We start from the raw sequence: 71539 nt of genomic DNA, 5'->3' as shown, positions 1-71539 counted from the left end.
GGCTCTCTCCAGGTCTTCCTCTAAAGATGGTAATCTACTGTAAATCAATAAGCTCCCATTCTAGCTACACGTCTCTGCGCTGACACAGCTTAATTACTGACCAGACCCTGCCTTAAATCACACCAAATGAGATCAAATAAATAATGACCGGTTTAAGTGCCACTGTCCAGGGGTCTCTGTCAAAATCGGCAAGTGCAAATGAGTTGCAAATTTATGGAGATACAACAAGCTCTGGAGGAACATCTCGCATTCCGGTTGACAAATTGAAAACGGGGGAATGCCCAGGATCCGAGTTTCTTGCTGCCAAAGAAGACAGTTAATCTGCACAGACTCTCCGTCTGCTTAATTCCCTTTAAAACCAATAAAACCATATTTTTTGCACCCACACTCCTCAGAGTTTAATTTTGAGTTCTCGAATGACAACAAATACAACAGCCTGTGTTTTTCCTCAGCAGGCCCATAGCTTTCCATCACTGTGCAATAAAAAAGGTATTTATGAAAGACAAAACGCTTTCTCTCTCACAGGATGGTCATGACGTTTCTGCCAAGTATGGACTGCTAAAAGTGAAGACTGTACGTTCATGTCCATGCCCTCTTCGCATCTGATGTGCATTTGAAGTGATTACGGGGAATTTATAAAATAGTCTCAAGCCGGCGTACCATGATGATAGAATGGCTGTTGACAACTTGATTTAGATTTTTTGGTCCAGTGCATTCTGAGCGTGAAGTTTGTCAAGCAGGTGGCAAACTCAATTTACAGAGCTCCTCATTGATTTCTCTCTCCACACATTGAGAAATGATTTGTGGGCACTTCAGTCCCTTAAAAAAAAGAGAGAGAGCAGATATTGTTCTTCAAGGAGTTGCACCAGTTTTCCTGCTTTTGGCGTCTTTATTGGGACGTAGCGGTGTTTTGCACTAGAATCTCTGGTGCAGATTTAATGAACACACTGAAAGTGAACCTTGAATAAAACATTGCTTGTCCTTTCAGTTTGGTCTGTCACCAGTGAAAGGTACACACTTTTGTAGTCTGGGACATCATTCCCATTCAAACGCTATATTACCCCCTTTCAATAAGGAAATTATTTTTGTGCCAATTTTAAGAAATGAACAAAAATATACAATGAGAAAGAAGAAGAAACTCAATGGCAAAAATGTAATGTTAGTGTGAAACTGCATTCTTAACAGTTTTCTTGGCTTATCTTTTGCAAATAATGGTTTATGAATTAGTTGCAATATTTTCATTTACGTATTTATTCAAGCCTTAAAGACGCACTGAATTGCCTTGAAACGAGCAGCATTATTTGATTTGTTGACAGAATATCAACTGAGAAATGCAGAGAGTGCTAGACATATGGAGTAGCCCCTCCCCGTTTTAAAATAACCAATAGTGTTTAGTTTACAGTACAGTCATCCTCAGCCTGCCTGGCAAAGCAGCATTTAACAGCGTGATAGCCACAGTGACATGGTGTGAGTCTTTTGAAAAGAAAAGGCAGATCTTTGATACCAGTGATGTGTCATTTGAAGCTTGTTATTTACGTTGGTGGGTGACACTGGCGTTTGACTTTTCCTTTACTCGCTAAGGCTGTGATATCTGATCTCTTAGAGCCTTAAAATTCAATATTCTGTGTGGACTTGAAACTGGTCAGATACATTTTGTTTTCTCAGCTCTGTGCTATCATGTCTCTTGACCGGAGCACACTCTACTGCAACCGCTCGCATGACACTAACATGAAATCAAAGGGATAGTTCAGCCAAAAATTCCAATTTGCCGTTTATTTACTCACCCTCAGGCCATCCGAGATGTAGGTGACATTTTTTCATGAGTAGAACCATAAAGAAGATTGTTTGGTAAATCCGCAGCCCTCTCTGCTTCAAATAATGGGAGTCAATGGGGTCCACTTGTCTAAGAGTTCCTAAAGCACATAATTACAAAAAAGCATCTCCTGGGGACATGTTGACGTTTTGAGAAGTGACTTGCTCAAAATTTGAACGTCATTTTTTATGATATTAAACATACTGTACATCCTCAACACTCGTACCAGACGCTGGTATGCCATCCGCCACCAAATGCTACAAGAAGAAGATTGTGTGCACAGGCTGCACAATATGGCTAATATTATAAAAAATGCATTCAGTTTTATCTAAATATCAAACGATTCTGTTGTGTTCACAAATCACATAGCATTGTGACTACTATTATGAAACAGCTAATTCAGTAGTGTTGTTACGTAATGTCGTGATAAGGTAACGATGGAAGAAAGTCGAGGAAAGATGGTGGATGTTCGCTACTCCTTTCTCGGTTCTTTTTACTATTAAACTGTCTTGCAAGATACCACAGATTTTCTTCAACTAGCCCTATTATTTTCTGGTGTCAAATCAAAGTTAAGAACAGCCAAAAGACGATTCTATTGCTGTATTTGCTTATCTGAATGGTTTCCTAGGTATTGTATATATTTTTTGTTCTGTTGAACTCAAAAGATGTTTTGGGGGATTTAGGAAAGCAAAACGTCTGGGTTACCTTTGACAACCATTATGATCTTTTCTGCTATAGTAGTCAATGATGCCAAAGAATTTTCAGTTCCTAACATTCTACCAAAAATATTTGTGTTCAACCGAACAAAGACATTCATACAGGTTTGAAACAACCAAAGGGTGAGTAATCCATAACAGAATTTTCATTTTTGGGTTGGGTTTCCCTTTAAAAAGATCCTATGTGTGCTCGAGGCCACGCACGGAAATGGAGGAGAAACGTGTTTTCTGTTCGTAAGAGATGGAAAAACTTGCTTAAGAAATAAGCATTGTTACATTCATTGCATAGGTTTAATGTGTACAAGCACATGTTGACACAGTGGTTGCTATGTCATCATACCTAATTACTCCCAACACTGGTTTTGAATGGTTACAGTATCTCCTAAATGCACATTTTGTCCGCACTTAAAGGGGCCATATGGCGCGAGTACGTGTTTTTCTGTGTCTTGGTTGTGTTATAAGTTTTCCATGCATGTATTAGACACGTACAATTGCAAAAATGAAAATGTGGGAAACAAAAGAGGCATTCTATCTAAAAGCGAATGCTCACCAGACCTGCCTGAAACTCCTTATGTAACCACACCCTCACAAATCTACGTCAGTTCGTGGTTAGATTTGACTAAGACCGCCCAAATGTATACGCAAGTTAGTTGGGTGTACCTGTCAGTACAATTGCCTTGGAACCTGATTGTCCAAATATGGTAAGAAGCGTTACATTTCCATCACACGCTTGCAGTATTCGACCAATCACTACGCACTGGTTAACTGGCCAATCATACCACACCTCGCTTTTCAGAGCGATGAGCTTTGTAAAAATTCTGCACGTTTCAGAGAGGCGGAGCAAAGAGGAGATGCAAATATGCACGGTACAGTATGTAAACCTTAAATCGTATATACAGTTGTGTTCAAAATTATTCAACCCCCAATGCTGTAAATGGTTTTAGGGAATTTAGTGTACATTTGTAATTGTATTCAGAATGAAATCCTACAAGGACTTCTTAAAGAACCATATGCAACTAAAATGACATCAATAAGTTTTGTAATACAGTAGTAAATGTTTCTTTTGTGAATTCTTCATTGACATAATTATTCAACCCCTTAAAGACTACCACTCTGAAGAACAGAGGTTCAATGAAGTGTTTTCAATCAGGTATTGAAAACACCTGTGGATATCAGGGAGCAGCAATAAAGCCTAATAAGCACCAATAAGGCAGCTTTAAAATGACTGTGATACTCAGCTCCTTCTAGACATTTACTGGTGTGGTTACAAACATGGTGAGGTCAAGAGAATGGTCCAGGAAGACAAGAGAACAGGTGATTACTCTTCACAGGAAGGGCAATGGCTATAAGAAGATTGCAAAGATGTTAAACATACCAAGAGACACCATAGGAAGCATCATTCGCAAATTCAAGGCAAAGGGCACTGTTGAAACGCTACCTGGTCGTGGCAGAAAGAAGATGCTGACTTCGACTGCTGTGCGCTACCTGAAGCGTAGAGTGGAGAAAAGTCCCCGTGTGACTGCTGAGGAACTGAGAAAAGATTTGTCAGATGTGGGTACTGAAGTTTCTGCTCAGACAATACGGCGCACCCTGCGTAATGAAGGCCTCCATGCAAGAACTCCCAGGCGCACCCCCTTGCTGTCCCCAAAGAATAAGAAGAGTCGACTGCAGTATGCCAAAAGTCATGTGGACAAACCACCGAAGTTTTGGGATAGTGTTCTGTGGACTGATGAAACAAAATTAGAACTGTTTGGGCCCATGGATCAACGCTATGTTTGGAGGAGGAAGAACAAGGCCTATGAAGAAAAGAACACCTTGCCTACTGTGAAGCATGGCGGGGGGGTCAATCATGCTTTGGGGCTGTTTTGCTTCTGCAGGTACTGGGAAGCTTCAGCGTGTGCAAGGTACCATGAATTCTCTTCAGTACCAGGAGATATTGGATGACAATGTGATGCAGTCCGTCACAAACCTGAGGCTTGGAAGACATTGGACCTTTCAACAGGACAATGATCCCAAGCATACCTCCAAGTCCACTAGAGCATGGTTGCAGATTAAAGGCTGGAACATTTTGAAGTGGCCATCGCAGTCACCAGACTTAAATCCGATTGAGAACCTCTGGTGGGACTTAAAGAAAGCAGTTGCAGTGCGCAAGCCTAAGAATGTGACTGAACTGGAGGCTTTTGCCCATGATGAATGGCCGAAGATACCCGTAGATCGCTGCAAGACACTTGTGTCAAGCTATGCTTCACGTTTAAAAGCTGTTATAACTGTAAAAGGATGTTGTACTAAGTACTAAGATTGAATGTCACTTGGGGGTTGAATAAAACTGATAATGATGTGAGTTCAGAAAAGACATTTGTGGTTATTTCATTATAAATGTTATGTTATATTTGTCTGACCTACACGTGCCTCTTTGATTTAATTGTAAGCAGGATGACTGAATGATCATAATCAATGTCAAACCGACCAAAACAATCAATTTCAGTGGGGGTTGAATTATTTTGAACACAACTGTATCTATAAATGGTAGCCTACTGTCATATTGTCAAAAATTACAAATTCCTTGCAAGGGGACCAAGGTCTTTATACACCTCTGGACACACACGGTAGTTATTACACTGCATTTCTGTCAATAGATCCTCCAAAAATTCCACACAACATCTTTTAAAAAAAAAAAGCCTGATCATGGCTTTTGTCAGTTATGACAACACCTGTGTTTACCAGTTATACAAATGCTCTCACTGACATTGACAGTCGACAGTGAAACACATGGACTCTGGAGTAGCTGTGTTTAAAATATCATTTGTTGTAGCTAAAGTGACAAAGAACTTGCTGAGGGATACAATGATTCATCTCCCTCCTGTATACAGAAGGAGGCAACAGCTGTTTCCTCTCAGGAGGTTGGAGCCGGTAAGCCTGTATGGAATTGCATGGCTTTTTGTAGACTTAATCACAAACAGTAGGACCAGTAATCCACTGTCACTGGACAAATAACCCCAGTCCCGGAGAAGTTCAATTACAGCTTCACCGACTCCAACTCTTCTCCCTTAAAACACTTGACCTGAATTTAAAAACGCACTCATTCTTTTCATGCCAGCATCCCGACAGCTTGTCATACATAACAATAATGAAACGGCCTGTTGTGCATTATCAGGTAGGCGTAAATAAAGTGTATGAAAAGTCCTTTTATCTGCCCTGTGGGTCATTTTAAGCGCCCAAGGAAATGCTTCTGCCGTGCCCTCATTTATCCGTTAATCTGCTTTAATTAATTCCCTTTCATTTACCTTGGTAAGCAGGAATCAATAGCACAGGTTTCACTTAATTTGACAAATGTTCTTTCTCTTAATCCCTTAGTGCCGTAATGGATTTGTGGGGGTCTTTCCTTAAAGAGGGTGCGTTCCTAATGAGTCACGGGCCATTGATCCAACCAAACTTCCAAAAATTTAAAACGTGCCAAATTGACTGCCGTTGGAATCATCATACATTATTTCTCTTTGGCAACAAAGAAACACTTAAATGCATATTCTTTACATAAAGCCGCAGAATACAATTAAGATAGCACACTAGTTTTGCCTTTAATCAACATTTGCATGTGTTGTGTCCATTTCTGTCCAGTGTCTGTTGAGTTTCAAAAAAATCAAACCTCAGAGTGATATAAAGTCATCCAACAGCAATGTGAAAGACTGACAGCATCACACATGAGAAAAAATCATGCTTATTGAATCATATATTCATTTTTCAAATATAAATATATTTTTAAATGCACGTCAAAACATTAGAATTGTGTTGATTAAACATGAATATGAACTTGTTTTTCGCAATATTCAAGATCTGGTAACACTGACCGTTTATACATTAACCATTTTCATTCGGAATTTGGTAAATTGAAATGAAACAAAACAGATCATTTTACGTAAACATGTTCAAATTCAGAAATTAGGAGTGATCTCTTACTTTTTCTGTGTCTGTATAGGTTATATAAAACCTTTATATAAGGCCCTGAATACATTTCAAAAATAGTAAAATATTTTGGAAAATGGTAGCAAATGACACTTCTGGGACATCATTGACTACAATAGTGGAAAAAAATAAATTGGAAGTCAAAGGTGCTCATGAAGTTTGCTTTCCTGGCTTAAAGGACCCGGTCTTAGGCTGTTTTAAAGGCTTTGATTATGTTTTTGGGGTGTTTAACAATGGATGTTCCTGTTTCTAATTTAAAAAAAACGTGTAATATTTCACATATTTCGAATCTGTTGTTCACTGCTGTCCCTCTTCTTAGAAAACGACTGGATTTCTTCCTTTCTATATAAAGTCCCTCCTTCCGATTGGGTTAGGGTTCCGATTGACCAGGTCTGTCGTGATTGGTTCCCCGCTTAGAGTGTGTGTGTGTGTGTTTCTGTGTGAAGATGTCCAACCCATAACATATCAGCGAGCTTCCTTCAGGCTGTTGTGATTGGTCGGTGCCCCTCTCAGTGCACGTTTATTCATAAACTTTTAACAATAAACAGTAACAATGGCGTCAACTTCACTTCATCAGTTAAAAACATGCGAATCGATCTAAGGGTAACGGAGGTCTGCTAGTGCATGTGCAAACGTCAATCTTTGTTAGAGATAGCAGATTTTTTTCCTACTATGGTGAGGGGAATGACACCGGACCAAATGCTGTCAGAGCGGTTATAGGAATTAACACTTAGTTTTGCCTTTTTATATTGGACCAGAGTTGGATAATAAAACAAGCAGATTGACCAGGAGACATTCGCAAGCAGGACTTCAATGGAAATATCATAGAAGTGTTTAGGAGGTATGCCCACATAAACACACACACACAATATCAGTGAATTACACAGAACAGATGTCACCGCCGATGTTAAAGTCATGGAAGCTGTTATTTGACCGGTTGTTATCTTAGAATGTGTGTAGCTGAATTCTTATTACCAGCTGTTGGACTGTGATGAAAGTGAAAGTAGTTTAGCGCGTAGCTCAGTCAAATGTTTACGATCTCTGATAACCGAACAGGAAGGAAAAAAGGAAAACCTCGCCCCTTTTTGACGTATTCCACTGGGCGTAGGTAATTAAAAGCACTCGGAATGGTGACATCATGTACCCAGGAAGTAGAGGGTTGTAGTCCGATCCAGCCGTCCTCTGTAGTCCTTGAAAATCGTATTATGTTAAAGATAATATCTCGCTTGGCACTGAACTTTGAGCTTTATCATTTTGCAGGTATTGGTTATGCTCTAAAACAACATTATACACTAACTAAAGGTTGAAAAATGGGATTGCGGGGAGCGCTTTAATTCCTCAAAATATATTATTTATTGTTGAATAAAACAAAAAAATATTTATGCTAGTCAATGGTGCCCCATAAATGTCAGTTTCTAACATTCTTCCAAATTTCTTTCGTTGTGTTCAACCAAACAAAGAAATGTATTCAGGTTTGAAACAACTAGAAAGTAAGTAAATCATGACAAAATTTTCATTTTTGGGTGAACTATCCCTTTAAGATGACTGGGAATGATAATGTTATATACATATATATAATGTTCTATAGTTAACACTCCCAGCATCACTAAAAGGAATTGCAGAATGCTTTAAACGTATACGTTTTAAAAAGATTTCCTAAACACTCCCTGAACCATTTTAAATGCATCTAATCAAATTACTTGACTCAATAATTTGACTGAATGAAACGTGCATGTGGAAATTATTAATTTTTTCTTCCTCATGTTTTATGCAAAATAGTACAATTTACTCTCCAGGGCTGATAAAAACTAACTGAAGGTTTGTCGACTATGTTGTAGATTATTCCGTTCGGAAACGTTTGGTACAGATTTACTATTGACTAGACACAGTGAATATTCAGATATAAAAAAACAAAAGTAACAGTTAACAAACAGATGCTTAACAACCTGTTTGGCTCTTGACAGTACTTGGCAAGAGAAAAAGCCCCAAACTCAAAGCTAACTAATGTGTTTTTAAAACTCAAAAAGATAATCCCAAAGGTTTCAATTAGGAAAGCGTGAGGCATCCTAGCGGATTCACTCTTATAGTAAAGACTGATCTCCTGAGTGTTGAATATGGGCACCGCTGGTTGTATTGCTCTCTCTAACTCGGGTTAATTGGGTTCCTTTCAGTTTTTGCCAAAGAGAACAGAAAGAATCCCCTCATTGTAAGCGGAAGTTGTTATCCAAGTGTGGAATTCAAATGTGTATTTGTCAGTTCCGGATATATGCCTTAATATTCCTTGTAGGTTCAAAGCAGAGTCAGATGGCAAATGCTAAAAGGCTGTTTTTGAAGGTCCTCTTGTCCATTTTTGGACTTCATTATTTCTCTCTGTGAGTACACAGAAGCGGGAGCTTAGCCAGGCAGAGACCCTTAAGGACCGGCGGTTTAAGACTGCATAGAGCAACATCTTAAAGTTTTAACAAGACAATCTGAAAATATTGGTCCCTCACTGGTCCTGTGTTGTGTCGTAAAATCAGTGAGCTACAGTCTGTCCAGAAGAACTGTATGTAATCCACCATGTTAAATATCATAGACAAAATGATCCTTGACAACCACGGCACAAACAGTCTGCAATAGATAAATGAGAGTAACTAAAGGGAGACATTTTATATTTAATGGTTGTACTAAAATGCTTTGTGCCCTGAAGCTTCAAATTTGGTTTCATATCATAAATAAATCTGCATGTAGCATGAAACACACATTAGCATGCCGCTTTCATGTCTCTCAACCCAGCATATTTCATCTATTCTGAATAACGTCTTGGTTACGTCTGTAACCTCAGTTCCCTTTCTGTCGGTCACTCGACGTTGTGTCGAGAACGACAGATTGGGTTCGCCCTTGAGAACCAATCAACTCTGACTACTATAGAAAAGGCCAATGAAATTTGGCGAATGAAATTTGCATACCGGGCTCCGCCCCCAGATGTACGGTATAAAAGGAAGCCGGCGTGCAGCATTCATTTACCTCTTGTTCTGAAGAGCCTGAGAGCCTGTCACGACTGCAGCAGAATACAATACGTGTTTGTGGCATAAGGGACACAACGTCTCATTCCCTCCATCAGGGAACTGAGGTTACATACGTAACCAAGACATTCCCTTTCTTTCGGTCTCTCAATGTTGTGTCGAGAACGACAGATGGTGTTGCCTATTGAAAACGCCACAACGCTGTATCGCGTCACAATCTCTAGCGAAGCGACGGTAACAGGCTCGGACGTGTCAGCTTGAAGCTTTCTCAAAACTGTAACCTTCCAGTGTGGTGGTCGGGGGGTTCCAGAGCTTTCTAGGAGAAAGCTTTCTGGGTACAGCCCTGACCGGTAACAGGGCCCTTTCATGGAACGGGGCCTTAGCTCTCTACTGGCGAGAGGCCATCTGGCTTTCCCATGTGTTTGGGAAAGAAAAAAGGTATATTGCACACTGACCCAACCTCTTAGAGGGTGGGAAGGTGCTTTCGCAGGCATATGCCCCCCCCCGGATGCCAGTCCTACATGTCGCCACGCAGGACGTGGGCTGACACGGGGTTTACGCGAAGGTTGTGAAACCTTGCAAAGGTGTTTTGGCGTAGCCCAACCCGCAGCTCTACAGATGTCTGCTAGAGAGGCGCTTCTGGCCAGTGCCCATGAGGTGGCTATACCCCTTGTGGAGTAAGCCACTGCCAGTGGGCATGGGAGAATCTGAGATCGGAATGCCGTCGTAACGGCATCCACGACCCAGTGCGCCAGCCTCTGCTTGGAGACAGCCTTCCCCTTCTGCTGTCCTCCAACACAGACAAGGAGCTGGTCAGAGCTACTGAAGCTCTGGGTGCCATCCAGGACAGAACACGGATGGGGTTGGGTCTTCCTCCCTGATGGGGAGCGCCTGCAAGTCCACCACTTGGTCCCGGAAGGGAGATGTGGGAACTTTGGGCACGTATCCGGGCCTGGGTCTCAAGATAACGTGAGAGTATGCCAGGGCTTAATTTAAGGATATCCGGGGACACAAAGAATGCTCGGAGGTCCCCTACCCTCTTGAAGGAAGCGAGCGCCAAAAGGAGGGCCCTCTTACTCGTCAAGTGAGGAGGATCGGAACCTCGGAGGGGCTCTTAGACCCACGTTAGGGTCCCAAGAGGGTATGGAGCGGAGGTGAGGGGGATTCCGCCCTCTCGCGCCCCCTAGGAACCTGGTGACCAGGTAGTGTTGCCCTAGAAACTTTCCATCAACTGAGTCGTGATGAGTGGCAATAGTGACTACATACACTTTCAGTGTGGAGGGGAGATGTTACACTCCAGTCTCGTAAGAAGGACAACACAATCCTGATCGAGCACCTCAGTAGGTCTTTCTCGTTGAGAGAGACACCAGGACGAGAAGAGGCGGCGTCTAGAGGCGTGTAACCGCCTAGTAGATGGGGCCATAACCTGAGTGATGGTCTCTGCCATGAAGGATGGGTGATGAGGGTGCCGAACACTTCGAACACTCCTGGAACCGCCGAGACGCCCAGGGGAAGGTCGCTACAGGTAGGGACGATCCGCTGCTCTATGCCGGCAATGTAGAAGAAGAAGAATTCATTGAATTCATTTTCTTCCGAAGGCTCAGAAGAACAAAAGGTAAATGAATGCTCGTTTTATACCGGACATCCGGGGGCGGAGACCGGCATGCAAATTTAATTCGCCAAATTTCATTGGCCTTTTCTATAGTAGTCAGAGTTGATTGGTTCTCAAGGGCGAACCCCATCTGTCGTTCTCGACACAACGTCGAGAGACCGACAGAAAGGGAAATGTAGTGTAAAGTCAGACTGCAAGCAAACCGCAACATTTGCTTCTTTGCTACAATGGCTCTTATTACAGACAGTAACAGCGAGGAGTATAGGCACCTCAGCACGCCCACTGACAACACACTGACACTTCATTCATATTTTACACCTCCTTCAGCAACCCAGTAATCAAAGAGGAGTTTGCACCTGCTAGACATCTATAAGTCAATTAAAGCTCAGACGATTTATTTTTTATTCATTATTTTTATTTTTTAAATATTGTTTCTATTTGCATTTGCAGAAAATGAAAACTGCAGAAACAGGTGAAAGTAACGTATTTTTCAGACCTCAAATACTGCAAAGAAAACAAGATCATATTCACTTTTAAACAGTAATATTCGTTCATATATTTCGGAAAAGTTAAACAATTATACTTTTATTTGATCTGGATTTGCATAACCGTTTTCATGTGTCTTGTCATGCTGTCACTCTTTCACATTGCTGTTGGATGACTTCATGTTACTCCTGAGGTTTGATTTTGTTGAAATTCAACACACACTGGACTGAAATGGACAATGCTGAATAAATAACACTCTTTAATGTTTATTTTTTGTTCCATGGCTGTGTATAATTATGTATACTGTATGCAAATTGCAATTTTTAACTAGGAGACACACTGTTGTGGTATAAATAAGCTGAACGCTCTCCTTACACAATGTTTTTCTACCTGTGGTGTTGTGTGCAGGGGTGCCGCCAGAAATTCTGGGCCCTATGGGAACCAAAATTTCTGGGCCCCCTACAAATAGGAAAATAAAAAGGGGTCTGCTCTTCTGGGCCCTAAATCAGCCTGGGCCCTTAGAACCGTCCTAACCTTCCACCGCTTTACGGCGCCCATGGTTGTGTGACACACTGAAAAAAGCGTCTCATTGGATCAAAGTAAAACAATTGCGTCAACTTGTTACACCTTATTACTTTTTATCAACTTAAAATTCTTTCTTTGTCTCAACTTAAAATTCTCACTTTGGCTCTACTTAAACTATTTCATTGGCTCAACTTAAACTCTTTCTTTGGCTAAACTTAAAATTCTCCCTTTGTCTCAACTTAAACTCTTTCTTTGGCTAAACTTAAAATTCTCCCTTTGTCTCAACTTAAACTCTCTCTTTGGCTAAACTTAAAAATCTTAGTTTGGCTCAACTTAAAATTCCTTCTTTGGCTATGTAATTCAAATTCTTTGAAAATTTTCATTATCCATTAAATAGCCAAAGCAAAAAGTTTCTATATTTGGTTAAAAGTATAAGTTTAACGGAACTTTTTTACTTTTCTTCTAACCAAATATCCAAACGAATGTTATTTAAAATTAATATAGTGACATTTCTTTACTTACAGAATGTGTAATTTTACTTCAAGTGTCACACTTTTGACACTTTATTAGTGTCATAATACAACATTTTTACAATGTGTATAATATCTTTTACAAGCTGTATAACAATGTAAACGCATCATAAACCGTTGACAATTTTTGTCACAGTACAACATTTTTACAGACAGTTTACCAGTTTTTACAACGTGTATAGAAATACACCCTGAGTATTACAATGTAAATTCACCATCGAGGTGAATCAGAATCAAGGTTTAGAAGAACATACAATCTTTCCACAAACAATTAATTAGAACTAACTTTTCAGCACAATTGAATTGTCACGATACCATACTTTGGTACCAGACGGTACTAAATGTGAAGATACTTGCATTTCCCGCTATCATTTTAGATTATGAAAGAACTCTGATTGGCCATTTTAAAGATTCCCGTTTATCCACGCTGTGTTCAGCCATGCCATGTAACAAGATGGCGAAAAAATGAACGTCCTCACGCTCGACTACCAATGACGTCAGACGTCACGTGATAATGGGAACGCAATATTTTTAATTTGAATTAAAGACATTTATTTACCTTACACTAACAAGACTTAATTTTAATCAATCAAACTTTTAACATTACATTGATGACTAGACAGAAAATGGAATGTTTTGAGTCAGATCAAGTTTAACAAATGCTTTAGAGTAATGACCTGCCTTGTGCACTTTTTACAGTGTATGTTGTTTACCCTGGAAAGGAAAAACAACACAACTCGGTGAGCGTCAATAGTTATTTTGATGATAAACGGAGCAATAATTATTCAAGCCTTAGGAATCCTTCGTTAGAAAGACAAGCCAAGAACGGAGCGTGTGCAGCATATCCCAAGACTTCCCACAGAGCACTCAAATCACAGATGTTGAAGAACAACACCATGTTAAAACGCATAAGTCAAGGGAAGGAATCAAAGGGTCTCGACGGGAAGATTAGCGCATGGATCACGTAAAACATACGCCTGTTTTTGCAACAAAAGACGTGGCCTCGGTCTTGAATCCGTTCTCGTTATTAGTATGGGGCAGAGGCTGCTAGGAGTTTTGGCAGGAGCTGAATTAAACGTAGATGGGAGGGTGCGAAGAAGCTCCAGTCTGAATAACTGCAGATGCCAAAAACAGGCAGGCAAAGAAGGAAGCACATAATCTGAGTCATTATCAGAACTAAATGGACAGAATGTGCAACCGTCTCAAACGAACAAAGTGATTTCACAGATCGCTGATGCCCTTTTCTGGGGATGGCAAATAAATGGCAACGCTATATATTTTTTCCCCCCACGGTGTAAGTTCTTCTGAGTGCAGTTATACGACGAGCGGTGACCTCCCATCAGAGCGACCCAATCATTTCACGCCGCACCTAAATGGAGTTCAGCAATGGAGGTTGTGGTGATGAAATGCTGAGGACAGCGAGTATAGCTTTCTTTATCAATAAAGGGATGGCCCTGCAGGGTGATGGTATGGGTTATAATGGGCTGTGCATCCAGTGCTGGGCGCATCAACAAACTCTACTGAGGTTATAATGATTTTAGATGAGGTCAGGTGTGGAGGTTAATGCTGGAAGTGAGCGGACATCAACGCACACTGATATTTCAAATCATTATTTCAAAGTATTCGAAAATAGAACATGATATAATTTCCTATCAGACGGCTAAAAGTGTTCATGAAGCTCAACTGGTAGGGCGTAGTGCTGGCAACGCCAATGTCCTGGCCTGAATGTACATATTGCTTCAATGGGCTTAAAGTCACTTTAGATTAAAGCATCTCTTAAATGCAGGAAATTAAAGTTCTCATATTTGTACCAGAGCATAACAGCAACTTAAAGCGTACAGTAAGTGTCTGCTAATCATGATTGGTAAAGGGTGTTATGGTCTAATATGGCACCCTTGTCCATTCCACAAATCAATTACGACTTCTGAGCGAATGTTATTATGACACCTCTGTAATATAATAATAATGGAGTCCGGCTCATATGGTTTATTATTCTTTCGACATCACACTTTTAGATCGCTCCATGCTTCTACTATGGCACAAATAATGCTGATTAATCGATTCCAAAATAAACATTTCTGCTTATATAACATGTAAGTGTGGTGTGTATATTTATATGCAGTAGTACACAACATACCTTATAACATATATAGGTCAATGACGTAAAAGACATGCCAATTTTAAATTTCTAAATAAATAAATAATGTATATTGCAGTTGTTTAAACATTAAACATGTGGTGTGGACATAAATACAAATGAAAATGTTAAAGTAATTGTTATGTTTTACATCTATGAATCTTTAGTATTTAAAGTGTTTAGAATCGAAGTATTTGCATTTCTTTGAGTTTTGGTTTGTTCTATAATTTTGTCTTCATAAATTAACTGAATGAAAAAAACATATTTTCAAACAAATGATACTAATGTTTTAAAAAGATCACTCACTTAAGCATTCAGAGATTCATATTTTAGCCACAATTTTTTTTAATTGAATACAATTATTGATTATATTGGCCACACCACATGATGAAGTGGTCGTGATATAACAGTATGTATGTGAATTTAGATATAAATATATTTGTACTCCCAATTAATCGTAACAACACAAACAGATTTTGATTTAAGCCTATCCATACGATTTTAATCCATACAGTATTACAATTTCTGTATATTTTAAATATAGAACATTACAAATAACTGGATATCATTATCAGTAATTGCAAAATGAATATGTACCTGAAAGCTTGATATAAAGTGGCCCTTATATGTATGACTTATAGTTGCTAAATACTCAAGCTGTAAGGGCAGAAAATAGGCACAAATCGAGTGTTTCTGTTTGAACAATCAAAGAAACTGAGAGAGAGTAAGTACATTCATTTATGAAAGCATATCTAGTGGCATTTACACTGTCTGTAATTACAAAATTTGTTCAAAAAGAAACAAATTAAACCACCTTATTATAAAGCATTAATGGGTATTCACAGTAATATCTAATTCAGATGATTATATTATCATAGATATGAATGCTGATGAGAACAAATTTAATTTGCTTCTACACCACATCTAATCTGTAGTGATTAAGATATATTAGAATGTAAAATGAGCGCAGACGATCGTATACATTTTTTGTTGGAGCAAATTATCCATGCCTTTGCAAATAAATGAACAATTTTTACCTTATGCTGCACATTGGGGATGTCCTTCAGAACATATGGTCACGGTTAAGGATGACATTGGGTCACTTCTACATGGCTCTTCGCTTAGCAGCGGTTTTGTTTCTTTGCACTACGTATTGATTTTTTTCTGACATCATTTTTTAAAGTGGTTTCTGATCCCCTTTTGTCTTTAGAGCCTCGTGTCTCAAAGCTTTCAGAAACTGCCAAACACTTTGAACTTTTTTTCTAGGTAGAGGCTGACAAGACTGCAACGGCAAAACAAAATGTCCATGTTGAATTTCATAACTTCAAAAGGCGGCCGATACAAACAGCCATGACATGTTTTTCCACTTTTGTTCTAAGAAAAAACACAAAACAATGGTTTCAGTTGTTACAATGTTCTTGAGCAAATATAAAAGATATTTAAATATATTTACTCTTAATTTTGTGAATATACAATGCTTTCTGTATCTTTCAAAGACAAAGTGGTTGATATAACCATATATACAGTCATTTAAAGTCAGCATGTAATGGAAGTTGTCTTTTTTCCTATTGTGACATATTTTCGAGTTTAATAGCTTCTCGAATGAGAAAGAAATGTAGGTGTGACTTGATTTCATCGTTTTAACTGATTGGTCCACTTACCTACCAGAGAACAAAATCAAGCCCTCTTTCCAAAAGCCGATACAGTACACGTCAGAATTCAGAAGGAAACTTTCGTTTCATCACGACCGAAACTAGTTTATCTCCATTTCAAGCACTCTGAAACCTGACCATAATTGCTTTTAAATATAATGCTGAAGGTGGTGAATCCACTACCAAAGCGGTGTTTTGATAGCAGTAGACACTGCTTTAAAGGGAATGAATTTAAAGAAGAAACATCTCGGTGAAGGTTTTATTTATGTTTGTTGACACTGTCAGTGCTCTGAAACACTCTCTAAGAAGTTGCACCTCCAAATTCATCCCATTTAAAGCACCAACACTGCTGCCACCAAAACAGCTCACGTAAAATTATTCACCACCTTCAACATTACGTTTCAAAGCAGTTATATTCAGGCTTCCAAAATTGCTGTGAGCAATGTAAGCAGTGCTATGACAGTTGCCAAAATAACACGCTTTAAAAGTTACATTTGATTATCAGAAAACATGTTCTGTCCCGTTGTGCCTTGCATGTCCCACTGTGTGGTGGATACAAAGTCTCCCTAAAACGGAGACGAGATGTAAGGACAGCGGTAAAGTAATTAAGACGTGTATTTACCTTCTCTTCCAGGAAAATGTAATTATGCAATATATTGTATATACTGTAAAACGCAAAGATACATCTCAATGATAAGTGATGTGGGGACAAAGCAGGTGAGAGGCGGAGATACGACCGTGTCAGTGCACTAAATCCCAAAGTTAAAAAAGCCTGAAGAGAGCAGGAAATTAGCCAGTGGGCCATAAACGGCCAGTGATGTAATGTCTCCAGTCCAACAAGAGCATCATTAAACGTCTGCAGAACGGTGAGTCATAATGAGCATTAAAAGAGCAGACTAATGCCTTGGTTTTTTTATAAGAAACGATCCAAGGCGCGCACGCACATTCTTCCTCAGATGTTGAGGGTCTCCTCATCCCTCATTTTCCTGCAGCTTTACTGGAAATGATTGGATTAGCCATACACATTTCATCTCCAGCATGTTCACATTCCACCGCAATTAGTCATTCTGAACAGACAGGCGGCAGAATAAAAGCCCGCGAGCCGCAGTCATCACAGACGCTCTTATCACACGAGTCACACCAGTTAGGAGAAATTTACAGGGCTGGAGGTCCTGCTTAGCCTCAGACTAAATGGAAGACAAAAGGTTTTAGTTGTCATGACAATTAGATGGAGTCTCAGAGCCGAGTAGGTTTTGATTGCCTGAAGTTATTAGCTGGCGGTAATTAAGTTTGCATTATTCTCAGGCGACAGCAGTTTCGCTCCAACGGAAGTCTGTCCTCTGGTTGGGGCAGGCACCAAATCCCCCACTACATTTTTGGCACAAACAGGAATTTATTCCGTTGACCCTTCTCTGTCGTAAAAAATGGGCACTTTGAAGAAATTCACCAATAGATCAGCTGTCAAAATGTGTTATGTGGAGAAAATTAGATGGAGAAGGTCAAGTAATGTTCAACAGAAACAGTGAATGTTTTCATTGACTATAAAACTATATTATACATTTTTTACTTTGACATCTATTACAGAAGCGTGTACCCTCTCATGTGAATTTCCATGATGTGCAAAATGGACCAAATTAAAAAAATATTCTTCAGGGTTCACAAATATAATAAATGAACCAATGTGTTTTCATAATTGGTCCAAAACTGTGAGAGTAGTATGAGTGATGCCCAATTTGCTATTAGCCATCAGGTTTATTAAGCAAAAGGAACCACAAAAGGACTCTTAGGGCCAGATTTGCTAAACAGGGCAAAATAGTGCAAGAGTAAAAAAAAACATATGAAGTAAAATTTCTGCTGGTGATTTACCAACAAGGCGCACAATAAAAAACGCAGGCGCAATATCTCATTCCCATAATGAAAAATGCAAACTACTAAGAGCCGCGGAAATTAGAGCATTGTTTAAGAAACACTTTTTTGTGTTAAATAAAGCTGAAATCATGACCAGTGCAAACGTAGAAAATCTTTTTTTTTTTTTTTTTAAATACTCCCGTCCCATAAAGTTTGCGTCTGAAGAGGAAACTCCTACAAATGCATATGCAATACAGTCGTGAAAAAAGCCGTGTCCACACCTTTTCAGCGCTAACTTCCCTGCATGTCCTAAGTAAATATCCACAGTAGTTTTTATGTGGCAAAAGAGGTGTCTGCGTTGCCGCAAGCTGTTGGTAACATTGGCTCTAGTGTTTAAAAGGGGTGCGCAAACTCATTCCTGGAAGGCCGGTGTCCTGCAAAGTTAAGCTTCAACCTACCTCAACACACCTGCCCGCAAGTTTCTGCTTTGCGTAGATCTTGATTAGCTGCTTCAGGTGTGTTTGTTAGTGTTGGAGCTAAACTCTGCAGGACACCGGCCCTCCAGGACCAGACCTGAGGACCCCTGGTGTAGTGTAGTGAGGTATTATCAAGTTATTTAGCCATTTTACACTTTTTGGAAAAAGGAATGACTAAGTTTTAGAAGAAATCTCAACATTGTCTCAAATTGTGGTTTTTAAATTTGTCAAAGAAACACAAACTTGAATGTTCATACATAAAACATAAAAAGAGACTCAGTAGGGTCTCCTGAGCTTTGAAAGAGCAACAGGCAATACAATTTTCCTGTGGCCCTGATGCATTATGCACTATAGGAACTGTGCTGTATTAAATGTCCCTGTTCCATTTGGCAGTGCATGACAATGGCTTTTAAAAATAAATCCTTTTCTGATACACTTATATACATGTTATGAGAAAAATTATATATGTCAGTATGATATTCTGTGAAGAAAGGTTATATAGAAGGTTTGGGACCAAATATAATTTCTATATTCTCTTTTTTGCCAGTAAAGGTTGGAGAACAAACCGTGCTCTCAAGGACACCGCACCTCAGAAAGCCAGCCCCTGTCTGCACTTGTTACAACAGCCACCTCTAAAGTCTGCTTCTCCCTCAAGCAGCGGCAAGCAAGGTGTTTTTTTAAGGCTACTTTGTGCTTTTGCAATCACAAGACGGGGGACTCGACTGGAGAGCTTCCCAGGGACTTGCTTTCCTCTATGAGAGCGTCAGCCCCCAGGTAGAGTCGTGCAGGCGGGAACAGAATATGTCAGCATGCAGATCATACTAATGCAAGCCACTCTCTGTCCTTTTCAATTCACCAAGCCACAAAGCAAGCAGCATCTGCAGAATAAAAAGAACTTTTCAGGATAACAGGATAACTCCTCTGGTGCAAAACACACAGCGATGACTTATTGATGACTCAATACAAGGACAGAGGTTTCCATCGGTTAAAAGCAGAATTTTCCGCTGGATAGACGGCGGTTAATCCGCGTAGTCCAAACTTCAACAGGTGACCCCGAAACACCTTCGCTGTTGACGTCTATCAGAAAAAGTGTGCTTTGAAGTGCCCCAGATGGTGCTGGCAGTTATTATTCATTCTTGTTGTTTGGGTAGACTCGTGACCTGTAGCTACCGCACAGAACTGGTTTTCAGTGAGTGTCAACAATAAACATGCGAGTGTTGCTTTTGCAACTTCAAAGCAGATGAAAGTCTCAGTACACATCAGAACCTCATCCCCTAAAGAGTTCGTCTGAGTTTTCCCCGCTTCTCTGTTAATAGGAACACAACAAAGAGCTTACAAGTGCTCTATATTTGTATTCCTGAGGTTCGTTTCAGAGGGAAAAAAAAGAGATGTTGCAAAAGCTCATTATTGGCATTTTTATGCAGAAAATTCCATTTTATTTTGCTTAGTTGGTGCATAACTTATAAGAGAGCATGATCAGCAGGGGATCATTTACTGTATATAATGATTTGCATGATGGTTATTGTTCCCTCTTCTATTATACCGAGAGTGCATTTCTGCACTGCGAGACTTTCCTGCAGCCAACTGCCTCAGCTTATTTTGTCAATGGCATAACAGTGCACATATATGGCCATGAGCGGCTTTTATTGCACCAAAGGGTCAAAGATCACACTGACAGGCTGCACTTCGGCGGAGGCAATGTGGCCCATTTATTTCATGCTTGAACAACGGTAGCTCTCGCCAGCCTGCTGTTGCCCCTTTTGTTTCGGATCGTTCTGAGCTCTTTGCCGGCGAAATATCAGCTTACTTTGCATAAACCTGACAAAATCTCCTTATAGATGACTGGTTGAAAGAAAATGTAATTTCGCCATCACTTTCCGGCTTCGGAGAAGAGATCTTTGGAACAAACTCTGAAATTTTACACGCAAAGGGAGCCAAAGAGATTAGCCTGCTTACCCTTGTCTCCTGCAATGTCTTGTTAGTGATAATGAAACAGATTTCAAAGGTCACTTTGGCCACACACATCATCTGTTCTCTGCAAATACTGTACGTGTGCTTTAGTATCTGAATTTCAGACCTGCTGTTTGATCAAGTGACCGAGAGTGGGGACATTGGTTAAATATCCAATTCTACCCTAGTTGTTTTTTTACACACAAGTAAATATACACAGCGAAATTGCTGCTGTTCAGCAGAAACAAGAGATTGTATTAAAAGAGCAAAACTGTTTCCGGGAGAAAAAAATCGTTTCAATTAAAGAATCAATTTAAGTCACACTGGTTATTTAGGCTGCAAAATTGTATGCATGGGCTCTAACTTTCCCTCTCTTGATTGATCTAACAATTATATTGGTACGCCTCTGAAACACTGGGAATGTAATAAGCTTTTTTCTAATGTAGCCAGAATGACCCTTCGTGCTTCTGAAACACTCCGATCCACGGCATGGCCGGCTTTATGAAATAAAACGCAGCGACTCGTCTTCTATAAACAGAGCGTATCTTTGTGTCAGTGCACTAATAACTTTCGGCAATGCGCTCATGCTATGTAATGGGCTGGGGAAGAAGTGATTAAGTGCATGCTCTTTCATTTCTCCCAGCTCCGCCTCTCCAAACCACCAAGTCGAATAAGGCCGATGATTTATAATTGACGACAGCTCACCGTCTATGGGTGAGAGAGTTTTCATTAATATCACAATGAAGCCAATCTTCCAACTCTCCTCAATTGTCTTCAGATAGCTCCCACCGAGACTTGTTCTGTAGTTGCAGACTACACAAGACCCTCTCTTCCGTCCACGAAGCTCTCCCCTGATTCCCACTTGCCATTTTTATCCAATCATCACCATTAATGATATATCAGAGATGAATTTTTCAGACCCTTACGTAAATGCACATGGTCTCCGACCAATACGATAAATTATAAAGCGTATTAAAAGGCACCAGGCAGAGCCACAGCAACCTTTGAATTTCAATAAACCAGGCACAGCGTCTTGGCTTTCGTTATAAGACATGATGTGTTGTGTGAGTAGAGAATCACCAAGAAATTCGGTTAAGAAGGCGTCCTGGGGGTTTCTGGGAGAGGCCTAATGTCACTCCGAACGTTTCTTCTTGGTATGGATGAAAGACGCCATCTCTTTCACAAAACCACTTGCAAAGCTTCTGACAGAAGTCTTCCTTAAAGGGATAGTTTACCCAAAAATGACAACATTTACTCACCTTTCGGCGTTTTGCGATTCTCAGTGATATACGGTCTCCATCCCGCTTAAAGATTATATCGCTTGTCCACCACGGAACCGACCCCACCGTCATTTTACATTTTTATAGTAATAAAGCACTTAGTTTAGTCAAAGACCAGACTGCGCATCGAACGCAGCTGCTGCATTCACTGTAAGCAGAACAAGTGTCGCAGCAAAGATCAGCAGCAGGAGTTCGATTTTATTCATCATCTGAGGAGAGTGAAGTGCTGACTGACAAGACAATGGCCGAGGCTTTTCTGTCAAAGAACATATTAGAATATGTAAGCACTGTCATCAAGAGCCGGCAAAGTTTTAATTTTCTTTATGTTCTAATTTTCAAAAGCCGGTGCTTTGCCATTTATTTTACATAAATGTTTTTCGTTTCGTATTCTTAGTTTCATATTTATTTATTGCACAATGTGTGCCGTGACTACTCGTTTTGTTATATAAGCAACTTATCTAACGTAAATGTTTTTAACCTTAAATGTAGCAATCATATTTATTTTTTGCATAAAGTGTGCTGTGATTTTCCGTTTAGTATGGTCTGTTTAATACAAGCAAATGTCATTGTACTTTTTTATAGTTATGAGTCTTTAATCAAGGGAGATTTTGAACTAACCATTAATTCACGCAATTGCCGTTCCCGAATTGCCGCTATTTTAAAACAGAAAGTAAAATGCGTCATACGCACGGCCACATCTTCGACCACCCACAGCAAACCCCTCACCCCCGGTGTCAGCCCTTCGTGGTGTTTTTACACGGCGATTAACCGGTGGGAAAATTTCATCAAAGCCATCCCTACTTACCCTCTTTTCATTTCAAACCTGTATGGTTTTCCTTCTTCTGCAGAACACAAAAGAAGATATTTTGAAGAATGTTAATATCCGAACAGCAGCGGCAGCCATTGACTTCTATTATATGGCCACGGAACCAATGCAAGTGAATGGCTTCTTTAATTTTGGGGCGAACTATCACTTTAAATTCATCGTTATTTGTGCAAAAAAGACCCTTAAGCACACCTAAAGCCCGTCAAGATACACTGATATCTGACTACTAGTTAAACCGACAATGAACCCTAAGGACCGGAGAGGAAAGCGTACCCTTAATACTTTGCAATGTGATAATTGTGCAGGACATTAGCAGGGTGCTCTCTCTCCCTCTGTTGCAAGGACGAGATAAGTAGCCCTGCCACGGTGTACTGTCAGCAGGGTAAGTGTGAATGATGACCACAGTGGCTCTCGGCTAAGGAACATCTCCTTCACCCCTGGCTTTGTCCCCTCCGCCGAGTGCTGAGATACCGGAGCACTGGCCTCATTCGGGTGGTGACTTCCTTTTCAAATCCCTGTTCCATTGCTCACAAAAGCAGAAACACGGACGACAGCATGTCGACACACGTGCGGTGTTTATTCGAAGCAACAAAACATAAAGCCTTCTGACATCCATACAATAGGTGGAAACGGTTTCAGCTTCACATGGACCTAACACACATATATGTTTTCTAGCTGCCTTTCACATTGAAGTATGGAGGTCTTACTAGAAGTGATTTCAAAGTTAGGCTTTATGAACTCAATAAGGGCTCAGGCTTTCGCTGGCCGTAATTTGATCCAATTAAAAAGCTTTGATGAGGAAACCTCCTTCAGCTGTCATTGGGCGGAGATAATGGTTTGGATTTCTGTTTATGGATCAGCTATTCATTTACGGCAAGCAGGGCCAAATCGTATTTAACGGTGTCTTAAACTGACTTTTTTGGGTGGGTGTTATCCATCTAATTTATTAGTTTTTCCAAACGCGTGGACAACGTTAGCTACGCCACAATAGCGAAGCACAGTGCTCACGAAACAATCAATGATTTCGCAAAGAGACAGATGGACCATTTCACAACGTGATAACACCTATCTCAGCACCTCAAATTAGACCCATCGCACTTCCGTGGACGTGTCTCCGGCAACAAAGCATCTCTAATTCGACCAAGAAAAAAGACAGCGAAACGTTTAAATGAGCCAGAAAATGTAACGCATATGCCCGAGCCTCTTTGACGGGAGTCCATTGAATCTGATATGAATGTAGGATTTATGCGACCATTTATGTATGCTGGGTCACAGCTGAAGGAGCACGGCCCCGTTCTATTACACGAGTTAACACTTCGAAAGAGATCACCTGAGACTTGCCTGTGACGTTTCCTTCCCCCGCACGCTCTCTCTCCCTCCTACTCTTCAGTATGTTGAATGCCTGATTTCTCCGAGACAAGATGATCACATTATCCATGGCAATTTAAATCAGATAGACAACAGCAGGTTAAGGATTATCATACGATGGCATGCAGGAGGCCTTACACTAACACCATATTCTAATGGAGGTGATTAAATGATCCTTAAACCTTAAGCAGAGTGGTACTTCCAACAACTAATGCAGTTTGGGCAAAAATATTTGAAGGAAGTTTAATGAGGCAGATGGTTTTGCTATCATAATTTTATGCTGTATAAAACATTTCGGTTACAGAGGTATACATAAAGAGGAGAAGCATTGATTAATATGACAATCTGATCTGCATTTCAGAAGGAACAAGTTCTGTTTCAATGTTGTTTAGAAAGGGGAGATATGAAGTTTAAATGTGATAAACTGAGGTTTAGTCTAATTAAAATTATACTTAAAGTCTGTAGTTGGTGCTCTTGCTGGCAAAAAATGCAAAGTCTTTACATTGCCAAAGAATAGAAGCAATACATTCACAAATTTAATTTTCACGGACGTAGACATGTTACAAAAACAAAAAGAATTTAAGAATCCTACAAAATTGAAAATAAAATAAATGTAGTAATACGAAAGCATTAAAGGTGGTGTGGCTCCAAACACATCAATGTAGTTCATAAATCCATGTAACGAATAGCAAACTAAATCCATTAAATTCTTCTCGAAGCATGTGCATAACTGTCCATGAGAAAGAAAGCAACCATGGTAACGTTATCGTCTTTTAGCTAGCCGGAGCATCGTGTAAACGCTGAACAGATGTTAGTTCCAGTTTTTCCTCTTTCATGATCCAAAATTTTTTCATCACTGCTTTTTCAAAAACTGACTTTGGTTTTGTAGATTTAATTGTTGTAGAAAGTTTGATTGCTCATTGTCCGTCACACAATCGGGCAGACCGTTTTGATTGGGCGAGCGTTTTTTGGTCCTACGCCTTTCACAGACGATATATAATTATAAAAATAATATTTGTCCACTATACTTCTTGATAGCTATCAGTATGTTAAGAGATTTTCAACCAACATGAAAAAAAATTCTGGAAGTGATCACCCATCCTGCCTTTAAGGTATGTTAGGCTGTGCTTTATCGTAAATAAATCACGGTTAAGGCTGAAGCGATAAGTTGACATTATCAACAATGTCTAAAATATTTTTTATGTTGAATGCTCTGTTTGACATCCTTGACATAAGGCTGTATAATAAGAGAGTTTGACCAATGGAGCGCTGTAGCGTAGGACTTCAATGCAGTCAATCGGGATTGAATCCAATACAAGACACAGCGCTATTAATTGGAAAACTTATCCTGAACTAGTAAAGTGTGGAAAGTTTTACGAAACTAGCCACAAATAAAGATTTTAGATGACACTAAAATGTGTCACGTTACATAGGTCCCTTCATGGCTTTGAATAAAACAAGACTTGCAAATAAATTCACCCTTCACAAATTTGGGGGCAGTGAAGTTAAATACAGACATGACATTGGGCTGTTTGGATATAAATGCAGAAATAACTTCAAGCCTGAATCGTAATTCATCCAAGAATTTGTTCTTAAAATAACAATTGACAGAGACTATTGGGTTAACATGATTTAATTTCTAAAAAGACTGAAGGAGCACAGTCAATTTAAGAATGCTTTTCATTCGATAGCTGTGGAATAACCCAAGGACCCACTCAGACATGTAGTTAGGCAGAAGGGTGACTGGAGCAAGGGTTCGTCTCATCAGACAGAGGCCTGCAGTGACTCGAGAAACCAGAGGACATCCTGCCTGGGTTCTGACCTCAAGCTCCGAGGCAGCCTTGGAAGCACTAGCCACTGCAGTCTGCGAGAAAAGATTGTTTCAATTACTGCGATCCTCACGTACCAGGTCCCCCCTGACACTGAAAACATCCATGTGCAAGAGAAGGATTTGGGAAGCAACATGTTGCACCAAACACTGGGCAAACGCTTTCCTACACCAATCTATATTCTACTTGCACCCTGAGATTTCTCCTATCTACCATCCACCAGCGCTCTCAGATTCTCCCAATATTAAATATTTGCCCATAAACACCAATTCATGGCTGGCACCTGCACTCGAATTTTCCACCAAAATCAATTCACCCACCTCTGTGAGCACCTCAATCCAAACAAGATACATTTATGTCTCGTTTTCAGCTTAGCAGGCATGGATGCCTGGACATCCCCAGACATTCCGTAACATTGCCTCCAAGAGGAGCGGCTGTCTATTCCTATAATTTGCAGCGTCACATAATGCATATCTTGTTAGTTACTGAAGCAACAGTGTAGGGAATTACTGCAGTAATTTCAGGCCATAGAGAGACTGAGTAATTGATTAAGGGTGAATAACTTACAGGAACAATGCATTAAAGGCCTCAAAGAGAAGGCAATTACAAACTGATGTTATTTCAAACAAAATCAAGCCAAAATGGAGATAAAACTTTTTTGGTTTCAGCAAACTAGATTTAACTTTCTGAAAAAGTTCAGTCTGGGCGGCCCAGGTTCGAGTCCCGGTTCGTGGTCCTTTCCCAGGTCCTACTCCCCTCTCTCTCTCATCCTGTTACTTTCAGTCTCCCTCCACTGTCCGATATAGAAATGCATTTATTCTGGAAAGCCTGATATTTGAAGCCATATTTTTCAATGCGTTTTTGTAAAAGGGACAAAGACGATAAAGGGTTTAAGCATAAAAACAATAAGTGTAACAAATTGTTGTTGTTAAAAAAAATGTTTTGTTGTGTAAAAATGTTTTCTGTTTAATTTAATTTAAGTTGTGGTTGTATTTGTACATAAATATTCTGTTACACTGAATGACAATGTATTATTATTTCAACCAAATTTTGACATTTAATCTTCCAAAAACTTCTGAATGGAAACCATAAAGTAGACATTATACTTACATTAAATATTCTTTATATGGTCATAAAAATACTTTTGTACATTTATTTTGATGGAGACATCTTAACGTCTTCGACCCAAAAACAAATCAATCTCAGTCTAATCCCCGCCTCCTGAAACAAAAGGGTATACAGTCACTCTGTGTTTTCAAGCTTCCTTTTTCACCCTTGCGAAGAACAAAAGCGTTCAAAGTATATCGAGGCCTTAAGGGTGGAGTCTTGTCATTAATGGTTTATCTCATGGAGATCTCAATGGATTCTCGTTGGAGGAGGCCGGTATCATCTACACCTTTTCTCGCCCTCTTAGATCTTCCTCTAAATCAGTATTAGAAAGGATAGCCTAGCGCTGATAGGTTGCCACAGATGATACAGTGCGTATGTCACCGAGTTTCTCTGGGTGAGGCCGGTGCTCCCGGTACACCACAAATGCGTGTGGAAGATGTATGACTGTGCTCTAATGAAGGCAAAATGGGACCCTCAGCCACTATGGAAATGTCTCTATTGTGAAGGTTGGGTAGTTATCGCGCCCCTAAGTGTGTGACAGCATTCTGACGCCTGAGGACATGCTGCTATCGTGCAACTTTTCGTAGTACACAAAGTTCAGCATCTTATTCTCCTATTAACACTGTCAAACAGGATTTAAACGCTTAAGCGATGCTTTACCCTTTACCGTATAGAAAAACGGTCAACAAGCCAGACTCATTTTGACATGACCGGGAATTATTAATGTATCGATGATACTGTTTGTGCTTTCGACTTATGGAATTCCTGGAATTGGTTTGATGTTGTAGTTTCTACAACACAAGGTAGTCATATTAAATATAATTGCTTGTCTTATTTTCCTCACTGTAATGCTCATGCTGCCTGTCACCTCATTTCCATTGTTTCTCAAAAGATAGCAAAGAGCGTTTTCTTTTGATAAGCTTCTTTGATATGCCTGCAAAGACAGAATGGAGTCATGATTCTTTTTTAGATTTTTTTGCTGTCATTGAAGTTTAAAGACAACAGTATTTGGCAAGTACTGAGAAAACCACTGTAGATTCAAATGATAGCAAATCGTATATTGGAAAGGCATTTTTTGTGTGTCTGTCTGAAGAAAGATTCAAATCTACTCTCTAGAATAGCTTGAGAGGTTTGATCATGTCGGTTGTATAAAGTTATATACATTTATAAATGCAATAGGCCAACATATGTTTCTGATTATAATGTCAGAATATTTTTTTTATGTCCAATTTGATTTTTTCCAATAATGCACAATATTAGTGTGAACCAGTGATTTCTAGTAAGAGTCATTTAAAAGGATACTCCAACCCAAAATGTCATCATTTACTCACTCTCAAGTTGTTCCAGATCTTTACAAAAGTATTTCTTCTGTTGAACACAAAGAAGATAGTTCCAGACATCATCGACTACCAAAGTGGGAAAAAATTGCTTTATTAATTTATTTGTTCTGTTGACACCTTTGACTACCATTTTAATTGTTCCTACTATGGTAGTCAATAATGTCCATGAAATGGCAGTTGCTAACATTTTTTCAAATATCTTTCTCTGTGTTCATGAGAAAAAAGAAATGGATACAGATTAGGAACAACCTAGCGGGGAATAATGCATAACAAACATTTGGGTGAACTGTCCCTTTAAAAAATTGCTTTTGTTTCTCACCTACAGTATCAATATAGTAATTATCACCATTGTAATAATATCCGTGCTAATGAGTTGAAAAAACACATTTCTGATTTGGTTTTGATTGATTTTAGCTTATTGATGAGAACATTTTTGTGACAAATGCTCGTCTGAACTGGTCGAACGATATTAGACCGCCTTTAAAAATGTTTGGCACACAGATGCTTACCGACATCTAACGCCTGAAAGTGTGAAGTGTTTAAGTGTCTGAAATCAGCTCACCTGAAGTGTACAAGTCATCTACTTTGATGGAGAAGAAAGGACATTTCAAACACGGAATGCTTTTGGAGTATCCCAATTAAAATGGCAGACGCTGCTTAAAGGTGAACTCCAATCACAACAACTTGGGCATTTTTCATTAAAGCTGCCTAATTTTGACAGATTCCTATTATTATTATTAATTACTGCTAGTGTATGACTTATGATATGTACACAAAGGAAGCCAAATACACTTTATAATCACAGTTTTACTCAGGCAGCAGGCCGTGGGCAGCGGAGTCATGGTAATACAGGGAGCTCAGTGGACGGATGCTTATTAAATAAACAAAAATACATTTAATATCTAAACAACAGTTCAAGGAGCTACAATTGGTGCAATTCTATGATTTCCACGTTTTGGGGGAGAAAAACCTGAGATGGAGGGAAGTCAGATATAATTGTTTATTTGACAATGACATTTGCAAGTTCAAAACTTGACCCAGCAACATTTTATTTAGCAAATCAATAAAAAACATTTTTTTAGGATGTTTAAAGAATGTTGTTCCCCGGCCCATCCAATAGAAGTGAATGGGTGGCAGCGCTGTTCGGTTACCGATATTCTTCAAAATATCTTCTTTTGTTCTGCAGAAGAAATAAAGTCATAAACACTCTTAAAAATAAAGGTGCTTAAAAGGTTCTTCACATTGATGCGATGTTTGGTTCCACAAATAACCATTCAGTCATAGGTTCTTTACAGAACCATCTCTTTCTTATTTATTTTTTACAATCTGAAGAACCTATTTTCGCCACAAAGGACCTTTTGTGAAACAGAAAGGTTCTTCAGATGTTAAAGGTTCTTTATGGAACCAGAATGTTCTTCTATGGCATCGAAGATCCTTTATGAAGCACCTTTTTTTTAAGGGTGCAGGTTTGAAATGACAAGGGCTGAGTAAATGATGACAGAATTTTCATTTTAGGGTGAACTATCCATTTAAGGTATTCCACTTGCTAAATCAAAATGAAAATGAATTTACACAAACAAAAATAACAACGCAGGAAACAAACTGTCAATCACGGTTTCTCACCAGCCCAAATTTCTATTATAACACCATAGACAATCTGTTAAACATTTCAGAACAAATAGTGCTATAAAGGATACAGTTGATACTGTGTTTTCAGTAAACACACAGAGAGAGATCACATAATCACAGATTTTTAAGGGGGCTGGTGCAATCACATATTTATGCAGCCAAGTTAATTATAGATTACAGGGGGGTGAAGTTCCCAAAAATAGGTTCTAGATTGGATTTAAATATTGCTTTCCCTATACCAGGAGTCTTGTTGTTGATACACCCAGATGCATCTTGAAGAAGATATTTTGAAGAATGTTGGTAACAGAAAACAGTTGTTCTGCATTCACTTGCACTGGTCTCGTGTCCACACAATAGAGGCGAATGGGTACCGCCATTGTTTGGTTACCAACAGTCTTTAAAATAATCTTCTTGTGTGTTCAGTAGAAAAAAGTCACACAGGTTTGAAATGACAAGAAGAGGAGTAAACAATGACTGAATTTTCATTTTTGGTTGAATTATCCCTTTAAGGAAAGAGTTTAAAAATCAGCAGGTGGGATTCATTGCCATCACTTAAATATGAGTCAAGCACAACTAATAAGATTCAACTCAACGCTTCAGGTCCCACAACACTCTGAGTTATCCAACAAAACAAAACAAAAAAACGCACGACAGCCGGAATCGCACCTACGTACAGAATGAACGTGGCACGGTTGACGGGGTTTTCAGAAACACTGAGTAGAATAAGTGGCCCAGAACAGTGTTTGCTGTAAAACTTGGCTTTTCTGTCACAGGACATTTTCCTCATGTGGCTGTGATGTGACCAGGCAGCTGGCAGCGGCAGAAAGCGAGGCAGGTCACAGGTGCCAGAAGAATTATCAATCTCTCACTCCCACGGCAAACAAGCACAAAAGCTTCCCCTCCCACGTGCAGCTTGAAGACTGGAAAAGCATCCACCCAGGGCATTCGATTCTCTCGCTGAAGAAGAGAACAGGCTCGGCGTAGCACGTAGAGGTAACTGCTGACCCAGTTGGAAAATGGGCATGAGTCCCAAGGTCACACGCCCACACACCCAAAAGGTTTTGTTTGTTCGCAAACTGCCACAAGCCATCTTTTGCGGCCCTTATGCCAGGTGTGTACTAGAAAGGGAGTTCTCCGGTAGGGAATGGAGGTAACTGCTGGCTCAGCCGGAGTTACATAATAAAGCCTTGTGGGATATGCGAGTATAATGAATGTTGGTGTTATTTGTGAATTTTGTCGAACAGAACTGGGGCAAACGTGTGAACGCTCCACACCGATGTCTTGAACTTTATTCACGATAGCAATCCTGCAATTACATTGTTTCATGTTAAGTAAAATGAGTTATTTTATCAGTCTGTAGTGTGTGGATACAAATTGTTAAGAACAAGCTCCTTTGATGTGTTTATTAGCACTATGCATGCCAGCACCAAAGAATCTGTTTATTGTTAATTTTACAGAAATGTTATTCAAACTACACCCTGCTTAGACTGCTGCCCCCGGCGACCCGGCCCAGGATTAGCGGAAGAAAATGGATGGATGGATGGATGGATGTGTTATTCATACTCAGTTACGTATTTCTATTGATTAGATTACCTGCTATACTTCCTACATTTTTTGTTTTGTTTTCATAAAATATAAATAAATAGTACACCAAACCAATAAAAAATAATATTTACTCTTAATTACATCATGATTTAAATTATTGTGTTGTTCTAAACTTTCTCTGTTCGATGAGCGACTGACAACCTGAGTCACCATTTACTTTCAGTCTCTGCATAAAACTGCAGTGTCAACATTCTTTAAAATTAAACAGTAAACAAAACAAAATAATGTACATCAGCCAGCTTTGGAACAACATATTTTTTTGTTTGTTTTCAGTTAATCTATTTCTTAATAACAGATAAATCAGTGGGCAATGTTATTGAATTCAAGCAGTACTTGAAATACCTGTAAACTAAGAATTTAAACATTCAAACACGCTAAAGACCCATAAGCAACAAAAATGGCATAAAATGGGGTGTCATTGTCCATTAAGTCTAGATTTACTAACACAGTGCTGGCACACTATTGCCCTCTGCTGGTCACATGTGAGTCACGTTTAATCCACTTTAGCAATCCAATTCATTTTACTAACAGTATTATCCTAATTCCATCCTTATTAAAACAGTCCTGAACAAAGAGAAAACAGATCAATACAATTGAAACAAAATTGAAAAGAGGAAAAAATTGATGGATTTTAAAAACTCTTCACGTTCACTTTTAACCACAATAAGCAAAGTTTAGCACTCAATACTTCCATATTCTTGTTTTTTATTCGGTCAATTATGCGGTCACCAACTTGTTGACCCAACATGAAGAACGTGGATTTCATACAAAGAACATGCTGCCATTCTGAAGATGTCTGATGTTCTTTGAAGTGTTGTAAGATGTTCTTTAAAGTGCTCTTACCCCCAGTGCCTCATGGGATTTCCCCTGCTAATGCTCAGAGTGTGAATGAAGTCCCCTGCTGCTCTGCTATTAGGACTGGCCTCAGTTCAGTCAGGAATCATGTGACTGTTCATGTCGGTCTCTGTGCCGCAGGCAACTGCTGTAGATGCACACCTTCAGAAAAAAAAGATTTTACCCAGGGTTGCCAGATCAGTGTTAAAGACATGAATATTCTGTCATCCTTTACTCACCCTCATGTCATTTCAAACCCGCATGACTTTCTATGCGGAACACAAAAGAAGATATTTTGAAGAACATTGGTAACTGAACCATGGCAGTACCCATTCACTTCAATTGTGTAGACACGAAACCAATGCAAGTCTATTTTTACTTCGGTTACTAACTTTTAACTACCTTTTTGTGTGTTGTGCAATTTACAAAAATAGTCATACAGATTTAAAATAACAAGAGGGTGCAATTATTTTCATTTTTGGCTGAACTATTCCATTCAGTTAATACTTCAATACAGCCGATTAGTATGAACTACAAAAGAGCATCTTTTGAGCAATTCATTTAATCTTAATTTTATGTTTCCCACACCCCATGACGCTTTGCACAAAAGATGGGAAAAACTTCTGCCATATTTCTTGTCATTTGTTTATAACAGAATGTGAATTTACACACTGACCGCATGTACAAAACGACATCAGCATTCGGTTCACCACTTTATAGAGGATTGGGATGATGATTTTAATACTTGACTGCGGATGTTTAGCAACTTTATTCATTCAGTTGTTGTGACCTTTACATATTGTTACATGTTTACATGTTGATTGTACGCTATATAAAGATGTGATAAAAGGTTACACAGGTGCATGCACATAAAGTTGTTGTATTGTCAGCTGGCCATTAATCTAATAAACATTATAACTTTACTAAAGAGAACGTGCTAAAGCTGCCTTTATACTTTTTTTAACATTCTCTGTCCGTTTTGTTGAAAAAAGATCATAAGTGGAAGAAATACTGCTGTACATCAAGCATATCAGATGAGAAATGTAGTCCAAGTCCACCACATAATGTGATGTTTTCCAACAGATTTTGACAACACGTCGGTAATCCACAGTAAAGAATCCTTGTAAATCCAGTCTTCAGTTTATAGTCTTGCAGGTTTTTGAAGACCATCCACTGCTTTGATGATTCACTTTGCATTAAATGTATTTGATCTCCCTTTTAAAACCGTGAATTCTCTATTGAAACTATGAGCATATTTAGTCCAAGTGATGTTTATTGTTTGTTATCTATTTGTTTGAGATAAGCGGTCCAAATGTAAAAAAAAATATTTAAAAGATTTGTACAGTCCCTCAACGGAGCAGTAGACTACGTCTTCACTTTAGATCTGTGTGTGCTGTGCTCTTTTTTAAAGGGGGCATTCTTTTGTTGTTTTTGAGGCTTTGATTATGGTTTTTTGGTCTTTAACAATGGATGTTCATGTTTCTAATTTCAAAAAACGCTTTATATTTCACAATATGAAACCAACAGTATCGCAATTCAAAATATGAATCACAGATTCATTTTTGGTCATCAGAATAAGTTATTTAACACTGCAATTAGTGCAATTCACTACTTCCGCTGCTTCAACAGACGTTTTACCCAATTTCATTTACAGTAGCATCCACCAGATTGGAAACTTGTGGATAAAATTCCTCCCTTTTTTCTGTGTGTGTGTGTGTGTATTGTGTTCTCGGTGGCCTGTGTTAAGCTTTTGTCCCTCTGATGATGGTACAGCGAGTCAAATGTGACTAGCACTTGATGCATCTTGATTCAAAGGAGACACTCCGACAGGAGCTCAAGCAGAGGGGCTTTATTCCATAGGTCGATCCACAAACAGCTGTTTTACCTCTAATTAAAGGAGTGTAGCAGGTGTCACCTGCACCCTGGCAGTGTGGGGGCACACCTGCTTGAAATAATTTGATCCAAAGTGGTTTAGACGGGGTTGCCTGCACTCTGGTGGGGCAAACAGACACTCAACACGCATTAGGCTACTGAAACCGAGCACCTGCATAGCTGGAATTGCACAACTGCCCAATGCACCAGAAAAAAGACGTTTCATCCTAACACTGACCCTTGAGGCTATATTTAGAAAAGCCGCGGAGAGGTCTGCTTAAATCAAATTGGTTTATAATACTATGCATAACATTTACATATTCATTAAGCTGTAGACAGGAACAAATATTGTTATATAACTCATACGTGGATAACAACAACCAAGCATAAAGGTTAATTTATAAATCAACATCTGTCGATATTTTACCGAACGATGGGTTAAAGTGCAATGTATTTCTTTTAAAAGCTCTCCAAACAAAACTGCTCACCAGCTTAAGATCTACAACAACTTAAAATATATGCATATATTTAATTAGTATAAATATGGGGAAATTAGCTTTTTGCACCCATCATGCTGCAGTTCCGGCATCAACCAGCAGGGGCTGAAAAATAAATGAAAACCTTTAAAAAAAACTGAATTCTTCATAATGTGGATTTCCTTAAATATACAGCATGCATGCTGCTTTAGGTCGCTTTCTTGCGTGCTATGTTTACCTATTTAAGGCTTTCCTTTTTAGTGATTTCACAGTGCGTTTAACTTTAAGACCTCCATTTGTCACGACCGCGGGGCATCTCCCACATCCATTAAGAACAAGCGTAGACGTTTGCAACCCTTAACCTTTAATAGTTTTTATGCATTCATAAATTGCTTTCAGATGCACAGGGGCACTGCAGTGGTCATTATTTACATTGACAGGCCGCAGCACTGGAGAACACACAGGGATGCATCCTAACATAGTGGGATGGATTCCATCAAACACACGTCGCGCTCTTCAGGGTTCATTAGAAAGAATCTGCGTATTGAGCCTATTTTATTAAAAGGCGAAGCAAAACAAGCATCTGGCATGTGATCAGGATTATCGATACTATTGTGTTTTGTCATTGATTGTGCAAAACTTCGGTTTAACATGTGCCAGGTATGCATGCTATGTCGATTCGTCTGAGACACAGCCTTAGGAAATGTCACGCATTCTAGAAACCTGGTTCCTTTGTGCCACAATAATGCATTAATTTCATGAGTCAACAAGCTATGACTGCGGCTTATGTGGAACTAAACAGTGTTTAATTGGATTCTGATCCGCGGAAACACACCGCAGGCCTGTTTGGCTGTTTTTTCTTTTTTTAGAGCACCTAGAGCATAATGAAGCCGATTACTCCCCCCCTCAGGTGGCATGGTGACTGGGTATTGTGAGCCCCTGGGATGTTACTGTTTACGGTCACACTTCACATTGCCCTGATGCCCTGGATGAGCGGCTGGCAGCTGCGCTAATGCCGCCACTTGCTGCTGTGGCACTGCAGAGGCCAACTAGATGTCATGGAGGGATTAACCTTAAATTGATTACCAACACAAAGATCATCTACTGTCTGGGTAACATGCTTAGGACGCAGTTCATTTCACAACCTGTATGAACTCTAAGGAATGCTTAAGAAACATTGGTGTGAGGTTTCTACAGGGGGAGCTCAGAGACTGGAATCATCATAACTAGGTTTACTAGAGGTAAAATGACATGAAATTATTATTTTCCATGGGGGGATGCTTTAAAGATATGTAATGCAATAATGCAATATTTATTTTGCCACAGAGCTTTAAAATATATCTTTATAATTAATAAATTCTTGAATAAGTCATACAATAGTGTGTTAGTTGAGTTATGCAAGTTATAATGCACATGTATGAACATATTTGAATCTAAACACTATTTTTGATATCAACGTTGAAATGAAACACTATAAGAAGTCAACTAATCTAATGGCAACCGAATGAAGACAACTAATGTAATGCTGACTAAATAAAAATGGCATTATTTCTTTGCAACATTCACATTTAAATAAAATAATCTGTTTAGTCCAATGGCATATTCCCAATAATTTATCGAATATATTAATTTTAGTTTTCCATTGTTAAAGGGATAGTTCCCCCAAAAATGTAGGATAACAAACAGTTCTGGGGAACCATTGGCAACCTTTTCATGGTAGTCAATGGTGTCCCAGAAAACTCATTTGCTTACATTCTTCTAAATATTTTTCTTTGGTCAACAGATGATTTATACAGATTTGCAACAACTTTGAGTATTTCATTTCATTTTTGGGTGAACTGTCCCTTTTAACCGCAACCATCAACAAATGATACCCATTATAGTATCTACGTTTGACATTCTGTTTCCTCCAAGTAATACATTTTATATGTTGATATGATCCCATAAATTTCATAAAAATCTTTCACAAGGTGGCAAATTCAAATTCTTATGAAATCTCGACCGTTTTGATGCAATCTGCTTTTGCAACAGTTGTGGTTATGTTTATGGCCAAGGGTTTTTTACTGCTATTTTGCAATAAAAACATATCAAGAAATACATACAAAAAACAATGATGTATCTTTTTGTACATTTTATTGAACGAATTCCAAAAATAGTTACGAATTCCTGTGAGATCAGGCTATATGGAGGTTAGGTGCATTACGAATACATTACATAAAACTCTTTCCATATGCTCCTGATTACATGTGCACCATACATAATGTATTCCATACATCAGAAGCAATAACTAAAATCTTCAGAACTCATTCATTCCATTAACAACCACTTCTAACTTTTTTATAAAACACTGTCATCATCTTCAGTATAAAGGTGGAGCCAACCGCAGCACTCCAGGTGTCTGAACCCTGGCCTGCCCTGCAGGAAGAGCCTGAGGGAGAGAAAGGTGAAGTGCTGAAGTGTGCTCTGGAAAACAGCCAGCATGTGATGTGAGTGTTGACAGCCTATGGACGGGCATCATCAGGCTCTCGACCTTCAGCACAGCCCCTCCTCTCCTCTCCTCACCTCCCCACAGTGTGAGTCACATTTGAATAATACATACTTGTCTCCAGCAGAGCCGGTCCAACCTGCTCCCAAACAGGTCTGTACAAGTACAGTGTCTGAACCACCACAGTATGATTCATGTTCATCAAAGATCCCAGATAAGCAAGAGCATGCACCACAAGAACAAGGTCAAACCTCTTCTCTAAAATGGAAACCGCATGGCACTGCAATAAGCATTTCCAATTGCGTATCTCATGTCGCAACACCACCCAGCATTTTTGTAATCTCGCAACACTATCTGGGTTGAAAATCTAAAAAAAACAGCCTGTGAAATTTATCGATACATCTGTGAAAAATTACTGAAACGTGTTCTGTATTCATGTCTGACAACAGCTGGAACCCTGCCCTTAAACAAAGGCTTCATTATTAACAAAGCAACGACAAAACAACAATCAATAATTCATCCTGTTTAACATTTTAATATTAGGACGCGTCATTCATGTCACATATTGACCCTGTTTATGATCGCACAATCGATGTGCAGGAGACAGAACTTATGAAGGTCATTCTTTGATTTAAAAAAACAGCTCTGACTGCATCTGCTGTGTTAGATGATATTGTCTATAAGGCACTTCACAGTAAGGTGCATCATTTTTTCCGTTTTCAAATATTTTCTTTTAGCCAAGCGTAATATGCCGCAAATACTTAAACGCAATTGGACTAAATCCCTAGAATGGTACTGTATACTGCTATTTTGTTCAACCTATTGCATGAGTTTTGGGTGTATCTATCCATTTGTCCAATCAATGGAAGACAGGTCAGATCATTTTTGCAAGACGTAAACAACTCCGGCACTTCCTGTTTTTAAGACTGCACAAATGTTAGAACAAAATACAACCAAACAGAACATTTAGAAGGAAATCAAAAATGTTTAGCGAACACATTAAACTTAAAAAAAAATTAAACAGCAAGTGCTTCTAAACCAGTGCCGTTGACCTCTTGCCAAAATGTACTGTGATAGAAAATGACGTATTTGTATGGTAAAATAATCTTCAAATAATTTAGTTAAGTTTAAACAAATATATATGCATAGTGACATAGTAGTAAAATAATGTACCATTCCGCAGAGGTGGGGGACTCGAGTCACATGACTTGACTCGAGTCTGACTCGAGTCACAATTTTCAGGACTTGCGACTTGCTTGATTGAAGTAAGAAAATGACTTGACTTTGACTTGAGAGCAGGTGACTTGAGACTTGACTTGACTTTAAATGGAAGACTCGACAATGACTTGAACTTTGTAAAGTAATGAAATTACCTAAAATAATTATTGTGACTCGGCAGCACTAAAGCGCCTGTGCCTTTAACGCTGCTCAACTCAAACCGCGCCAAACAAGGTGAAACAGCCAATTACTGTAGAGCAGTTACGATAGAGAGGAAACTGCGCATGCGCCTGGCGGCTTGAAACAGTTGTGGCCGTTACAATGGCGGACAACAGTCGAGCTCCACAGTCACGTTTGGCTATAAGGACTTTGAACTGGACCGTGAAAATAAAAAATTATTTGCCAGATGCAGAGCATGCAACGCGAGGATTTCTGACGCGACAACCACAACGTCGAATTTCATCCGACATTATAAGAACCACAAGGAAAGGTTACAAAGTAATTTCTTTATAGTCAGTGTAATAAAACGATTACTAATATAATGAATTAATCGTTTCTGTTTGTCATAATTTTGCTTTGGTTGTTTTTTATCATTAGAAAAGTGATAATCGATCATCACTGGTAGGCCTACATCTCATCTCATAAGGTGATGAATTGGGGAATCTGGCTATAATGGCGTAGCCCGAATTGTTATGTTCTTAAAACATTAAAATCATCTTAAAATAAAGAAGGGCTTCTCTGTATTACATGTAGGCGAATGTCTATATTAAATGTGCGCATGTTCAAGTGTTTGTGTTGACTGCGTGTGGAAGCTGAATAGCAGCTCTCTTATATACTGCATGACTGGCTAACATGGACGCGCCGGTGAGATCACTTGAACTTAAAAAAACTCTTTAAAAACTTTTCGGTCATACTGACGAGAATAATTTCATAGTTCGAATCTGTTAAATGTCTAAAAAAATTTATACTCACAATAACAGCAAAACGTTTTGTGCTGTAAAATAATGAAACCAGTTCAAATAGAAAACAAATATTCTCAGATTATATATTACGTATGAAACGTGCATACTGCGTGTCCACCGCAGAGATGACGATTAAGCATCATAACTTCATCACTGGGCTATATTAACATACATTTTATTTATATTCTACCGAAATGAAAAAGATTCGTTCATTTTGATAAACAAGATTCAATACCGAAGTCAATAAAATGATCCGGGATTCCCATCAATAGATGCAAATTCCCTATAGGCCTACTGTTCACATTAATGGACAGCACAAGTATTACAGCATCATATACTTAAAACATACAATAGTCAAGTTTTCAATCACAATTCTTAGTTTATAAGCTTCATAGCCTGTATAAATGCATTCTCTCAGATACAAGTATTTCCATTTCTGTGTAGACGTTGCAATTAAATTGAACTAGATTTTATTATACATTTCAGACTGGATTTCTTTTGTGTAAGCAACACTTTTATTTTCAGATATTAATGTTGCACAGATATGCATATAATTCATATATAGCAATGTGAATAAGATACATAATGTATGTATATAAGTTCATCTTTTCTGTGCAAAAATAAACATGTATCTAAAAAATTAACCTCTGTTTATTTTAGTACTGCGACTTGACTTGACTTGAAACTTATCAGGACTTGACTTGACTTGCTTAGGGTGAACCCTTGACTTGACTTGACTTGACTTGAAACTTATCAGGACTTGACTTGACTTGCTTAGGGTGAACCCTTGACTTGACTTGCTTAGGGTGAACCCTTGACTTGACTTGACTTGCTTAGGGTGAACCCTTGACTTGCTTGATTTGTCTATACTGTGACTCGAGACTTGACTCGAGACTTGATAGTTAAGACTTGAGACTTGCTTGGACTTGGCCATATATGTGACTTGTTCCCATCTCTGCCATTCCGACACAAAAGTAAAATTGATATGAAACATAGAAACAGAAGAATTAAGAATGTGTGGGTTTTATGAAAATTATGAAAAGAAATTAAGAGAAAGGAGGAACTGAAAACATATACACGTAAAAAGTAAGCAGACAGAGTAAGAGATAAAAATGTTGAATGGATAAAAGAATGTATAAAAATTAAACAATGTCAACACAATAAAGTGTAGCTGTAGGAGTGCAAACTGAATGTGGTGAATTTAAAGTCTCGGGTGATTAAAATGTATGTCCTAATTCAAGGCAATGTAACCAAAATAATAAAAAAGAAAGTTCATACAGTTTATGTGATGATTCCAGTGTGAGTTTCATACAGTATCTTGAATGTAAAAGTGCTGAGAGTGAACTCAAGCTGTGTAGCACTCACCCTGAAGCATAGACTTTCTGTCTTATACAAAAACACAGTGGCAACATGGGCCTGCTTTTGCTGTGTGACTTCATACATCTGTAACATCGGCCTAGTTAAAAAGAGAACATAGCTGTCACAGGCTTATATCTGTGCAGAGGTGTAAAAAAGTACTCAAAAATGTACTGAGTTAAAATCTTACTCAAGTAAAAGTACATGTATCTGGCCAGAAACATACTCGAGTAAAAGTACAAAAGTACCACAATAAAATTTTACTTGCGTAAAAGTAAATGTAACTATAAAACTAGAGATTCTTGTTCAAGCATTTAACCTTTCAGAATATGAAGAGAATGAACCACATGCAATGTTTTATCCTGCTTTCGAACTGATTGTATTTATCTCTTGTAGTTTTATCAAACTGATTTTTAGTTTTATCAAACTAGAAGACATGCCTATTCTAATATGCAACATGCAACTCAAGGTTGTAAAACCTCTGGTTTCACTTCAGCAGAAGCTGATTTTAAGAATTGTTAGAGGCAAGATAGTCAGATATTTCCTTGGTGAGTGGGAGACAAAGAACACACTTCATCTTATACAAATCCTTATTCATTTCACTACAAGATGGCCACATGTGCTCTTGATCCTGTGGTGGGTTTTGAAATGTTTTAGCAGCTGAATCGTGTCCCCTTCATTTTCTTCCACTGATTTCTCTCAGGTCCAGGTCAATTGAGGTGCTCTGCATTGTGATAATTGATATGACATGATGTCACTTCAAACGGACCAATGAACATGTCTGGCCAATTTCATGCAATGTTAAAACAAATCTCATTGGCTGAATGAATAACATTTAAATTAAACTGGTTATCAGCACAATTCAGTTGGTTCATTAGTAGTAAGGGAAGATAGAGGAAAGTGAAACTCCCCCAAAAATTTTTTAGTATAAATAAAGTTGTAAGGAGTAAAAAGTACTTTTATCTCTTTATAATGTAATTAAGTAAAATTACAAGTTTATCTTAAATTGTACTCAAGTAAAGTACAGATGCCCAAAATAATACTTAAGTAGAGTAATCAAGTAAAATTACTCAAGTACTTAACACCTCTGTATCTGTGTCAGATGTGACAGACTTCAATTGTCTGTTTCCAGCATATGTGGATTTTGAATCTTTTTTGGTACACAATGATGCTGTCAGAGTTTTGTGAAAAATGTCTTGTTCCTTGAAGGAACAGTTCACTCAAAAATAAATTCTGTCTTCATTTAGAGGCCATCCACACATTTAGTTGTATAGAAAAAAAATTGTATCGTATTGCCATTTCGTCCACACGGATCCGGCGTTATGGGAGCCTGAAACCCATGCATTTTCGTATGTACAGTTCCGTATATTCTCTGAAACGATGATGTCATCACCCCAGCACGCAAAGTTTATGCGCATGCTCCAAATCTTCTTCTCCATGTTTAGTCTATCTCTGTGGCTTACAGTGCCACCGATTTGGCGTGCATACGATATCGTTTTGAATCGGATAAGTGGTTTTGTGTATAAGCAGATATTTCTTGAGACGATGATGTGAAAAGGAAAATAAAGATTGGATAGGGAAAGCTCTGGCTTTGTGTGGATTGGCCTACTCACCCTCAGGTTGTTCCAAATCTGTATTTATTTGTTCGGATGAACCCAGAGAAAGGTATTTGGACGAATGTTTGTAACCAAACAGTTCTTGGCCACCATTGACTACCACAGTAGGAAAAAGTTTTGTTGAACACAAAATAAGATATTTTGAACAATGTAGGAAAGAAAACAACTCTGGGTCACTTTTGACTCCTACTAGTCCTACCAGGACTGGTGTTTAGAACCACTGATCTAAAAAAAATACTATTTTTTTGTCAAAGTAGCTTCTTATGTGATCATTGTACTTTTGGTACAACTACGGCTCTATTTCATACCTTCTATGTATTTTGAAAACAACATATGGCAAAAACCACACCGTTCACCGCTATTAAAATCTCATGTAAAACTTCTGTCTGCACAACAAACAAGCTCCTTCACAGATCATCTAGCTGCGCTAACATCAGATTCTTCAACAGCTGGCTCTTTTCCACAGAGCAGTCTGCTCAATGGCCATGGAAAAAACCAAGGGTAAATTACAAACCAAACAAATATAGTCATTAAGTAACACACAAAATGATTATGGCATCAAAGTGTGTCCTTCCCTGTACTAGCGGTCAATATTTACTGCATATTACAACACTTCCGCAGCAATGCTGATCTAAAAGATACAGTTGTATTTTACATATGCACAGTTTCATCAAGTGGCCGAGTCTGTAAACAGTTTGTTGACTCAGCAGCAGAGGCTTGCGTGAGCACATCAGCAGAACAGACGATAGACCTAATCATTATTATTTCTTACATTGTGTCGTAATTCTTTTTCAAGGGAAATTGGAATGTGTCAGGAGGCTTATTGTTTCAGATAATTGTTTAACCCTTCATGGCACATCTCACCAAGTTTGGGGAAAAACAGTTAAGGCCTTTACAGGGGTTTATGATGGTTTAGCTGCACAGTTTTCTGCAGGTGTCTCGCAATGCATGTACAGACAGGGCTGGAAATGGGAGGGGTGTGGAGGGATGGAGACGAAGGAGTCAATTTTAGATCCAACTGAAATGTGGAGGATTTCCATCTTTTACCTGTAGCAAAATAAAAGCCCGAAAGGGGTGGCTTGCCCACTTCAGGTGGGTGGAGATTTCATGCCTCAAGTGGAGGAGTTCAATTATCTGGGTGTCTTGTTCACGAGTGAGGGAAGGATGGAACGGGAGATTGACAGACGGATCGGTCGGTGCTGCAGTAATGCGGTCGCTGTACCGGTCTGTCGAGGTGAATGCGGCTCAGCTCTCGATTTACCGGTCAATCTACGTTCCTACTCTCACCTATGGTAATGAGGCTGTGGGTCATGACCGAAAGGACAAGATCCCGGATACAGGCGGCCGAAATGAGCTTTCTCCGCAGGGTGGCTGGGCGATCCCTTAGAGATAGGGTGAGAAGCTCGGTCACTCGGGAGGAGCTCAGAGTAGAGCCGCTGCTCCTCCAGATCGAGGGGGGCCAGCTGAGGTGGCTCAGGCATCTTTTCCGGATGCCTCCTGGACGTCTTCCCGGGAAGGTGTTCTGGGCATGTCCCACCGGGAGGAGACCCCGGGGAAGACCTAGGGCACGCTGGAGGGACTCTGTCTCCCGGCTGGCCTGGGAACGCATCGGTGTCCCCCCGGAAGAGCTGGAGGAAGTGTCTAGGGAGAGGGAAGTCTGGGCATCCCTGCTTAGAAATTGAAACAATTTCCTCTAAACTGTATGCATATCATACATATATAAAGTGCTTCTGTGGTTTAAAAATATAAAAACGCCCCTAGTGCCCAAGGTGATTCTCAGCCATTTCCAGCACTGTTTACAGGTTAAAATCTACTTATGGTTCAGCTGTTAAAAAAGTTTTTCATGGTAAGAAATAATATGTGACCCAGTCTGTGAAAACCAGTCTAATGTCCCAAAATCAAATTGTGATAACAAGCACCAAAGTTTAATTTTAACTACCGATTTCACTATAATTTTGATCTTTGACAAGGCTTTACTTGGTCAATGTTATGAAGTTAATATTCTCACAAAATTTGTTATCTGCATTATTTAGGATATATATATATTTGTTGAAAAGTGTAAATCACAAAAAGATTACTTAAGCTGGGTTTTCACAGACTGGGTAACATAATTTATTTAAATGTTAGTAATCCCTAACAGGACAAATTAAGATAAACTAGGATACGTTTGTTCATTCATGTCCTAGACAAAATGTGTCCCTGCAAAAGTGTCCTATTCTAAATTAGACTCACATCGGCTATAGAGTAAACAATGATATAAACAAACCGGCCTCTTAATTTGAATGTTATAATTAAGCATTCAAATCATGTTATTTTGTATCTTAGTAAGGCCTGAAAAGAAACCGATATCCTAAATAGAAACTACTGAATGTTAAAAAATGCTTATCTGTTCTGTGTAGAATGAGTTGAATAGTCTTTATTTTTTAAAATTCATCATGCTAACGATAATAAAGTGGTACAACAGCGGGTAACAAGTAAAATGTAGTATATTTGTCTACATTGATGAAAAAATGTACTCGAAAGTGCTTCTTTTGTACAGCGTTTCTTGAGGCGGAACGTTGTGTGTGTGATGACTGTTTCCGGAAGGACATTAAAACGAGACGGAACATTCATCTGTGTCTTGCGGTAAAGATCTCCCGTGCTCTCTGCTTTGACTTTTTTTCGTTTACATTTAGTAAAAATTTCCTTTCGATTTCATCGGATGAGTACAGGTGTCATTTTAAGACCTCATCGTTACGATCAGTAACAAGTCAAATATTTAGCAGCGAGTCATGTTAATGCTGTGTTTGAATATGAGAGTGGTACGTTTTTACTATATATAAAATTTCTCTTTTAAATCAGAACTCAGTTGATCTGCTAAATTTTCTTCCTACTTTGGCTCAGATGTGGACTGAAGTTCGCACTATTTTGCCCTCGAGCGTGGACGGTTTTATTATTGAGTTCAGTGAAACGATTGAACCCAGTGTGTTGAAGGTTCTTGAACTGGCCAGAGATCAGCTGTACAGCAGACCAGACTGTCCAGCTTGTGCTGAAAGGGCTCAGATTGTTATAGATTACTCATGGGAGAAGCTTAACACGGGGACATGGAGAGATGTAGACAAGGAATGGAGGCGGATGTACAGTTATGGCTGCCTCTTTAAAGTCTTAAGTTTATGTATTGGAGATCTGTCTCAAGCCAAAGTCAAAGAGGCCATAAAGACATGTGATATGGGTTTGTTAATGGGAGCAGCCATCATGGATAACATTTTGCAAAGACTTGTTTGTATTTTAAAGAATACAATGAAACTGAGTACCAACGTTGAGAAGAGTGAAGAACCCTGTTCAAAGGTGAAGTCATCTATCCCAAAGCTTACGATTTCTTATTTATTTGTGAGTTTACTGTAAAATAATATCCGTCACTTGTAAATAGGATGTGTTTTTTATTTTGTAAGCTTAAAGGGATACTTACTACCCAATCAAAATGTCCCCATGTTTAACTCATCCTCAATGTATCTTAACTGAATATGTTTTTCTTCATGAAGAATAATGCTGCCGGAGTTATAAAACCACGTATCATTTCACTTTGAAGCGGTATAATGGTAGTGAATGGGTGTTGACTTTTTGAAGGCCCAAAAAGTGCATCCATCAATCAAAGAACTGCTCGAGATGGCTCCGGGATCTTAACAAAGGGTCTTCTGAAGCAAATGGGTGAGTTTGTTTAAGAAAAATATCGATATTGACAGCGCTATTAATGTTGATGTTGTTTTCCGGCAGATGAGGTCGTAAGTGTCCGGTGACGAATGCTGCATTATTCGTTTTGTTCCAATAGTATAGCGTCTTCTGGGGCAGGAGCTTTCGTCACTGCCATTTGCCGGAAAAACAAGCCTCTGGTTCATGCGCACTCGAGAGATGACGGAAGCTAGACATCAACGTAAATAGCGTTTTCAATACAGTATTTCTCTTAAACGCATCGATTCGCTTCAGAAGACCCTTTATTAAGACCACGGAGCCGTGCCGGGCAGTTCTTTGGTCGATGGATGCACTTTTTAGAGCTTCAAAAAGTCAACACCCATTCACTCCCATTCTACCACTTGGAAGTAAAATGATATGTGGTTTTATAACTCCGACTGCATTATTCTTCAAGAAGAAAAACGTATTCAGTTAGGATGCCTTGACAGGGAGGAAAACATGGGGAAATTTGGATTAGCTAGAAAAGTATTCCTTTAAACAGTGTTATGAGCTTAACCTATTTTTCTAATATTTCTCTCTGCGTTATAGGTTGTGTTAGAATTGAAAGGCAAATGCAAATTTATTGAAAGCTCAGATGACAATATTTGATTATTTAAATTCCCATATGACTGTCTCTAAAAGTTTTTAAAGAATGAATTTCCATAGTGAGCTATTCATAATGGTCACATCCATAATAGACATTAAAATATAATAACTATTGTATTTTCTATAAATAATCATCCCTTTTCCATTTGTAGGGTATTATTGCTTCTGGTTTGTGCATTTTATTCACAGATATCCTACTCTTAAGGATATTGTCTGTCAAAAACATGGCCTGTTTTGTCACATCCTTAACGCGTGTTTATTTCCCCCCATGGTAAAAAGAGTAGTAGACTGATCTTTTTCTAATGTCTGGACTTTACCATCAGGGGTTTAGGAAGATATAAACAGACTGTTCAATACAGTGATAATAAATACATTCTCTGAAAGTTTCGACTCCAGATATCACTTTATGACATTGGAATCGCCTTATATTTTGTATTAGGGAAAGAGTTTTACTTTTGAATCTTTTATTAACAAAGGATGTTAATCTTGGAACATGAGTCCTTCTTGGCTACAACATGTTGTGCTGCCTAGCCATGTTATTTATTGTATCGTGGATTATAAAAATGCAGCTATATAATCCATTCCCTTATAATACTTTTTCCTAAAACAGAAAATGAAACCGGAACGTGTGTCTGAGCCAGTAATAAACCCTACACAAGCTGTACCTAGAATTCAGTGTCCATCTCTGGAACGCTTCCGATCAGATTTCCTGGATCCTCAAAAGCCTGTCATCATAGAGAGAATAATTGACCACTGGCCAGCCTTCACAGAGCATCCCTGGAGGTACATGTTGATACATTTCTTGCTTTTTTCCTTTTTATGAGATTCATCTTATAAAAATGTCTATTTGTTCACTGCTGTTTACTCTTTATTTCTCTAAGCATAGACTACTTGCGAAGTGTCGCTGGCTGCCGGACAGTTCCCATTGAAGTGGGATCTAAGTACACAGATGAAGAGTGGTCACAAAAACTCATTACAGTAAATGAGTTTATAGACAGCTACATTTTAGGAACAGTAAGATGCTTCTTTTAAATGTCATTTTTATATGACTTTTTTTCTGTGGAACACAAAATGTATTCTGAAAAACGTCTCAATGGTTTTGTGTTCGTGCAATGGAAGTCAAGACCAGTTTTTTTGTGTTCTGCAGAAAGGAATGATACGAGTATGAGGGAATTCTGAATTGTTTTTAGGTTGAATGAATCAATTTAAGCCAGTACAATTTAGCCATTAAATGTATAAAAAACATATGGTCTTTTATTAAAAGATATTATATAACAAAAATACTGAAATGCTGTCAGTCAGTTTTAACCTCTTTGTTGTGTTGTAGGAGGCGAAAGGTGTGGGATATCTGGCTCAGCATCAGTTGTTTGATCAGGTTGGTTCTTCGACATACCACAGTATTAGTATGCCTTCACTTTCTTTACAATAAAACCTGTTCCCACTGTAAAAACTGATACTGCCTGAAGAAACTGTGTTGGTTAACCACACGAGGAAGTATACTGTAGTTCCTCTTTACTGTTTCACATCCTTGCCAAGAGCATTTGGAGACTTTAAATGTTTCATAATGGCAGACTCCCACCGGTTTAAGGGCTGGAGGCTATAGGGGCAAGGAAATTATATTGTGTAAGTATTGAGACCAATTACAAAACTTGAGCTTTATTAGTAGTATGGGAAGAGAGCATTCAACAGAATTTATCTTAAATTTTCTAGAAAACAGAAATGAATGGTCCTGCTACAATCATCTTGGGCGTGAACATGTTAGGGAGGGAATAGTATATCTGATCTTTTGACTATTTTGACATGTATTTCTCCAAGTGTAAGCGAAATGTTGATGTCAAATCAGATAAGAACAAAATCAGAAATAAAAAAATATAATATAATAAAAAAGAAACTGGTTCACCAACTTTTAGGGGCAGTTTGTGTTTTGTCTTCGTATTGCTACATAACACTACAAACAATCATTTTTGTGTTTAAAGATAGTTTTATATTTGCAATAACTTTGGAAAATACTCCACTAGATTCCAGAACTGAAAGAAGATATTCGTATTCCGGACTATTGTTGTCTTGGAGAGGGAGAGGAGGACGACATAACAATTAATGCCTGGTTTGGGCCTGTGGGGACAGTATCTCCTCTCCATCAGGATCCACAACAAAACTTCTTGGCACAGGTAAAGCCCGAAAGATTAAATGTTCATTTGGCATTTAATGGCAGGTTTTGTTCTCAGTCACATTGCCAATTTGTTGTTTGTGTGGCAGGTGGTTGGAAGGAAATACATACGTCTCTACAGTCCAGAAGAAACAGAAAATCTCTATCCACATGAGTCTCATCTACTGCACAACACCAGTCAGGTAGAACATTGATTGCTTATTATAGCCTAGTAAGCTAAAGGTCCAGTGTATAAAAGTTTGCGATATCTAGCGGTGAGGTTGCGAATTGCAACCAACTGCTCACTCTACCCCTTTACATCTTAAATAGGCATTTTAGTCTGGAACTAGGCTTAAGCCTTGTCTGGAAAAACCACCCTGTAGAGAGCAAAGCACTTATGATGTAATATTATCTTTAAATGACAAAAACAACTTGTTTTACCCAAACTAGGTGGAGGTGGAGAATCCAGACCTGGTGAAATTCCCAGAGTTCCCTAAAGCATCATATGGGGAGTGTGTACTTCAGCCTGGAGATGTCCTCTTCATACCTGTCCAACATTGGCATTACGTACGCTCTCTAGAGCTAAGCTTTTCTGTTAGCTTCTGGTGGTCTTGATGTGTGTGTACAGAATTAAACAATTTGTCACAAGTTTATCGTCTGGTTTTTGTGTTGCTTTTATTGGTGAAAATGCTATTGATAGCACATATAATAATTAATTCCAGATAAAAAAGTAAAATTTTTATGACTTAAAAATAGCCTAATTGTAAATGTCAGTTTATAAACTAAAATGTTTTTACAACTTGCAATAAGCAGGAACTTTGTTTGTAGTAACCTAAGGAACTGACTAATCTGTTTTTAAATGCTGTACGGAAATGATAATCATTTGATAGAAGTATTTGCTTAAGAACAGTGCTGCTTTAACAAAAAGAAGTACAAAATGTGCTAAACCTTCAGTTAAAGCTAATGTCCAGGAACATATGTACAAATTCTTTAATATAAAAAAATCTTAAACAGAGTTATAACAAATGTATTTGTGAAACTGAAAAACAAGTCGTTCTTTAACAACTGTACATTTTAAAAATCCTGAAATCTAGTAGACCTCAATATGATACTTTTAAAGGTTAAAAAAAACTAGCTCTGTGGTAAACGCTGAAATTATGACCTTCTTGAGCGACGTGTTGCTGATGTTGAAGGGGTGGGAGCAGTGTTCTCTTTGGCTGATGAAGACAGACTCTGTGAGCCCTGAGACTGAGAACGCAGAATCTCTGCAAATAAAAATAAGAAAGATTATTATATTTTAAAACCTTGTGAAGTTTTCTAAACTATTCTGCAGCAGTGTATACAGATCATTGGAGTATCTTTGTGATACTGTTGTTTACCTGGAATCTCATGCGGCCAGAAATCATTGCACGCGGGACAATGAGGCTCACTACGTCCTTTAAAATATCGAGCAACACACGGGAGATGCATCTTGATTCCACATCTTTGATTTTCACAAATCTGGCACTGAATATGAATGAAAATATTTTGTTTGCCGTTTCAATTAAGGCAACTTAGTCATTAGATAGGAAAAAATGTTCATTACAAGAGTAATAGCAAATGTAACGGCACAATCATTTTTAATCATCCTTAAGTTTTTTCAAACCAGTATGCTTTTTTTAGTATACTGCAGTTAAAAATAAAATAAAGAAGAACCCTCAAATGACATTTGAGTTTTGTTTGAAAGCTTTATGGTCTTGGATGCGTTAATGTCCTTACCTGCAGGGCAATGTTGTGACACACATGACACACTTTAATGAGATCCTGGTAGATTATGCGCATATACTGTTCCATTTCTATGATGCAGCGAACACTAAGTGTGTATTCACCATGTTTCTAAAGCAGCAAACAACAGAACGAACAACAATATTTTTTGTATATATTATTTTGGGGATCAAGATGAGAAAAAAATCCAATAAAATAAATCGAAAACATACCTCATTTAACCACTTGTCTTGGACAAATTTATTTAAAACATGCTCGGTTTCTTTCTTCTTCAGTTTCTTGGTCTGGAGGCTGTCGGCGCAATTTAAAATATCTGTGGAGGAGGCAGACCCACTTTCAGAGTCTACAATCAGATCCATCTGAAAACAAAAACAAGATAATAGGAGATATCTACACAAACCACTTAGCTTGCACATATTTCATGACATATTTGTTTAGCTCTTAAAAGATTTACCGTTTTCCTAAATAATTCGAGTTCGTTATCTGCATAATCAGATGCCATTCTTGTTACATCGGTCTCTGCCATGTTAACCTGAAAAAGACATTGTCAGTTTTAATAAAACAAATTTTATAAGGCATTTTATTTTATACATTTTATAAAAAGTGAAAATACCCGCAAACCATTTTTAACTAACCAAGGCATAATACTGGACTCCATCTTCTTCGGACATGCCCTTCCTGATGTTCATGAACATGGGCTGAAGCTGAGTGTTGATGACATCCATGAATTCATCTAATCTATCGTGCGCATAGTGTGCTGTAAATTTAACACAGAGGCTTATTTCAAAAGGGCTTGAGACGTATACTTCTCAGGTGTGGTGCTATGACACATAGGCTTAAATCACAAGAGTGCGATTTAGAAAATTCTAAACAAAGGGCGGCTACTTTGTATTGTATTATATTCTAGTGTGTCTTCAGTTTCTTTTAAATGCTTTCAGTCACAACATTCCTTTAGTTACAGTTGTGTTATTCAATAGTTAACCATTTTTCTAAAATAGGGGGAAATATAAATAATGTGATATCAAGACATAAAAGCACAGATCAGACAGCATTATTTATGTGACTAACTTGCATAGAGTAAGTGCATACCTCCGTGAGTCTCACAGCAGTGTTTGTGTAACGCTTTGGCCTGGGAAGCACCGATGATTCCATTGCTCATCATGGACTGTAAAAAGCGTCTGTGACTGTCTCCCATTGGTCGAGACATTCTGGTGAAAGTTCTCTTGAGCTGAAGAAAATATGTCTTTATAAACAAAAAATTTCGAACTTGCCAATTTTGGGCAAACATATTTTGTGTGGGAGATACAAGGAATATTGAATATTTTTGGTCGAAAAGGCTCAAACTGCGAGAGATTCTTAAGTGACGCATCTAAGAAGAGTACATTTACATTTATGCATTACACAAACCAAGTCATATTAAAGGTCCAGTGTTTAATTTTATGGAGGGTCTTTTGACAGAAATGCAATATAATATACATAACTGTCTTCAGAGGTGTAGAAAGACCTTAAATAATGCAAGTTATGTTTTATTACCTTAGAATGAGCTATTTCTTTCTACATACACCGCCAGACCCCTTACATGGATTCTACGGTAGCTCTAAACGGACAAACTGCAGAGCGTGCTTCTTAAATATGTCATCTCCAAGCAGAAACATGACAACATCTCAATCCTCTGTCAGCCTCTGTAGTGCTTTGAAAGGAAGGGGTGGAATGTGATGTCGGTTGCAATTCGCAACCTCACCGCTAGAAGTCGCTGAATTTCATACACTGGACCTTTACGTAAATTAAAATTTTACAGCTGCATAGTGCTGAAATCTTGACGTTAAGCCACATTCTGTCACAACAGCTATTTCATAACTATTAACAATGACTTGAGGCTGTTTCTAAGCACGACAGGAAAGTAGTATTACACAAATCATAGGAAGAAAAGATGACAACAGATAAACAATATTATTCAGCCGTTTATAAGCATAACCGAATGCCAACGTAACCGTTTAACTAGATATGACGCAAAGTCTATCAAAACTGCAGCATCGTAATCCACTTGTTTACCTTACGAGTGTTGTGGTAATATACGTTAAACGCAGACATGTGACTGTCCGTAACATGCAACAAGATCGATTGTTCAGGACTGACCTTTTAAAGACTCACGATGTAGTTATTTATTGTGATAGATTCTGAATAACTGCTTTTAATATAATGCCGAGACGTTCGTTCGTGTTGTCGCGCGGTTTCGCCAGAATGACACTTCCGGTCACGTGATGCTGTCTTGTATGGTTGCTGTATGAATCCAATGTGACGGATTAGTAAATGGACGTATTTTCAAAAATCATATTATCTGTTGATTTACATATTGCAAGTACTTTTTGTGCATCAGAAATATGAATATCAAAACATTACATGTGGTTCAAAACCGGAATTGCCTCAAATATAAAAAGAGAGTATGCATTATGATTATTAAAAGTATGAAAAATGAATTATTTAATTGGACTCTTCTGCACTAAGGAAAGTCATTTTACTTAAGACATAAATGGCTTCTTGAGATGCGTTTTTTTCTCATGTATGGGGGTTCGTCGCAATATTTTATTTTTTTGTCCCATTGTGCTGCTTACACAATTCCCTACAAATTGAGCTACAGGGGCACTATTAATCTTAAATATAATCGGTTAACGTTTACTCGGTTAGTTAGGGGTATTGACACTATTTTCCCCTCTGAAATGCAATATTATTTCACTTTTTTAAAGTCTGGTGGTACACAATTTCCATTTCATTCGACCCTATGCAAGTCATATGTTATCTTTAAGATCTTTTTTCTCGGTTTGTTCTTCCATGGAATTTCGAGTGTCTTTCCCTCCGCTTGAGCAGGCTGGAGATCAGCTGTCAAGTGTGTTGGACTTATAACACATGCGCTGCATCTGACCGGGAGTCAGCGGGTAACAGGAGAATAAATACGTCTGTTCCTGGAAACCTTACACGCCCTTAAAATTCCATGTTGCTCTTGCGAAAAGGGAAGTGAGATGTTGTTGAACGTCGTGTTAGTTACTTGTCAAACGTATTAGTCTTGTTTAGCCTTTACTTGTGGTCTTTTAAGTTATATATTCATTTAAACATTAACATTGTTAGTTTATCACAAAACGGACTCGGAGATGATATAAATGCAAGCAGAAATGCTTTTTGACAAGTAACTTTTTAACACTTTGGCGTAGGAAAAGACGGACACGATGCGTTTTGCCGTTCCCGCGAGTCGGATTTTCTTTATTCTGTTGTTCCACGCAGTTTGTTACGGTAAATACTACCTTATTCACCACATAATAGTCATGTCAAATGTGATGCATGATAAAAGTAATTGAATACAATGGTAAAATGCTAACAATACTAACAGTCATCTCTTCGTTTAGCAATAAACAGACTAGAACCAACAGAAACGGACTTGACGTGCTTTAATGACTATGATAACGAAATGAAATGCCATCTTTCCTCGGAGAGTTGCTCTGAATACAAGCTACACGTTACCCATCATCCAGGAGGAGAGTAAGTGCTTTTATTTCCTTTATATTACCTTGATTCTTCTTCTTTTATAAAAGTAGGGTTTTATTTTCGAGAAAAAAAACACATTTTATTAATTTGATTTATCAAATGTCACTTACAATGTGAAAAATGTGTTGTCCATAAATAACTTTACTATACTAATCAGATGTCAACCGTAATTTGCTGTTATACATTATTATATTACAGTTCAAAAGAATATGCATGCACTTTTAAAACTACTGGCATTGCCACTGACTGTGAATGCAAGGTAAAAGTCATGGGATTCGTAATCAGTGAGATCTTCAATACTGCTCTTCTGAAAGGAGGGAATGTCTTATTCGCAAAAGAACTGGAAACTGCAACGTTTCGTATGTATACATTGTCTGTTTTTGAGTTTTATTTATTTATAGATTCATTAATTAAAACATTTTATGTGGACTTACTAGAGAGATCATTTACAAATGACTTTATTTTCTGCAGTTAAACCCAAAACTCCAGTCTTAAAAGTTCAGAAGACTGAAAATGGAAACTTTAAAGTAACTTGGGATGCAATGTATGAGAATAAAAAAAGTTTTGTGGACCTGTTAAAAATCAAACTGCATGTAATCACAGGAAAAGAACAGAAGGTAAGCAGATAGTAAGATGATGGACCCCATTCATGATATATAATTGTTTTAGGAGGTGTATCATAAAACATTTATGTCTAAACAGGAATCTCTGGAGGCGCTGAATACTGTGGGATTCATTGAAATTATTAGTAGTAATCTTGATCCAAAAACCAGTTACAATTTGACAGCAACCATGAGCACGAAATATAATAATTATATGATAGAAAGTGATGAAAGTAAACCACTTGCGTTTACCACACGTAAGTCTATTCTTATTTGTTTTTACAGACATCAGTGCAGATGCTTAATACTCTTAAAAAAAAACTAAAAAATCTCTTTTCTCCATAGCCGCATCACCAAATGAAAAGCTGAAAATAATTCCAGTTGTCTGTGTTGCTTTGATCGCTCTTATATTCATTATCTCCATCATGGTATTCAGGTACGATTTCTGTTCTTTCCATCTTCATTTTAGACTAACCTATTCTTGACAAATTCACACTCATTTGACACATTACAGCATCAAGAGAAAATGGTGGGACAGGATTTCCAAGCCCAAAATTAATCCTGACTTTGATCCTGAACGGAAAGTAAGGCGATATAAAATTTGCTTTTCACATCATTTATTCTATGCATTAATCACCACCAAGCTCAAGGCATTTTATTATAATGTAGAAAAAACTCATTTTTTTCTTATGTTCAATAGATCAACACGATGAGTCCTTCCATCCTGACAATCTCTCCTATCCAGGCTAACGTCCTAAACTCTGATCTCAATAAGCAAAAGAAATGGTAAGGTTTCTTTGACAACACCCAACAAACTTCATTTTATTTCAGATTGATGGATACATGGCTCTGTTTTTTTACCTTGCAGGACTTTTTCACCGGTAGATACAAAGAGTGAAAAAAGTTCAATAAGTGTGGATTCTGCAGCAGGGGATTATGGGAAGGCAGGCATGCTTGCCTGGGAAGAGTACGACATACTCAAACGCACCGAGCGTGAGCTAAACCAGATTTTTGCTGAAATCTTTGGGGACCGAAAATGTTTAATGTCGTCAACCTACAGTAAGCTACCTGTGGTGACTGAAAACCATCTTGGTAGCAGTTCCCAAAGACAACGCAACAATAATAACAGAGACTCAGGGAATTGCTCTGGGTCATCGTTTTTCAGCAACTTGGCTTATGCTAAATCACCACCAGACAGCTCTGAGTTAAGCGAACAACAGAATAGTGAGACCATTTACATGAATGCAAGCACCATTAACAGAGATAACCACCCAGTCGGCTCAGACATTGGCAAGACCCAGTCTGACAAATTTATTATCTCCAAAAATCCAATGTATCCTGCAACTTGCAACATGATTTTTTGTGATTGTGAATATCAAGATACGCGCACAACACAGCAGTGGAACTCGACCACCAGTACTGAAGTAGGATTTGGCAACTGTGGAGCAAGGAAAGTAGCACCCCCAATCCAGCTATATTCTTTTAGTCCTGATTTAGATATCAACCACACCATTGAACTCATTGATTCATATCACACTGTCTAACTGCGATGTACAAACAAACTGTGTTACGTGCTGGAAACATGTTATTTTTGTATGGCTATTATGCTTCCAATGAGTTACTATGAATCATTTATTTGAATGTACAGTATGACCTTTGATAACAACCGTGCTGTTTCTAATCCTTGTTTAGACACCATGTATTACTTTTACTTTTTCACAATGTTTCAAGTTTAATACAATTTGACAATGTTTTCCTTTTTACACAAAAATTAACAGATACATTTTGAATGCAGAATAACTTGCTCATCTAAGTTAAGATGCAAGTGGTTGTTAGGGGAGAGTATTTGAAAATGGCAAAGACTTGTGACTGATAATGACTTTCCATTAAATAGTACTTTAGGTATTACTTCTTTATTCAAAATTTCAGGCTAACCACTGCATTTCAACACATTTTAAGAACTTAAATAGCTTTCCTGTAGCTTGGTTGAAAGAGCAAGGTTGTGGGTTCGATCCCAGGGAATTGCACATAACTAGGTACAAATGTATAGGTTAATGCACTGTAAGTTGCTTCGATTAAAAGCGTCTGCAAAATGCATTAATGTAAATGTAAATATTCACAATAAAAGCAATGCAAATGATCTATGTGTCCCTTTTTATTCATACTCTCTTCAAATTAACCCCAGAAGAGTGAAATATTGTGAGAGTTGTACTTGTTAATTCCATTCAGATGAGGACTAGAACTGGTTATGAAAAGCTTTTGTTGTTCAACCAGGAAATTCGCAAATGTTTTCCATTGAATTCAAGCGCAACAGCATGTCAAAACCTCATGCACATTCCAAAGAATGTCCTGCTCTACTGCTCTACAGATAAAGGTGCGTCACGATGCCTTAAAACATATAACCTTTCTGTCTCACAAAAGCTTCTTGGTGGCAAAAAAGGCTCTTCAGATTAAAAAATGGTTAGAAAGAGTTGGTTCTTTGAAGAACCTTTGACAGTTTTTTTTTCAATGGCATCAATGTAAAGAACCTTTTAAGCACCTTATTTTGAAGAGTGTACAGCAATATGAAGCAAAACTGTTGGTTATCTGTTCAACTGTTCATGGATATCTTAATTTAGAGGATTGTGCTTGGTGGATTTTCATAAATAGCCTAAATCTTAATGTTAAAGCTCACCGTTTTATTTTCCATTTTTGTAATGTTTTGGGTTTTTTAAATCTAAAGAAAAGTACATTGATTCATAGCTGTGGGTCCGAACGAATTAACTAGGCTACTTTAATCTCCAAATGTATCCAATAGTATCCTGCTGCAGACCCGCAGGTATATCTCGATTTATCTGCATCTGCATTTAATGCACAGAAGTGTAGCACCATCTGCTGGGCGTCAGGGTTATATAACCCCTTTCATAAAATAACTTTTCTTGGTAGCTTTGCTGCAAAACAAACTATTGTATTGCCTGTTTGTTGTCTACTGGCTATTTGATTAATGAAACTGTACTCGTGAATTTTACATATCTCTATATACCTACTGTAATCCTGCTATCAACGCAGAACCTCCCTGTTGAAAAAACAGCGTTGGATATGTATGTGTTGATGCTGGTTTCACCAGTTTAAACCATTTTAGGACCAGCACAACAAGCTCAAACCACCACATGACCAGCTTAAACCAGCACAAAATCATACCAAACCAGCATATGCTGTTTTTGCAACAAGGCTGTACCAAACATGGATGACAGACATGATCTATGGCCAGATAATCCCTTTTTTTATCATGCATAACCATAAGAACATGGAACAGCAGGGGTGAGGACCTAACCTAAACCCCTCCAACATAAAATGAGCTCCCCATGCAGACTTAAGAGTAGGCACTTCTCCAGTCATTCAATAGATGGCTCTGTCACCAAAAAACGCAAGCCTAGAGCTGCATTTGTCTATCAAATGATATATCTCAAAAATTTAGATCTATAATATATCACGTTCACAGAAGCAGAAGATAATATACACAAACGCTAACAGACATGTTTATTTGTATTTTTTTTTAATCCTTCCAAAACATCACAAAACCCCAAAAAGCATGTTTCATATCACATGTTGATTGTCATCAAATAGTTAAAAACAGCACAATGTTTACAACACAACATAGTTATTGCATAGTTACAAATAAACACTTTCATTTGTGTTAGACAGGTGTTAGCAAACCAGGTGAGTACCAATGCAATATATATGTGTTATATTTAATATGTTTCAACAAACAATGTTACACATAAAGCTAAACTGTAAACAAGGCAGACAAATAACTTGTAATGCAGAGAAATGTCACAAAATGCTGTCTTTAAGATGCTGGATCAGGAAAGGCAGACAAACAATACACATTTATATGGCACAAAAGCAGCATTAAAGTATCTGAGCATATACAAATATGAGAAGTTTTCAGCACTTTTTTTATACAAAGCAATGTGAAACGTATACAGGATTTTATTACTGAATACCATTATCTTGCTTTTCTCCTTTCTATTCATGGTTTCAGAAACAGAACATAGTTCTGAGTTTTGCGTATATGACGCTGTGCATTTAGTCAAGAAGGCCTCTAGGACACATCTGTCAAAAATGAATCATTGTGTAAACTGCACAATTCTTATTTAAACCCGATCTGTTTCTCTTGGGTTACGGAACTAACCTATCTGGTATGGTTTTAAAAACTACAGAGTTACTGGTTTTACATTTGGCTATAATGAACATTTCACATGAAAATGGTTACATAAAAATAAGTATTTTTGGAAGCTGTCTTAAAATGGTTTGTGTCTTATTTTATGCCATTTTTAAATACAGAATTACAAAAAATGTATAGGTTCAACGCACTGCAAGTCAGTTTGGATAAAGGCGTCTGCCAAATGCATAAATATTAATCGCACAAAATACAGTAGAACCCTGAGAGAAATACTTTCAGAAGACTAACTCATTTATTTTTTGTGTAGGCGCTAGCATCTCCCCTAAACATACACATAGTTTGCATGAAGTTAACTAAATACTTTGTGATTACGGTTACATTACAGGAATGTAAACATTGTTTAAAAAGTGTTCTTAATATTCTATCACAGCAAATAAAACATTAAAAAGCTGCATCCATCTTCTTTAAGTCAAGAGTGGTGATGTATTCTAATAAAAACAAACAAATAGTGCAAGTAGTCCAAATGCTTGCTGAAATGTTTTGAGCAATGGCACAATGAAAGAGTCTAATACTCTTGTGTATCAGCTAAAAAAAACTGCATCCTCTCCACCATGAAAAAACACAAGGTTCCTGCGAAGCCAAAGATGACCATAACCAGGAGCTGCCAGGTGAGCAACATATAACCACTGTAGAAGAACGCCAGTGCTGCAAAGATGGACTGAGAGAAGAAGAGTGTGTTACTAATACAATGAAAAACAGTCATGTTTTACACTACACCTTACTGGCCACTATACAGGAACGTGCAATCTTTTCACCTGTATGAATTTGAATATGGCAAATGCCGGTGCACTCTGTTCAGCATATGCCCATCCCAGGATACTGTACAGCTGAGTGTTAAAACAACTGTCTCCAAGACCGAGCAAAAAACTGCACAGCAGGGCAACGGAAACACTACGAGGGAACAAACAAACGTTACCTTAACATGAAAAGAAACTGGAGAAACTAAGGTGCAGTAAAGATGTCTCTGTTTTTTTGGGTTAATGTGATCAATACTTTACCTTGGCGTCAGATATGGCTTATGCTGTGAGCTAGTATTGAAGACCACAGGTGCATCATCTGGAATGTTGAGGAATATCAGATAGAAAGCTACAAAGTGCACAACCATTCCTAGAAAGACCACTGATGTGCGTCTAAACCGGCTATTTTTCAGCACAAGGCCAAACAGTCCTCCCCCTAAAAAATAAAAACCAAACTCTTTAACTTCCATCACATCTTATAAAGTACTAGTCCGACTTAACTTAAGCAAAGTTGAACTAAAATGGATCTTTGCTACGTGCTACATACCGAAAGTGTAGGGGTGGGCGATATGGACAAAAATTAATATCTAGATATTTTTGGCGAATTTAACGATAACGATAATTTGACGATATGTATTAAAAATGTGATTTTAAAAGTCTGAGTTAATTAGTCACTGATGATAATAATGGGCAAAATGTTGAATGAAAACTGTGCGTATTTATTTTCTTTAACATGTAAGTATTCAAGTAAAAACAATTCAAAGACAAACAAAATACTAATTGAACTAGTGTAAGAACATCGAACTCTGAGTAAACATTCAGCTGTACACCTCTGCTGTAATGTAAATTGTGCAGCATACAAGCAAGATGAAATACCGGTTGCAGCCCGTATCAGATTCAAGTCACTAATGTTTGCCTACAGGACTATCACTGGATCTGCACCGGCTTACTTCCACACTCTCCTGCACTTCTACACCCCATCAAGATCCCTGCGTTCAGTAAACCAGCGGCGTCTTGTATTGCCTTCCCATAAGGGCAGTAAATCGCTCTCCCGCTCTTTCTCATTCACAACTCCTTCCAGGTGGAACATTCTTCCTAACTCTGTCCGTTCAACCACATCTCTCACAACATTTAAAAAACTACTTGAAACCCATCTCTTCTGTGAATACTTGACAAACAAATGAAAAAAAAAAAAACTAACCCCTTTCTCTCAACAGGTAGTGGTCTAGCTTTTGTTGAAACCAGTAACTTTGGATTGACACCTAATGTATTACGGCTCCTGTATGAATTATCTCTTATTGCTCCTAAACTCTTTGTTAGTCTCTTTGGATAAAAGCGTCTGCTAAATGTCTAAATGTAATGACAATAATGAACAAATAGCATCTGTAAACAAAGTACTCTGATCTGTAACATATTGCACACAACCATGTGTCCTTACGGCCTTATTGCCTTACCACCTATGGCCTTATTGAACAAATACCTAACTTCAAGTACTCCCCAGTACAAAAATTGCACAAAAATAAAAATCTGCCCAAAAGGTGCACTTCCAAATCAGATTATCTTAAATAATATAATATACATTTGTTAACAAATGACATCACAGTAAACAAGGTCCACAATTTACAGACAAATAAAATATAGTCACTATTATTAAAGCACACACTGGGATGGACAGATTCTGAAACTTTATAGAACATTATAGACCAACTGCTCACTGTTCACATGTAGATTTACTTCAAATTATGAGCCAAGACAAAAACCGTCATGATAATACAGAATGTACTCGGGTCTTGTCTTTAAAATGAAAGAGCTTGTTGAGCAGTATTCAGTCGGCGCTTCTGTTTCTCCAGAAGTCGGCTTCACGCATAAGCTACACAAACACAAGAGCGCAAGGCAACATGACGTCATCATGGAGTAGGCGGTCAGGTAAACAGTTAAGAAACTCCCCTTCCGGGCTCACAATAGCTTTCAAGTGCGCCAAGCACGTTCTCGCGTGAATAATTACGAAACAGCGCTCACTAGTCACAGTTTTCAGCACAGCACCGGTGTTAAACTTGCGGGCGGCCATGCGCTAACCATGCCTGTGAGAGAGATGACGACGTGTTTTCGCAGAACAGCAATCACGTGACGCCCTGCTTCAGCCTCTGAATGTGTGGAGTTTTAATGCGTGTTTTTTCTGAGTAATTTAAATACTCGATAATGAGAATTTGCACATCGTTAACACAACAATCACGATATTATCGCAAACGATATATATCGCCCACCCTTACGAAAGTGTACTTACCAATAACTTCTCCAGCTCCCACCACGATGCCCGAAATACCAATCAAGCCTTTTGCTGTGTCGCCAAAGTCTGTGGTAGCGCCAATGCAAGTTCCATACACGCCACTGTAAAATGACAGCTCCAAACCTGCAGTGAGAGATCATAAAACAGGCCATGATCATTATGGTTCAAAATACAATGTACAGAGATAAAGATATTGTCCTTTAGTGATCTTACCGGTGTATGCCATGCAGAAACTTAATAACAATATGTTTTTTGTTTTTAAGATCTCCCAAATGGTCTCTATAAGGTCACACATAAAAGCAAAACACTGATGGATGACTTCAAATGTCTTCAATAATTCTGTAAATAATAGGCTACATATGTTTAAAAGAATATAAACTTACTAAACTCTGTTCTGGCATCTCTCATAGCAGTGCTTGCTCTCTGTTTATATCTGAAAAACAACATACAGTATAAAATCAGACACCATAATATGCTTTACATAATCTGGACCTAAAAATAAAACCGACAGACTGGCCCGATGTGTGATGTCTCTTATAAAGCTATATTAAGTGTCTATTATCTTTGTGTTGTAACAACTGGATTCAGAATAATAATAAGAGTTACTGAGTAAACTTTACATCATGGGTCTTGATAACAAAGACTGGCCCTCCTCTTCAGAGACAGCGTCTTCCATCTCACGAGTCTTCCTCAAGATGAGGAAAGTTAGTGTCCCGACTACTGAGATAACCAGCAGAGCTGTAAACATGATCTGTCTGTCTCTATCTGTATAACCAAAACAGAAACACAGTAAGAACAAAAAAGTACAAAGTAATTTAAAGGAATTGAGAAATGTTAGTTAAGGGATAGGATGTATTGTGGTAGAATTAAAGATGTGCTGATTGATTTTTGTAAAATAAAAGAGTGAATGCATTTTTTTATTAATACTCAATTTAGTTCATGTTGCGAAGCAGCTTTACAGAAAACATCTGAGTACAAAATATATTAAATATATAATCTTTGGATCTCTTGTTACCTGAAATCTCCGTTTTCCCTCTCCAATCAAAATAAACGTACAGATTCCCACACAACATACTGAAAAGAAACATTAACCATTAATCTTGAGGGCTGATTTTTTTTCCATAAAATGAACGTGTATGGGGAGTTATGCATCAGCACAAACAACGCAAACTTTGGACCAAACACCCATTTTTTGAGTTTCTTTAAATATAAAAAGATAATAACAAACATATATCAAAATATCAAAAATATATAAAAAGGTTAGTGAATCACGACAGAAGTCACCTTATTATTAAACTGGAATGTGGCACACACACAACTATTGCTCTGCCTTAATAATCCATTCATTTCTATTTAACTGTTCATACAATAATTAGTGATTAAAGGTCAAAATCGCACATTTTGAGTTTCCAAGTATCTAATTTAAACTCTTCTTGAAATATTGTGTTCCTCTTTACCTGCACTGCAGTAAAGCCCAAAACATTCCTGTGTTTCTGTTGATGGTGGACACATCAGAATTCTCCAATAGAAAGTGTCCTTGAGCGGTCCACAGCACTGCAGACAAACACAGTGTGAGTTACACCAATAAGAATTAGTTAAGCAGAGTTTAGATCTAATCCAGGTTTGGAATCAATCATTTATTTATATTTCCTATTTTGAAACAAGACCAAACAAACTCGAAATCGTTTAAAATATCTACTTACAGGCTGCTCCAATGCCGATTAGCACTGAAGTAAAATAAAAGGACCATGTGGATGGAATGATGAATACAGCTATATAACCACTGAGAGAAAACACAAAGTGAACAAAGTGAAACAACAGTGATGACTTAATAACCAACCCTGAAGAATGATTGAGATGTATTATACTTGCCTATAAACAATCCCACTTAGGAACATGGTAAACTGAGCTCCTATGATTGCAACAACAGTAGGAGCAAATAAATTACAAAATGAAAAAACTCCATATATGATTCCAAGGCTGTGAAAAGAGTGAAGAAAGAAAAATCAGATTATCTGGTTTTCAAACTATTTTCATAACCTGCCTGACCTGTAAATTACTCTTAAGGTCCAGTGTAGGAAATTTAGCGGCATCTAGCAGTGAGGTTGCAAACTACAATCAACGGCTCACTCCACCCATCTCCTTTCCTTTCAAATCGATACGGTGGCTTACACAGATGTCAAAATGACGTCACATTTTCGCTTTTGCCAAAGTAGATAACGTATTAATGAAACGTGCTCTGTAGAGCTGTTTGTCCGTTTATGGCTACTGTAGAAACAACATGACGAATTCCAGGGAGGGCCCACGGTGTATGTAGATAGAAATAGCTCATTCTAAAACAACGCTTCATTATGTAAGGTCTTTATACACCTATTGTATATATTTATACATATTTTAGAAATGGTCATCGTATTCAAATGAACATCCTGCAACTGTCAAAACTGAAGACGTCATTGTTATTCAAATGACAACTTTTATTGACATCAGGCCCAGCGAACGCCAGGTCCTGGATTGTACCTATCAATGATAGGTTGAACAGCCTCCCCAGAAGAATATCAACGAATATAAAACTGCCAATATTTATTATGACAGTAAAACACACTGCCAGCACCATGCCAGCGTTTTGTCAAATTATTCACTCTTAACACAGCGTGTACATGTACTGCATATGGTCTCGCTTTTCATATCTTGCCATATAACTGTTTTTAACTGCATTTCCACTTGACATTATAAACCTACTCCCTAACATACTCCTAAATCTGGTGTAAAAAAATATAGGACTGTTGAAATTATTCTTACCTGTGATACCCACTGCCACTGAAATTGCCACTGTTATTTAAACTTTTCACCACTGTTTGCTATAAGGAGATTGAAAACAATAATGAATACATTTTTAGTTTGAATTAAATTGTTCCTATTTTGCGCTGTTAATTAAACTGAACTGGCAAGAGAGTAATGAAAAAGAGAGATATTTGGCTTATGCACTAACACTTTAAACACATACTGTAGATAAATCTGGTGGAATTTGTTCATTATTTTGATAAGACATAAGACTGGGGTCTATATAACTATACATCCTGTTCAAAGTTTCTTTCAGGTTAAGGAGTCCAGAAACAACATTTTCATTTGTTGCTCTCATTAGTCATGCAGATTAATTAATTGACTAACAGAGAAAATGAGAAACACAAGATGCGCATGACCTGGGTTAACTTTAACAATAGAGGGATACAGTTTTCAGGCCTGCAGGAAATCTTTACTCAAGACTTTTTTTCCTTTAACATTTAAAATATTTCAGTACAACACAAAATGACCACAAAGTTCCACATAGTTACTGTACTGTAATAACAACACTTTGAGAACACTTACTGTATTGATATTAAAATAATGTCCAAAAGATTTTCAAAGATGTGTGTTAATGATGGTTTCAGAGTAATTGTACTAATTGTATGTATTATTACCACTTTTGGATTAAATCCATCATTGCGTAATCTGTTATATAGTATAATTTCCTACTTTTTTGGTAATGTTATCATGTATTTACATCATGAATAGACTACACGCAACATGAATGCAGTTTACATTCACGCATTTGGCAGAACGCATTGAATTATATATTTTGTTTCTGACTATGTGCAATCTCCTGGGATCGCACCCATGACCTTGGTATTGGTAGTGCCATGCTCTTACCACTGAGCCACAGGAAAGTTTGAACTTACTTCTATATTACCACAAGTGGTAAAGGCTGTAAAAATGAGCAAAAATCCAATTCCCAAAACAACAACATTATACGTCCGTAAGTCAGCCATCCTCAGCTCACTTAGATCCACATTTATGATGCCAGCTGCAGAAAGAGCCCTGGTGCATGAAAATAAAATAAAGGCAGTATCCACGAAAGCATTCCCTTTGGAAAACAAATCCCAGATAGACACTAGTATCATACATCTGAAACACTGGTTAATGCTAGTGAACTGCAGCGAGATGTTGGTCACGGTTACAGAAGTGCACAAACCTCGTGACCCTCATAAAAACTGGAGGAATGAAAAAGTCATGTGACGGTTACTGTGGAAATAACTTAACTATAAATTCAATCGGAAACATTGTCAGACTGTTGAACTGTTTAAAAGGCTAATAACACTGCAAGTATACTTCAACAGGCCATAAAACCAAGTTATTGTTGCGGCTTATCTAAAACACGGTATCAAAGTCTGTCAACACTGCACATACGTAACTGCAATAACCTACGCATGTATGACACAGCCAAACTTTTAAACACGTAGTCACTGTTGCGTATGTAATCCCCGACCATTTAAAGTAAAAGCGATTGTCAATAAATAAAAATGTCATCACTTGTTACAAATATTTATATGTTCAAAGGTTGACGGTTGTGTAATCGCTAAAACATAAAGCTGCCGTAAACTACGCGTGGCGCTGTAGCTATGTAGATCTACATACAATGGACACAGAGCCCCGACCGATCACTAGTGTTTGGAAATCGGCAAACATTTCTAGATCACGTCACGTCTGTAATTATTTTTTTACTTTATGTACACACTTCGAATTTAAATATTCTAAGGTTATAAAATGAAAAATACATTTACATTTTTGTCCTCTGTATAGAAATAACTTATTAATAACTTAAATACTTATATTAAGAACACTCTAACAAAAAATCAGTAAATGATCAGTGCATAGGTATGAATAAAACAGCCAAATAATTAATACAATTATTGTTTAATTAAGTTTAGAAAGAAAAAAATAAAGAAAAAAATAGTTTGAATAAAGAAAAATAATATGAAACGTTTTAAAACATATTTTGACATTTTTTGCCAGGCGCAAACTTACATATCGAAACATGGTCTAAACTGATTTTCATTTTTTAATTAAAAGCAGCACATAAAAATAACAAAAAAAACGAAACGAGGAGATTATCTTACGCACAACGGTGAAATATTACTTCTGGGTTTATCGCAAAGTCAGTACGGAAAGCGTCGAGGTTCATTCACTGACAGCACGTTCTTTCCCAGAAGCCTTTCCTCATATTGTACACAATCATCATGGCGGCGCAGGATGGTAGGTAGCATGAAAATGTACTTAAATGTTATTTGTATTCCCCTTGCGGTGTTATTCACCAACGTGCAATAGCAGTTGTAACTACTGTTCGCCTTAATAATACGTAATGGACGTTCCCTCAACTTGTCAGTGTTGAATAATTAGAAGATATTTTGTGATTAGCCTAAATTGCGATGTCGAAAACTTCGGCATTGACACAAAACCCAGTGAGCTGTCTGCCTACACAGCATTTCAGAAAGGCCGTAGTATCGTTTGGGATGATTGATCATTTTGAAATTGCGTTTTTGAGCATCATAATGTCACCGTCGAGCTGGTGATGCTCAAAGTGGTTTCTATAGACATCTTACTAGACACAGCATGCGAATAGTAGCACAGCAGACTGGCTCAGAATCACCATCCTGATGTTTTATTTGTAACTTGTCACTGTGTGAGTCGTGTACAGTTGCAGCACCCAGAATCTGGACCAAATCTGTCATGGTTACAGCTATGAAGCTTAGTTCAACAGTTGGGTTTTGGGTGATTCATTGCTTCAGGCAGCCGCTTAAAATCTATTGTTTTTACTACATAATAGTTAATACTAAAATGTGTTGTTGCCTTTTGTTACCAGTGGTGTTGTAACTGTATTGCAAGCTGGTAAGATTAGGTTAGTTTCTTATTTTCCCATCAGTGCCGAGGGGTTTTAGTAGTGTAATTTGTAAAGTCATCTATCACTTGTGTTTTATTGAGTGTCAGTATAATTGTGAATGAATTTAGATTTAATATATATCAAAATATGTTTTTGTATTCTCCTAACATTACTGGCACCTTGGAAAAAAGTCTGCTTATTAGTCAATACAATGGCACATTATTAAGACCTGTGAATGACCCTTTTAAGTTTCATCTGGAATTGTTCCCACAGGAAGTGAGGTAGTAGGAATGGACGCTGAGGTTGTGCAGAAAGCGCCAGAAGTTTCATGTGAAGCTGCTGGACAAAGCCACACAGCTGAGACTGAACAAGCGTTACTTACTGATGGAGAAAGCACGTCGACTCAGCCACCTGCTGTCAGCAATGGAGAGGAAAGCGATGAGGGGAAAGAGATGGTGGACGTGAAAATTATTTGGAACAAAAATAAATACGATCTTAAAATCCCTTTAGATAGCACTGGAGCCAACCTGAAAGAAAAGATTCACTCACTTACTGGTAATGCAGCTCTTCCCGGACATTACAGTTGCGTGTTTAATGGCACTTATACGTCCTGACTCATAGATAAAATAAATTGGGAGATTTTTTTCTTTAAAGTGCTGCTTCTTTGTTAAAATTAGAGTAATAGAGAAAACCATTGTCAGTGTTCAAAGGTTTGGACACACTTAACTGCATTTATATTCTCACTATTGTAGACATACTAGGTTGTACATTTTATATAAGTATCATTTTATTTAAATATTTCTTTTAAAACCATAAAGTATTTGATATATGGAAAACCAGACACATTTTCAGCCTACACAGCAACACCTTTGTTATTGGTTAAGAAGTGATGGATGAGAGAATGCCCACAGGTAATAACTTTAATGAATATTGCTACATGGCAAGGACATTAAATGTTTGTATTTTGTTTTCTAGGTCTTCCCCCTGCTATGCAGAAAGTTATGTACAAAGGGTTGCTACCAGAGGACAAGACGCTCCGGGACATCAAAGTTACAAACGGTGCGAAAATAATGGTGGTGGGATCTACGATAAATGATGTACTAGCTGTAAATACACCCAAAGAAGTTATTCAGCAAGATGTCAAAGCTGAGGAAAACAAGAAAGAGCCATTGTGCAGGCAAAAGGTGATGAATGTTTTCACATAGTTTGAATTCTTTACAGTGGTATGAATGCATTCAGTGATTATTCTTATTGTGCATTGATGTTTTTTTAGCAACACAGAAAAGTTTTAGACAAAGGAAAACCAGATGATGTCATGCCTTCCATTAAAGGAACTAAGGTAATTACAAGCTGTTGGAAAAAAGATGCAATGAGACACAGTGGCATAGATTCTGTGTATTCAGATGTGAACGCTGAAAGACGGCCCTTTAAAACTGCATGTGGGCCTTATTTCAAATAAACTGTATATTAAATACCTGGGACGTTTGTACTTTAATCAGATTTAAACTGCTTTACATAATCATTTGTGACATTTTGTTATTGCTAGATATGCACCTATAGCCCTATTCGCACGGGATTATTATTACCTGGGGACCTCTGGTCATTTATAGTAATTGCAGTGGTTGTCTGTGATCTTAATCCTGTGTGAATGAGCCATGTCTTTAATTTGTAAAACATTCCCCCACAAATGACCTACCCTATTTTGACGAACACGAGGTTCTGTGATAATATTAGTCCCGTGCGAAATGCAATCGCTGTGATTAGGTGGGCTCATGAAACATTTTTCAAGGTTTTGTCTACCGTTTGCAAATAACGGAGGCTGTTATGAAGTGTTTTGATATTTATTTGGTTGGTGGGTCATTTCCATACATTGCCAAAACTGTTGTTTTGGCCCGGACTCTGTTGTTTATTTATTTATCATGGAAACGCTTCTAACATTGTCAGCATTTGAGACCCCTGATCGCGAACTGGATAGAAGATCACTGTGATCGCGGGTCTCAAATGCTGACAGGTACGGTCATAAATCATTAAACACCATACAACAATGGGCAATTCAAACTATATGCAAAGCCTTGCCATAACATCCGGGTAATTAGTCAGTAAATTTGAGTAAAATCACAGGCTTCACTTATCCCGTGCGAGTGCGCCATGAAATACAGATGTGGGGAGGTAATTTATAATTCACACAAGGTCCCCAGATAATATTAATCCCATGCCAATAGGTCTTAAGTGTAGGTCAACAATATTTATTAGATTATTTTTCAATTTGAAACCATAGGAATATTGACTATAGCAAGAAATTGTGCCTACTCCTGTTCTGATGCACACGAATAATGATCTTTAATTTTTTTACTAGGAGCGCCTACCAACAGTGCCTTTATCAGGAATGTACAACAAGTCTGGTGGAAAAGTACGACTTACTTTCAAACTGGAACAGGATCAACTGTGGATTGGAACAAAAGGTGATTTCCAAATAAGCTTTATTTGCCAAGCATTAACACGAACACAAGGAATTAGTTCTGGTTGCAGGAACTCTATCGTCTTAAACACACAGTATATACCATACATAACACAAAAGAAATGAAAAGAAACACAAGACTAAATGGATGAGGAATATAAATAATATACAAAGGTGCAGTTATTTGCAAGTGTGTGTTGTAAATACTGTATATTACAATTTTGTACTGTACATTTTTATAACCATAAAAAAGATAATATGTATTTACATATAGATTTCATCCTTGAATTAATTTTTAATATTCAATGCTTTTTTGTACAAATCACTACAATTTGATGTCTTATCGTCTTCAGAAAGAACAGAAAAAATCCCAATGGGTTCCATCAAAAACGTTGTGACTGAACCAATAGAGGGTCACGAGGACTATAACATGATGGTATTGGTTTATCTCACTATACATGTTAATTAATAAATTCTAACAGACAAGAAAGCTTTTTAACGTGTTTAATATTTATAATGTCATTGTAGGCATTTCAGCTTGGTCCGACAGAAGCTTCACAATATTGGGTCTACTGGGTGCCTGCACAATTTGTCGATGCCATCAAAGACACAGTCCTTGGAAAATGGCAGTATTTTTAACGTGCCTCTATAGACACTAAAGAATTAGGATTCAGAAACGATGGAAACATTAACTGGAGCCAACACAATAATCTGAAGAACTGATGTCTTTGAAGTACACACAGAGCAAACAGAAGGATTGCTGTCGGACAGAATTTTTTGGGGGGGTTTTACGTGCACTAAGTGTCAGCATCCCGTTTTTCAAACTGTTCCACCACCCTTTTTTTAAAGCAATCCCAAGCATAAACAGAGAATTGTACAGAACTTGCATATACGTTTCTCGTAGTTATTCTGAAAGAAATAAAATTATTTAAGGAATATGATTAATGTATTTTATCAAGTTCAACACGAGCAAACTTGACAAAGTTGACATAAAATTTGTCATTGTGTAGATTTTGACAAATAAGCGGTGTTGTTACCTTCACGTGAATTTAATCCAGGTTTAATGTTAAATGTAAAATGCATTTTACCTCATTCATCTCATCCCATTTAATTGAAACTTGTAGGTTGTTTTTTGTGTATACACTCTAGTGTTACAGCGCTAACAACCAAATATTTCCTGACTTTCCCTTAGTGCATTCTTAAATATTTTAAATACCCATGAAAAAGGTAATGGTATTTAAAAAAAAATCAGGATGTC

General features: G+C 38.0%; 5 protein-coding genes across 8 annotated transcripts; 3 read left to right on the top strand and 2 right to left on the bottom strand.

The window, feature by feature from the left end:
- Positions 1-45124: 45124 nt before the first annotated feature.
- Positions 45125-49627, top strand: kdm8 (lysine (K)-specific demethylase 8). Its single transcript, XM_056753756.1, has 7 exons — positions 45125-45843; positions 47441-47613; positions 47712-47844; positions 48158-48205; positions 48849-48998; positions 49087-49179; positions 49427-49627. The coding sequence occupies exons 1-7, from the start codon at positions 45400-45402 to the stop codon at positions 49589-49591; spliced, it is 1206 nt and encodes a 401-aa protein (XP_056609734.1). The 5' UTR covers positions 45125-45399; the 3' UTR covers positions 49592-49627.
- Positions 49628-49634: 7 nt separating this feature from the next.
- On the bottom strand, positions 49635-52994 carry nsmce1 (NSE1 homolog, SMC5-SMC6 complex component). The gene is made up of 8 exons (XM_056753757.1): positions 52877-52994; positions 51830-51968; positions 51376-51497; positions 51195-51272; positions 50953-51099; positions 50735-50851; positions 50356-50482; positions 49635-50241 (listed from the first exon to the last, which is right to left on the bottom strand). The coding sequence occupies exons 2-8, from the start codon at positions 51945-51947 to the stop codon at positions 50132-50134; spliced, it is 819 nt and encodes a 272-aa protein (XP_056609735.1). The 5' UTR covers positions 51948-51968; positions 52877-52994; the 3' UTR covers positions 49635-50131.
- Positions 52995-53727: 733 nt separating this feature from the next.
- LOC130426279 (uncharacterized) lies at positions 53728-57019 on the top strand. Its single transcript, XM_056752964.1, has 9 exons — positions 53728-54025; positions 54139-54271; positions 54476-54636; positions 54749-54894; positions 54980-55136; positions 55225-55315; positions 55394-55463; positions 55580-55665; positions 55748-57019. The coding sequence occupies exons 1-9, from the start codon at positions 53962-53964 to the stop codon at positions 56421-56423; spliced, it is 1584 nt and encodes a 527-aa protein (XP_056608942.1). The 5' UTR covers positions 53728-53961; the 3' UTR covers positions 56424-57019.
- Positions 57020-58384: 1365 nt separating this feature from the next.
- On the bottom strand, positions 58385-66987 carry LOC130426198 (UNC93-like protein MFSD11). Of its 4 annotated transcripts, none has more exons than XM_056752841.1 (14): positions 66971-66987; positions 65845-65983; positions 64928-64986; positions 64001-64108; positions 63832-63911; positions 63586-63682; positions 63144-63202; positions 62749-62893; positions 62512-62561; positions 62342-62407; positions 62126-62251; positions 60103-60277; positions 59860-59995; positions 58385-59762 (listed from the first exon to the last, which is right to left on the bottom strand). In XM_056752841.1, coding segments are annotated over exons 1-14 (1395 nt in total). In that variant the 5' UTR covers positions 66973-66987; the 3' UTR covers positions 58385-59609. The 4 variants fall into 4 exon arrangements, with proteins under 4 accessions (XP_056608819.1, XP_056608818.1, XP_056608820.1 ...); XM_056752840.1 differs by lacking the exon at positions 66971-66987 and adding an exon at positions 66371-66582 and having other exon boundaries at positions 65845-65969; XM_056752842.1 differs by lacking the exon at positions 66971-66987 and adding an exon at positions 66371-66576.
- A 111-nt stretch (positions 66988-67098) lies between these two features.
- ubfd1 (ubiquitin family domain containing 1) lies at positions 67099-71217 on the top strand. The gene is made up of 7 exons (XM_056752843.1): positions 67099-67198; positions 68097-68378; positions 68799-69007; positions 69097-69162; positions 70180-70285; positions 70635-70717; positions 70810-71217. Exons 1-7 carry the CDS (start codon positions 67183-67185, stop codon positions 70918-70920), a joined length of 873 nt encoding a protein of 290 aa, XP_056608821.1. The 5' UTR covers positions 67099-67182; the 3' UTR covers positions 70921-71217.
- Positions 71218-71539: the final 322 nt, after the last annotated feature.

Source organism: Triplophysa dalaica, chromosome 7 (genome assembly GCF_015846415.1).
Source record: "Triplophysa dalaica isolate WHDGS20190420 chromosome 7, ASM1584641v1, whole genome shotgun sequence".
Classification (NCBI taxonomy): domain Eukaryota; kingdom Metazoa; phylum Chordata; class Actinopteri; order Cypriniformes; family Nemacheilidae; genus Triplophysa; species Triplophysa dalaica.
Note: the sequence above shows the minus strand (reverse complement) of the source record. Positions and strands in the feature narration are given on the sequence as shown.

Coding starts and splice junctions, on each gene's coding strand:
- LOC130426198 (XM_056752839.1), bottom strand. CDS start 66,066: ATGATACTAGTGTCTATCTGGGATTTGTTTTCCAAAGGGAATGCTTTC. Junction 59,996..60,102: donor AAGCCATATCTGACGCCAAG/GTAAAGTATTGA, acceptor GTTCCCTCGTAG/TGTTTCCGTTGCCCTGCTGT. Junction 59,763..59,859: donor CCATATTCAAATTCATACAG/GTGAAAAGATTG, acceptor TTCTTCTCTCAG/TCCATCTTTGCAGCACTGGC.
- nsmce1 (XM_056753757.1), bottom strand. CDS start 51,947: ATGTCTCGACCAATGGGAGACAGTCACAGACGCTTTTTACAGTCCATG. Junction 51,273..51,375: donor GAGTCCAGTATTATGCCTTG/GTTAGTTAAAAA, acceptor TGTCTTTTTCAG/GTTAACATGGCAGAGACCGA. Junction 50,852..50,952: donor AAGACAAGTGGTTAAATGAG/GTATGTTTTCGA, acceptor TTGCTGCTTTAG/AAACATGGTGAATACACACT.
- LOC130426279 (XM_056752964.1), top strand. CDS start 53,962: ATGCGTTTTGCCGTTCCCGCGAGTCGGATTTTCTTTATTCTGTTGTTC. Junction 54,026..54,138: donor GTTCCACGCAGTTTGTTACG/GTAAATACTACC, acceptor CTCTTCGTTTAG/CAATAAACAGACTAGAACCA. Junction 54,272..54,475: donor ACCCATCATCCAGGAGGAGA/GTAAGTGCTTTT, acceptor ATTATATTACAG/TTCAAAAGAATATGCATGCA.
- kdm8 (XM_056753756.1), top strand. CDS start 45,400: ATGTGGACTGAAGTTCGCACTATTTTGCCCTCGAGCGTGGACGGTTTT. Junction 45,844..47,440: donor GTGAAGAACCCTGTTCAAAG/GTGAAGTCATCT, acceptor TTCCTAAAACAG/AAAATGAAACCGGAACGTGT. Junction 48,206..48,848: donor AGCATCAGTTGTTTGATCAG/GTTGGTTCTTCG, acceptor ATACTCCACTAG/ATTCCAGAACTGAAAGAAGA.
- ubfd1 (XM_056752843.1), top strand. Junction 69,008..69,096: donor AGCCATTGTGCAGGCAAAAG/GTGATGAATGTT, acceptor ATGTTTTTTTAG/CAACACAGAAAAGTTTTAGA. Junction 70,286..70,634: donor ACTGTGGATTGGAACAAAAG/GTGATTTCCAAA, acceptor TATCGTCTTCAG/AAAGAACAGAAAAAATCCCA.